At 40.6% G+C, this 65,188-nt stretch overlaps 1 protein-coding gene across 3 annotated transcripts; it reads right to left on the bottom strand.

Annotated features, from left to right (window-relative positions):
* Window positions 1–16,942: 16,942 nt before the first annotated feature.
* Window positions 16,943–58,342, bottom strand: MAEA (macrophage erythroblast attacher). 3 transcript variants are annotated; one of them, XM_009072147.1, is made up of 9 exons: window positions 58,245–58,342; window positions 48,364–48,546; window positions 44,584–44,787; window positions 30,409–30,531; window positions 27,198–27,274; window positions 20,899–21,007; window positions 19,389–19,522; window positions 18,521–18,716; window positions 16,943–18,136 (listed from the first exon to the last, which is right to left on the bottom strand). In XM_009072147.1, the coding sequence occupies exons 2-9, from the start codon at window positions 48,469–48,471 to the stop codon at window positions 18,041–18,043; spliced, it is 1,047 nt and encodes a 348-aa protein (XP_009070395.1). In that variant the 5' UTR covers window positions 48,472–48,546; window positions 58,245–58,342; the 3' UTR covers window positions 16,943–18,040. The 3 variants fall into 3 exon arrangements, with proteins under 3 accessions (XP_009070395.1, XP_009070468.1, XP_009070541.1); XM_009072220.1 differs by lacking the exons at window positions 30,409–30,531; window positions 58,245–58,342 and having other exon boundaries at window positions 48,364–48,540; XM_009072293.1 differs by lacking the exons at window positions 44,584–44,787; window positions 58,245–58,342 and having other exon boundaries at window positions 48,364–48,540.
* Window positions 58,343–65,188: the final 6,846 nt, after the last annotated feature.

Raw genomic sequence — 65,188 nt, 5'->3', positions numbered from 1 at the left:
CGGGAGCCGTGGCTCTCCGCCGCTCGGTGCTCCTGGTTGTAGTCTGTGTGAATTATTTCCAGGGAGTCGCTCCCAGCGCCTCCATCCATAGCGCTGTTTCTTCACGCCCCCATTCGCGGCTCTGTTACGCACGCTCTCCTCACCTGTGCATCCAGGAGCGACTTTCCTGGAGCAGCAGCTCGCATCCAGCGCTGGGAGGGTCTGTGGAGTTTTCACGAGGAATGTCATTCTCACGTGGGCTCTGTGCGCTCTGTGAAATGCCATTTGAGCTTCCTAACATGGATTTTTCCCTCAAGGGGAACCCGCTCGAGGAGCGCCTGAGGTGCCAGCCTGGAGCAGACTGAGGGGACACCTCATTGCTATGTACAACATTCTCACGAGGGGCAGTGGAGGGGCAGGCACTGATCTCTCTGGTGACCAGTGGCAAGACCCACAGGAATAGCATGAAGCTGTGTCAGGGGAGGTTTAGGATGGATATTAGGAAAAGCTTCTCCACGCAGAGGATTGTTGGGCATTGCAACAGCTCCCAAGGCAGTGGTCACAGCCCCAAGCCTGACAGAGCTCGAGAAGCATTTGGACTATGCTCTCCAGCACATGGTGTGATTGTTGGGGATGTCCTGTGCAGGGCCAAGAATTGGACTCAGTGATCCTTTTAAGTTCCTTCCAACTCCAAATAATCTGTGATTCCTTAATTTCTAGATTGCAGATGCCAGGGTGTGGTGACTTGAGCAAGTCAGCAAGCACAGTCCAGTCCTCATTTGCCAAACCCCAGTATTTATTTCCCAGTGCTTTGTGATATTTGGCTTCCATTGGTGTAAGCTATGGATGTTCTCTTTGGGAAAGGTCCTATACCCTGCAGCAGTTGGAAATGATGATGACTTTATAGAATTGCAGGGATGAGTTGAACCCTAATAAAATGGTTATTGAAAGAGTAAACTGATCTAAACTTTAAAGATGAGCTGTGCCATTCTGCAGGGCTTTCACATGGAAATCCACTTAGAAATCTAGGTATAGAAATAGATTTTAAAAAACCTGGAAGGAAACAGTGAAAAGAGACCAGTGGTCAGGACTTTCAAGGGGAGTATTACAACATAACTGTTTATACAACACCTTCCACTTAAGAAGCTCAGAGCACTTGGTGATTGTTAGAGATAATCAGCCTATGGAGAGAGGAGCCGATGAAGGATTACAGCAATAAGCTGAGGTACTGAGGGTAGCAAAGGAGTGTTACCTGCCTGGGTCCCACCCTTAAAACACAGCACATGCTCTGCTGCAGTCAGATCCTGTGGCTGACCAAACGCTCCCATGTCTTTTCCCACATGCAGGAAAGACTCCAGCACTTTGCTCTGCATGTGGCTGTGCTCTAATGGTCATGTCCCTGGCATGTGTCCTGCTGCCCATAGGGTCACCTATGGTGAGAGAGATATTAGAAGATTTGGCTGTGCTCTGCTCTCCCCTTGCATCACGAGTGTGGTTCAGGAGATGGTGAGGCTGCCCTGAATTCACTCTTGGCAGAACCTGACCTGCTCTTGGTTTTGGGTGCTCAATTAGCAATGCACTGCAGCCCCCCCAGCTCTGAAAGTGCTGCTTAACCACTGGGAATAATCAAGGCCTTGCAGTTGCCTGCTCTGAACATCCTAAACAACAGAGATATAGTCTTTAACTGCACCAGGGAAAGTTTAGGTTGGCCATTGGGAAGAATTTCTCTACAGAAAGGGTGATTAGACACTGGAATGCATTGCCCAGGGAGGTGGTGGAGTCATTACACCTGGAGGTGTTTAAGGAAAGACTGGATGGGGCACTTGGTGCAATGGTCTAGTTGACATGGTCCCAGGTTGGACTCAGTGGTCTCAGAGGTCTTTTCCAACCTTATGACTCTTTGTGATCTAACATACTTGTTCCTTTTGAAAATGCTGTCAGATAATTGAAAGGTGTTCCCATTAATCCACAGTTAAGGCAAGTGTTGGAAGCAATGTATGCGAATTGGTGCTGCAGCTGTGTCTGCTGGTGATTGGGAAAGATGGCACTGAACACTTTTCACAAGAAGTTAACTCATCTCTTCAACTAGATTTACTGCAGTAAATGAATACATACATTTCGAGTGGCTCTTTTAGTTCTGATTTGATACAGGAAGCCAATTACCTCTTCCTTTTTAATAACATTTCGCCTTTGCTCATTGCCTTCCATCGAATCAAATGGATTTCCATGTGAGAGCCACACAGAATGGCACAGTTTACTCTTTCGTTATTTCTTTTTTTTTATATTTATCTTCTTGATGTGATTGAAAGTGCCTGAACAACTGCTTCCTATTAGGGCATTACTTGCAAAAGTAGCATTGCTGTACTATCTGGAAACAGAATTTCAAAATGAGCCTCAAGCAACAGACTTAACATCTATGAAGGCACCGATTTCATACCCTTGCATAATGTTTAAAGAAATCCCTGCAAGGAGCCATATGGTTTTGCAAAGAATCAGTTGATGAATGAATGCTGAGTTGTGTAACTCATTCATGGTAGTCCCTTAGGCAACTCCCAGCAAGAGCTAGGCTATTTATTCATTTTTAAAAAATCAAAGACAATTACATAGAATTTTGTTTGCTCAAGTTGCTGAGTCTCTTTGCCCTTCTTGTTTTTAATGAACATGGTAAACATGCACCATTCTGGTATTTCTGTACTCCCTTCCTCTGTGCCAACCTGAAAAAAGGCTGAAGAGGTCCAGAACTCTGAAGAATTCATTCAGCTGCAGAAGTCACAACCCTCTGCACCTGCATTGATTTTCCCCAACATGACTGACTGTTCTGGGCTGTTCACAGAGGGGAACACAGGACACTGTGGAGTGCAGAGGCAGAACAGAACACCATCTGCTACCTTTTCAGAGACTCAGGGTTCAGTGTTACTATCAGTTTACACCTGGTTTCAGCAAAGCCTGTGCTTACTGCTTCATATTATGTGGTTATGTCAGGTGGTTGGTTCAAGGAGTTGCATTTCTTACCTCTGTGCTGAGAGATCAGCAAGAGCAATGCAGTTACAAGTTTATGAGTTCTCCAAAGTGAGTGATACCTTGCAGGAGCAGCAACTTTTCCAGAAACACTGTCCTGTTCACCACCTCTCCAGGATACCCAAATCTATCATTGGCAGGAGGCATTTGCAATGGGAGTGTTCTCCTACAAGATATTTCCAGGTACAAACAGTTGGTCCATCCAGAGGTCACCTCCAGTGGGTCCAGTATCTTTGGCCAAATACACATCAAAGAAAAATCCAGAATTTTGTCCATTGAGACCAACGATTTGGGTCTGGGTGCTCTTGAAGAAGACCCATTTGTTCCATCACAAATTTAAAAGGTCAAACTGAGGGCTCTAGGAAGGATTATTTCAGACTTTGCATAATACTAAATTATCTGATGTAGTCTTTTTGTAAAAGAATGATCTTGGTAGGAAACAGTTCCAGCATTTTACTAGATGATTCTTTGCCAGGGATTGTTTTCCAGCTTTGCAATAAAGGAGCATGTCAATCAGAAAGAAACCCCACTGAACTTTTAAGATAGCTGTATTCAGCTTAATGGTATGAAATTAAAAAGGAGGATTTCTTTCACTGCCCAAATGGATCTTGGGGAGAAAAAAAAAAGCTTCCCTACAATAATTTGGAGTTAAAAATTACTTCTGTTTCAGGTCTGAAGACACAGAAACATGATAAACACTGATATTAAATTGTCACATAGTTTGTGCCAATGGTGTTGCAAAGAAAATGTCCTTCTACATGAGCTGAATAGATGCTGAACCACCAGTTTGAGTCAAGCAAAAGGGTGACAGTTATTTGAAAGCTCTGCAATACCTCATGAGGGGTAAAGACTATATTTAAACAGATGTTCTCGAAGGAGAAATAGTCTATTCGTTAAACCATCAATAATGCAAGGCCAAAGATACTTGGTGACCTCCTCTAATTATGTGAAATATTGACTGTGCCAACACTTCAGCCTACTGTAACATTATAATTCTGTCATAGGAGGAGATGAATGAACCTGCTCTCTATGGTCTAAATCTCTAATTAAATAACCCTCTGTAAGCTGGATAGAGCAGTGATAGCTATAGGAAAACCATCACAAATCAAGGAGCACCTTCCTACATCTATCTAATATTCATGTCTAGAATAATTTTTTAAAATGACCCTACAGCAATTCCTGAGGCTGCACACCAGCTTGTCTTCCCAAGTAACCATTACAGGTGCTGGGACCCTGCTCTCCTGGAGATGGCTGAACACCAGCCTGCCTGTAGGAAGCAGTGATTTGATTCCTAGTTTTGTTTTGGTTTTATGTGTGACTTTTGTTTTCCCTATTAAACTGTCTTTATCTCAACCCATGAGTTTTCTACCTTTTGCCCTTCTGATTCTCCTCCCTGCCCCTGCTGGTGGGGAACGAGTGATTGGCTGTGTGGGGCTTGGTTAATGGCTGAGGTTAAACCACAACGTGTCATTTTCCATTTCAGATTTCTCTGACCTGTTTTGCACGAGGCAGCTTCAACCCATATTGACATTGTGATCACTCACAGGAGCAAGTCCTCAGTCATCCGTCTAAATCCACTGCATTCCCTCAGCACCAGGAGAGTGCCCAGATGAACAACCTCTCAGCCTTCCTGCCTGTTTGGTATTTCCATCAGCTCTTATTAGCAGTGAACAAGAAAGCCACATAGATCAAAACAAGCTTTTCCAGGAAATTTCTTTTACTGTTATGATAGAAGAACACTTTGTCTCTATGAAGAGATTATTTATGCAGGTCAGCTTTTGCAGGCAGAAGGAAAGTCCCTGGCTCAAGGAGATTACGAGGTAGTTGGGACAAAAATAGAGTGCAAAGACTACAGTTTGAGAAAGAAGGAAATAATGAAGTATAACTAAAAGGAAGGAGGAAGTCTCTTGAAAGGAAGAAGGTCGCAAGTCTTTTGAAGTGTCTGGAGCCATTTATGCTTTTAAAGAAGGTATGTTGCACTTCTGTGGCTCAGTATGTAAGTTGGAGTAGAATGGGAAAATACTTATTCATGTTTCATGTATTCAGACCACTTTGCACACCCTCAGTTTCTGCAGCAAGCACACCATGACAGGGCCACTGACCAACACGCAGCTATTCTTTTATGTTGTGCTCTAGTAAGATTCCCAAAACTTTCACAAAGTTTTAGGCAATTGAACCTCAGTACAACTTGGAATAAGACTTGTAGGTACAGTCAACACATACAAAGAATATGCTGATTTTAAGAAAGACCATGCAACAGCCTCTCAGAAGAGCTGAGTGCAGAATTTGGGTCTCTGACTCCATCCCCTGAGCTGCAGCACCTCCAGCAACACGTGCTGCCCCAGTGTGACCTCAGCTGTGTCACTCATGCAGCCACCCCTATTGTGTGTTTCAGCTGGTTTCACTCGACTGTTAAAAGGAATCATAGCTATTTTTCCTCTTTGCACAAGTAGTAATGGTAAAATTATGTCAAATACTGAAAAAGCAGTGCGGAGAACATGCCTCACTAAACTATGCACAAAGTTTTCTCGATGTCCTATTTAAGAGTGGCATAAAGATCACCCCCTTCAAGAGGGACCGCAGATCAAAGACCAACCTTTTTCCTCTCCTCATGATTTCCTCCCTGGAAAACTAGGTCAGTTACTGACATTTCAGTAAAAGGTAGCCAGGGTGAGACTATTTTTTTTTCTGGCAGTATCTGCGTGTATCTGTGATCTGGTGATGTGCACGAGTCTGCCTGGAGCAACCCCTGCAACAGCCTCCAGCACGGGGCTGTGGAGCTCTGAACATACAGTTCTTCTCCAGGTCATGGAACTTGAATTCTAGGAAAGTGTGGGGTTTATTAAATCTAAACACAAAACTGGCAGTCAGTAATTTCAAGTACACAAGCTATAGAGGAGATAGAGGAAACTGCACTGCCAGCAGCAGTCTGAGCTGGGTGGCTGAAATCATAGAAAATACTCCTGTTGTTGCCTTTGTCACCATGTTCCTACATGGCTGTGAGAGGCACAGCCCATGAGAACCACAGTATCCTGATTGCTCAGGGAAAAAAGTTTCTAAATTTATTTAATCTAAAAGAAAATAAAGTCTAAGGGTCTGTCTTTTTAAGGGGAAAAGATTATATAACATTAAGATCACAGAGCTATCAGAAGTAAAAAGCACTTTTCAGATAAGTACATTTTCATGTGAGAGTAAAAATGAACTTTCTAAGGAAGTATGAAGTACTTTCAAGATGAGTTTATTTGCAGGTAAGAGTAAAAAATGAACTTTATAAAGTTCTGAACTTCATCACCCTTCAACAGAAGTGTGCCTAGTGAATTAGATACACAAAAGCTGTTTACGTTCCCCTCCCGAAACATCCCGCGGCACTTCTGCGGGTGTTGAACACACGCGGGGACACCACTGGAGACGAGGCCCCTGAAGGAGGGCTCTGCCGTGCGGGGAGCAGCACCCATCAGCTGCGGGGGGCGCGGCGCTGCCCTTGGGCGCAGCTCCCAGCAGATGGCAATGCAGGAGCACCTGTGGCCCGTCCAGCGAGGCAAGAGCTGGGGCTGAGATCTCTGGTCCTTGGTGAAAGCACCGCCTTAGAAATCCTACTCGGTGCTTTTAACATTCGGTACAAATCGTTTCCACTGCTAGCAAGTTCTTTTATTTTGTTTTTACAGTGTAGGGTTTGAGCTTACAGGCTTGTAGCACTGAGCTGTGGCAATGGGTTTGATGTCCCAGATCCAAACCCGTAGGGCTCACCTGTGATGATCATAGAGTCATTTACATTGGAAAAGACCTCTAAGGTCATCAAGTCCAACTGTGAACCCAGCACTGTAAAGGCCACCACTAAACCACGTCCCTAAGGCCCACATCTACACATCCTTTAAATCCCTCCAGGGATGGTGACTCCCCCACTTCCCTGGGCAGCCTGTTCTAATGCTTCACAACCCTTTCTGTGAAGAAAATTTGCCTAATATCCAACCTAAATCTCTGGTGCACCTTGAGGCTGTTTCCACTTGTCTTGTAGCTTGTCACCTGGGAGAAAAGACCAACCCCCACCTGGCTACAACCTCCTGTCAGGTAGTTGTAGAAAGTAATAAGGTCCCCCATGATGAGCCTGCTTTTCTCCAAGAGATATTCAAGTGCCTTGGGGGGTTTCAGCAATCAAAGGTGGAACATACACATACACACACACACACACACACACACACACACACACACACACACATGCATATGTCACATAAATATAAATGTGGCATATTATATTTATCATGGGTACAAATTGAAGGAGGGGAAATTTAGGCTAGATATTAGTTTAGGTTAGTTATTATTTTTTTCTTGTGAGGGTGGTGAGACACTGGCACAGTTTGCCAGGGAGGTAGTAGATGCCCCAACCTTGGCAGTGTTCAAGGCCAGGCTGGATGAGGCCTTGAGCAACCTGGTCTAGTAGGGAGGTGTCCCTGTCCCTGGCAGGGGATTGGGACTAGATGATCTGTAAGGTCCATTCCAACCCCTAAAATTCTCAGATTCTATGATTTATCTGTATATATACATACACACACATATAATGTCACTTAAGGATTCCACTCACAACAAGTTCTCCCATATTCTTGTGTTACATCTTCCTTCTATGTCTGAGGTCACACTGTTTTGAAGCCAGGAATAAGTCTTTAAACAGATCAGAATCCTTAACATGATCAGTCTCACAATAAAATAGGCAAAGAAGTTATTTTATTTGAACAAAACATTCCTGAGTATCACATCAAGGAAACTAATTTACAGTTTTAAAGAGAACACTTCTGTCTGAGAAACCACTGAAGGTGGAGGCATTTTCCAAGCAGAAAGACTCACTACTTTCCCTGTGTTTATAGAGGAAAATGGATGGAGTAAAACTTTCAGAAAAATATAGGAGCATTAAAAGTGCCCAGTGGCACATTTTGCCTTTTTTTCTGAATGCACATGCACCAAAAAAACCCACCTAAACCAAACAAATACACCCCCCAAAAAAACAAACACCCTCCACCAAAAAAAAGCCCAAACCAAACCAAACCCCAGCCAAAACCAACAACCCTCCAAAACTCTAAGCCAATAAAAATTATAAAAAAGGGAAGATATTTGAGCTTGTTAAGAAATCAATGAAAAAAATCACCAAAAAGCTGGTGAAAAAATTATTTTCCCTTCTAACTGAAAAACCTGCACCTGGCAGAGAAGTTGCTCTTCCCTGAAAGGAAGTGATGGTGAACTGACATCACAACTGAGTTGCCAAAATACTGCCCTGGGCACCATAACCACAGGTTGGTTAAAGCAGCTCCCGAGCAAACAATGGAAACGCTGAGAGGTTCTTTTACATCTGTGCAAACACAGTATAACTTCACTTACTACAAACAGAGAATCCAAATTAGCTGCACTCAATATGGTTTCTCTCATCTCCATATGCTTCTATCAGTGCTTGGACTCTGCTTTAAATGGTGCAATAAAAACCTTAGGGAATGAAATGTATATGTTGCAAAAATACTCTGCACTGTCCCCTCAGAAGTATCACAGGTAACTGGCCTCAAACTGCACAGGAATGTTTTAAGACTGATCCACATTCTGCATTCATTGCTTAGAAAAGCAGCAGCTCAGAACCATTTTCAGCTGTTTCAGAAGCACCAACAGATTTGAAATATGTCTCTGTGATATTGAATCACACTGTGGCAACAGCAGGGTTAAATGGCTTCACAGCAGTAAGGAAAAGCTGAACAGTGGACATTTACCTCTGTAAAATGTGTAAACAGCATGACCAATACTAAAATAATACACATTTTCCAAAGTTCTTTTAAAAAAAATCCAGGACATATAGGAAAGAGCAGAAAATAAATAGTTGCAATAGTGCCTATTAGTGAAGTTTTAAATCAGTTTTGATTATTGAGAGGTAACTTGTCCGTAAAATAAAAAGATCTTCAGGAAAATGTACTGCATATTAACTGAGTGTAGCAGTGAAAAACACAAGAAACAAAAGACGAATTCAAACTGGAAACCAGGCACATATTTTACCAGTGAGGAAACAGATTCTCTGTCTCATGATGATGTTTTTCTGACAGATGTGCTCGAACCAAACAGCCCTGGATTGTAAATAGTTTGGAGACTTGACATCTAAAATCAGGACACTAGGGATCTATTGCCCCTGGCTCTTTTGGAAGGCATTAAGTTACAGAGAAGACTTTTTACACAAAACAGAGATGGCAGGACATGAAAGTCCTGGTGACTCAGACAGTAAATGTTAAAGCAGGAGCCCTGACTAGTCCTGCAATGGAGTTGTCAGTCGATCCCAGAGAGGGCACAGCATAAAGGGGGAGTACTTTGCAAATAGAATGTGAGAAAAAGGATATTACAGCTCTTTGAAGTGTCCTTGAATTAAAAGTGACTACTATAGGTTTTCAAGAATGTTCCCAATTTCGAGACTGAATTACCTAAGGACAGATAAGGGTGATAGGAATGTTCCTCTAATGGGAGCAGCTCCTCTAACTGCCCTCAGCAGGGAAGGTTGCTTGGAGCAGATGAACTGGGGATCAGATTGGATCAAAATCAGGGGGAAGGCCAACAAGGCTGACATCTTGGTGGGAGTCTGTTACAGACCACCCGGTCAGGACAATGAGGGTGATGATTTACCCTGCAGGCAGCTGATGGAGGTCTCAAAATCACCAGCCCTTGTTCTTGTGGGTGATTCTAACCTGCACTCTAACCTGCCTCTGCAGAGACTTTATATTTTAGCCTAGATGTTTTATGCTTCACCTGAGCATGAGCCTAGATGGAGGTGTTATTTTGCAATAATAATTTATAAATAGCCACCTGAAGGTTCAGTGCTATGTTCACTGGCCTGGAGGCTCTTTTTGGCTTCTTCAGCCAAGACAAAAATGGCACCAGCACTCTGATTTCTTTCCATGCTGTTCCTGGAAATGCAAGGTGTGGAGGGAAAGAATTGAGACAAGTAGTTTATCTAGATCAAAATATACTCCAGCATCTCACATCCTCAAACACAGAGATCACAGGCAATGTTATTTATGGTTTTCCAATGCAAAGAAACCAGTCATTATCCTTTGCTAATGGGTTTAGAATAAGAGAGGTATTTCTGGATGCAGCGACTGCTAATCTTACTTCAGTGAGGAATTCTTAATTTTACCTCCTCAGAAGAAGGCTCCAAACAAAGACACAGGGAATATGTGTTGGCCAAAGGTAGGATAATTCCTCTTTTAACAGGGCAGGTGACATTCTTTGCAATTATTATAAAAATAAGGTGTGTCAAAGAAGGTCTGTTGCTCACTGAAGGAGCAAACAGCAATTCAGCTGTAGCTTCTGGGCTTTTCTCTATACCTGGTAGTTAAACTGAATCATTTGCTCTCCTATAAAACCAGCACCCTGTTTATTCACTGTTTTGTGAGGTAGGATAATGCAGCACTGAAGCTAGAGAGCTGGCAGTGGATATGACAGTGACATTCAAAGAAAACAGACACCACAAAGCCTGGATCATCAGAGAGTATGTATATCTGAGATCAACATTTACAAAGTGCTGCTGGCAAAAAGCCAGCAGATTTGCATCAGCAACATCAATTCTCATCTATTCTTCACTGTCTGAGCATCTAACAAGATGAGATCACACACTTCGTGGTATTTATCCCATTCCAGGGCTGTTGCTCGTGGAGCTGGCTGAGTCTCAGCTTCCACACACAGAGGTTAGCAGGGTAGTTGCTCTAGAACCCTCCATACCCAGAGGGTGGGCAAGTTGCAAGTGCTCTGAGGGCAAGATCCATTTACAAGCTGCAGAGACTGCAAGTCCATTTGGCTCAAGCCTCATGCCAACTCCAGGAAAGAGTCAGAAAGCAGATTGCAATACTCCTGGAATGGGAATATGACACTGCAGGTTACCCTTCTCTCCATAACAGACATCCCTATACTGCTCAGGTGTCCCTGCAGCTGGCACAGACAGCACCAGCCAATGCTGTTCTTTGCTGCTCCAGCAGCCACCCACAGAGACATTCTCCTATTGCATCACCTCACCATCTGGCCTGAATTCTTATCCATTTCCTATGGTAGAAGTCAACCCTGTAAACTGGTGTTCCTTATGGCCACAAATAGGATCAAATAATTTCATGAGATCCTGTGCACAGATGGGCAGGACAATGAGACGGTGACCTGAGTGTGCACAGTTTAATATAGAAAATCATGTCACAATCCTAACGAGAAACAGCCTCTTCCTCCACACCTTGGAGCAAAACAGCTTCTACTGAGGAACCACCCTGTCTTCCAAAAGGAGGAGGGGCAGAGATAGGCAGACAGGGGTTCAAAACCTGCCTGTTGGGTTTTCACCCTCCTGCACAGCAGTTCTGTCAGCAGGGCACAGAGCTGGTTCCAGCAGACACCTTAGCTTGCAGCACAATGCCAAGATGGTGATCTGCCTGGCCCTATACAATGTTTTCCTTAATGACAGCATCCAGGGCAGCTAGAGCTTTTCTAAGATCGATTCCCCTCAACCCCCTAGTACTTAGTATTTCTATGGTTTGTGTCCCTGGAGCCACTGCTTTAACGAAGAGACATCTCCATATGGGCTGTGCACAGGCACCCTGAAGAACTTCCCACAGCTCTAGTCTTGGCTCTTCTGAGTGATTTGTCTTGCTATGGTTTGCAAAGAAGGAAAAGGAAATTGTCTACTTGTTTTATTATCTGTTTATTTCCTTTGGGGGAATTGGTCTATATGATCCTGCTTAATCTCCATGGGTGGGGAACAAAATATTTAAGTTAGTTAATGATCTTTTTGTCCTGAAGTGAATAGACTTTATCATCTTTTTCTCCTCATTCTTCCTTCTGGCTTTGTCAGAAGAAACCCTCCTGGCTGGGAACACAGATGATCTCCCTGGGAAAATCCGCTCCTCTGCTCTGTGGGATAGATAGAACTATTTCCTTGAGAAATGCAGAACATAAAAGTTAATCCTATGGGATAGGAAGTAGGGTCAAAGGAGCAGGTAGAGATGTAGGTTTCAGCCCCTCATGTGTTATCCCCCACTTAACCAGCTTTGCTTTTCCACATTAGTTTGGGGAACTGAACAGCTTTGCTCCAGCTGCAGTGTGAGAGATATGACCTAACAACCAGGACTGTGCTCCAGCTTCCAGCACAGCAGCACCAGGCCCCTCTGCAGCCCCAGAATAAGGAGGATGTGGACCTGCTGGGGCGAGTCCAGGGGAGGTCACAAAGATGCTCTGAGGGCTGGAGCACCTCTGCTATGGAGACAGGCTGAGAGAGCTGGGGCTGTTCAGTCTGGAGAGAAGACTCCAGAGAGAACTTACAGCACCTTCCAGTGTCTAAAGGGGCTGCAAGAGAGCTGGAGAGGCTTTTGACAAGGGCATGGAGTGATAGGACAAGGGGGGATTGGCTTTAACCTGCCAGAGGGCAGGTTTAGACTAGATGTAAGGGATAAATCCTTCCCTGTGAGGGTGGTGAGGCACTGGCACAGGTTGCCCAGAGATGCTGTGGCTGCTCCATCCCCGGGGGGGTTCAAGGCCAGGCTGAATGGGGCTCTGAGCAGCCTGGTCTAGTGGAAGGTGTCCCTGCCCATGGCAGGGGGTCAGAACTAGATGATCTTTAAGGTCCCTTCCAACCCAAACCATTCATGACTCTATGTGATACCATACCCAGGCTGGATACTAGGACAGCTTGTTTCCATTAGATCTGAACAATTAAGAATTCGAGCAGTGTGATCACTTGGTTTCTGTAACTGAGCATATTTTTTTCACTTCCACGTTGCTAAGTTATTTCTGGTTTTCTCAGTGCACCTCCCTCTCCACGCCACCCACCGATGTCGCACGTTGCCATCTTATTAGGAGCAAGCAGGAAGGTGCTGGGTGCAGTTTTGTAATCAGGTCTTGATCTCTACCACACAGTCATTTCACATTAATTTTTCTTCTTACTCGCACTTTTAAAAGCTTCTGAAGTTATTTTAGTATCTTTGAAAGGTAACTGGCTGATTGCATTTCTTAGCTCTACCCTGACGCTTGATCTCATTTTTAATGAGTCAAAGCAAACAGCTTTTCTTGTTCAGCAGCCCTTTCTGCATCTTCTTGTTCTGCTGTTTCTATTGTTCTTCCTGTGGTGCTACTTATCCTATAGCTGATTTCCTCTGGCTCAGGATACAGTTCTCTGATCATTTTAACATGGTCAAATATCAGGATTTCATAGTGGTCTGAAATATCTTATTCAAATCTGTGAGCTCCTCAGTCAAATCAAACTGGTCACTAGGACTAATTTAGAAGGACTAATTTAATTTTTGATAGTAAGAACTTCCATGTACAGAGTCTTAGAGCTTCAGTTCAAACTGAGATCAGGACTAGATCTCTTAAGATGAGGGTTTTTTTCAGTGACTAGCTCAGATGCACATTGAACTTCCCACAAAAGCTGTAATGAAGAAATAATTTCTGTGGGCTCTGTAGCTGCTGTGCCAAAAACCTCTCCAGCCCTCACATCCAACAGTAACCAGGCTGTAGCTTCTTCCGAGCCTTGATGGCAAATTTTCTTCCCCTGACTGTATGCCAGAGATACTTAATTCTATTTACAGAACCTACCTGGCTGTCAGAAAATGTGTTAGTAAAGAGCTAAGAAGAGATTCATTCTGCTGGCTGGCTCTGCCCATCTTAGATCTCTTCCTAAAACAAGGAGAAAGTTGAGCTGCGGAAAACTTCTCAAAGCTTAGCTAACAGGGCCAAGTCTTTAATAAAATGGTGTCTTTCAGCGTGGCCAATGCACATTGCAGAACCAACCAGATGCTGAATCTTTGCAAAGCATAATGCAGGGAGATCCTGGTGAACATCTGACCCACAGATGCTTCTCATCAAGCAGAAACAAGGACTTACTACAGCATTCAGTGACTAGAAGAAACTACTTGCAGTTATCTGTTCAAGGATCAGATGAAGATCAGCCCTGATCAATTTTCCTGTTGATCTGGGCTGGGGTTTGTTTGGAGCACTAATTCAGTAGGCATGGCACCCAACAGCTGGGCCAGCATAGTGTCACTAGGGCCTGGCTTTGCCCTTAAAGATGCAGATTATTGGTACCAAATGCCAGAAGGTCATGCCACAGAAAAATCATTCACAGCCAGATAAATAAAGGGAAAAAATACTCTTGAGCTGAAGAATGCAGCCAGAAACTCTGTCCTGAGGAGTACAAAACTGACACAGGGCAACCCAAAAGGCCCATCAGGCTTCTGCAGGGACAGTGTTCATCATGCCACAGACTTCAGGGCACAGCAGGATGAACAACATGCTGAGCAGGATCTGATATCTCATTATGGAACATGGAAAAACAGGATGGAAGAGATTTAAATACTCATTTTGTTATACCAAATGAGCTCTCTATTGTGCTACAGGACACCCAGTGCACAAGGTCACAGTGTAGCTGTGGGTCTCAAAGATAGAAGTGCTTGATATGTCTCTCAACACATTCTACTCAGGCTACCTGAAGCTGAAAAAAAGACTATTAATTGGTTTTGTGTTTTGTTTGTTTGATACTTTGTGGGGTTTGGGTTTTTTGTTGGCTTTTGTTTTGTTTTGTTTTTAAATAGTGGTCTATTAAGCATATTCTAAAGCTTGTTTGGCAGATTTCCAGCTGTACTTAATTTTTCTCATTCTTGCTCTCAGAAATAATCTTTGTTTTCCAAGAAGCAATTTTGTTAATGAGTAGGAAAGGCCATGCTTATACTAAAAAAAACCCCACCAAACCATACCAGTCCATCAGTCTTTAAAACTTCCTGCAAAATTATTTGCCTGATTTTGGCATTGGCTTCACTACTTCCTACCTTCAAAGTACCTTCAAAGACCTTAACATCTTGAACCCTTCTCAGCCTGGAAGATAATGGAGTACTTCAAGCTGAAACAGGCAGAAAAGAAACCCATGTCACTGTGAACAGTTACCAGTATCTCTCCTGCAATACTGGAAAATCTTCAGCATTTAGACTATGGCTTTGGACCACAACAAACAGAAGGAAAGGTCAAGGCAATTGTCATCCTCCATGTAACTGTGGAAATCAGAGGAACCTGTCCTGACCACAACTGGGACAAACTGTTGCCTTCAAACACAAACAACATAACCAAAATCCAGAGCCTCAAGTTTAATTTTGTGAAATTGCTTGGCAAGACTGAAAAAACATCACAGTGAAGGATATTGTTAATTTCCAGCTCAGCCAGCTCTCCAGAGGAGACAGCTTTTGCTTTAGCACTCAACCTCTACAATTTCAAATAACTTTATACTCACTATGAGCCACCTGTTGCTCTTGGTTTGATGTCTGGAGCCACCTGTGAGCTGAGCTGTGAACTGACACCTCTGTTGGATCCTGAGCTCCAGGCTGCACAAAGCAGCCAGGGACTGCAAACCAGAGCTCCAAGCTGCACCAAGCCAATCCATCCCTGCCACCATTTGTGACCCTCTGAAAATTTCCATACAGCTGGAAGGTTTCCAAACCCATGACAGAGCAAGCCTGAAACAGCCTGACACAGTTCAGAGGGGCCAGGCAGGAGGCTACAACTGCCTGTCTCAAACAGGTCTCACTGCAGTCAGAACAGGTTGTCTGACTGCAGATTTCTAAAGTGAGCAATCACAGCTAACAAATAGCTGAAGCTTCCCTACGCTCCTTCTGGAACACCTCCTTTATAACACACCATCATGCTGGCACCTGGCCCTCTGGAATCACACCTCCCAGAAATGGAGGCTCTCCTTGTAGGACAGCTGCTCTCCTCCCCTCCCCTCCCCAGCTACTTTCTTTTGGGAGCATGGACTTCACCACCACTCTGCTCAGGCCACAGAAATAAAAAAGGGCTGAAATCTTAGAAAACCACAGCTCTGACTAGTACTTAGGGAAGCAAAAGCAACAATTTCCGTGCCCTACAATTGTTACACAGTTACCACACATTTCCTCAGGGCCAGTATAAATCTACTGCTTCTTTCCTGCTTTGGTCTGTTAGCATTTCTGTGCAATAAGGAAAAGTGATGCTGCCATCCTCAAAGCTATCCTTGCTCTTCTGCAATGATGCTGTAAGTGGTCCCCCAAAGAAATACAGATGCTGCTCCCCAGGGTGACATCCTCCCCTTCTGAGTTGAGGACTCTCCAACTCTTGCCCCATGAGAAGAGACCAATTACTGCTTGACTGATAGCAAATTACCCCAGTTACTGATGTAAGTTCTCTTACTATCTGCCTCCACTTACTCTTGGCACACTGTGTCCTAAGGAATCACTAAATCTGCCACTTGAGCAAATGCTGAGAGAACAGACCCTTCCAGCAGCAAGTGCACAACACTGACCTCTGCCAAGCTGGCACCACTGCAGAGATCCAGATATACCCGTTCTGAAGCATCAGTGATGATGCTTACTGAAAACTGAAGCCTTTCAGACACACCTCCCTGGAAATCTCACTGTATTTACAGTTCCACAATGGCTGATACAATCAGTTTAGATATATCTGTGACCTCTAAGTGTTGTAACGTGAATAAAGCTGTGGTCCCTCCACAAGGCTTTGTTAGCATTCTTTAAGGCACTCAGTCACACATCAAAACCCACACCTAGCACCTCCCACATCATTTTACTAACAGAAAGGCTCTCGGACATGAGCCAGTCTGCTAGGAAGGGACAGGAAAAAACCTGGACTATACTGTTCATATATGAAAAGTTTAAACCATAACCACTTCTTTGATAGAAATGCTCTGAAGAACAACATTGATGGTTGTTGGAGGGTGGTTTGGGGGAGGTGGGGGGTGTTTGTTTTGATTTTTGTGGTGGTGTTTTGATGTTGGGTTTTGTGTTTTTAAATCTTGTAGAACACTGAAAACCAACACTTGGAAGTTACACTCATTTTAAGAGAGGCCTCTGTAAGAGTTACACATTTAAACACAAAACAGCTTTCTAATTTTATATAATCAAGAAATGGAAAACAATTTTTATTAACATGTTTTACATTTACAATCTTTTATTAGCTAATCAACATCAACATGCAAAAATAAGCGCTAAATACAAACCTCTACAATATGGTTTTGTTTAAACTACGATGGTTTGATTCTCTTGAAAAGTCATAAGGATGTGTTCTGCAGTTGTTAAAATTGAACTATTAGTTTCAGTAATGAATACTATTTAGACCCTAAAATTATGTAATCATCCTGCAAGGCATCTTCAGAAACTTCGTCCAACACTTAATACCAGCTCATTGTCATGTGAGTACATTCTCAAAGCAAGAAATAAGGCAGTAGCACTAATGATTTCATATTGAACCCTATGCACATAACTAATAACTTTAGAAGGACTTTAACACTATGGTAGACTGGAAAAAGAACATTTAAACAAGCATTGGATTTTGCCTGAAATGTTCTCAGTTCCTCTTGATACTTATGCAACCTCCTTAAAATATTTGGGTTTGGAAAAAGACTTCATACTCCTTCAAACCAGTCCCTAGTTGATCCTCCAGAGAAGCCAGTCCTTGTGTCAAAGACATCGAAAATATCTTCCCATGGAAATAAGTTACATCATTCATGTTCTGGATTACTTCACGAGAGGATCATAAAGAAGGCAAAGAGGAGCTTAAAGGAGAACATGTTGGTAGGACTGAAATCTTTGATAACAAAAGGGTCTTGGACAATTGTGAAAAAGAGGGAAGAAAAATGGATTTCATTTCAAATCTGTTGTAACTTTTCCCCCAGTGCAAGTGTCCATCTTTAAAGAAAGTTATCCTTTAGAAGATGAAAGTACTTTTGAGAAGAGTCCAATTTTTGACCTTATGTTACAAAACCTTAACAATCAAAATTTGTTTTTTTTATTCAAGTACAAACTTAAGTCGTAATTCCTCTTTTTTTTTTTTCTTTTTAAAGAGTGTTTATTGTTGCTCATTGATCTTTGGTCGCAAGAAACAACAATGCCACCGACAGGTCTGATCCCCCAGGTGGCAGGTTTTGCTTCTTTGCCACACATTAAGGCCCTCCCCTTTTCAGGGTATGCCAAGATACACTGTGTCAAAATTCCAGCGGCACTTCATCACGTGTTTTACGGACCTACATGATGTAGACTTTCTCAGCTTGTGAGAAGTTGAAGACTTCTTTGGTTCTTGGGCAAATTACTTTGTCATCTTGACGAATAGAAAGCAGAGACTGAAAAAGAGGGAAACCAAAAGATAACATTCACAATAATAACTCAAAGCATTGTTAAGCTGTTTAGGAAATAAACTCTCTTCAATTTAAAAACAAAAGGTAGTCTGAGGTCAAAATATCTTTGCCCCAAATAATCCCTTATCTACATTATTTCTCTCCAGAGGCAAAGGTTTCAAATGGCATTTGATTTCATGTTACAAATTCATGTCAGGTATTAGCTTCTTTAATTTAAGCAGTCCTTAACAAATTACTGCAAGAAGTATTTTTCTTCCTAGAAGATACTTCTAGCTTTCTGACTGAGTTCCAAGCTCTTATTTTGAACTAGAAAGTTATTATAACCACTGCTATTTTAGCCTTCAGTAAGTCATCAATTCCAACACTTACATTGTATCCATAGACATATCCATTTGGTAACATCATAGGAGGATTATTTTCGTTCATTACATCCCCTGAAATCTTGCAGACTAGTCGGGAGTTGGCACAATGTGCCATAGGCAGAGGCTGAGCCAGCTTGTTCAGGGATTTGCTACACACAGGGCAGTCAGGGTTTTTTGAGCTCCCATCCTCTTTATAACACTGTCTGTTCACAGCAGGTTAGGGAACAATCACCACGATGCTGCAAGTAGTTAATGACATACACTGGGAGAGGTTTTCAACTGTGCCAACAGAGCTGAGGTCACAGAACGTACAGGGCCATTTAATTCAGGTTTCATGTGTATGTACGAGAATCAAGGGTTTGCTTTGCTTCAAGGAACAAGAGTGAGCAATGTGTCTGGCAGTCTCCACAGGTACAACACTCCAGCAGCACAAGTCCTTCTCCAACACACCATAGTGTGCAGCAAACCCATCTCAGTTTCAAAACATGCAGGATATATTTGAAGAGTTACATGAAAAGGGGCAGGTAAATTTGTGTCTAAGTGCTTAAAAAACAGTAGTTGTGACCCAGCTGACTAAATTAGTGAATATACCTGCAGAAGTTAAGACACATGGAAAGACAGCCCAGTACCAAACACACTGCAGATTTCACCTTTTTGTGCATTTTTTGTACGTGCTTTTTTTAAAAACCATAATGTCACTTATTATAATCTCCCCTTAATTTAACAGGGACCAATTTATACTCCATTTAAACAACTCTGGAGCAAAAATATTCAGTTGTCACATTTCTCCTCTGAGCTCTCTGAAAGCATCCATGGAACAAAAAACCCCACAAGGCATTTTTTCCCTCGCCAGTAGTATCTGTGTTAAAGGATACGGTGTTTTTATAGCTGAAAGGCCTGCCTGGAGTGTTATAGTAAAAACAGAATTGTTTCCCAGCTGATGTAGTCTGTAGTTATCATATCTAAACTGTTGGATCAGCATTCTCCATCGAGCAGGGTCCAAGAGATCCTGTCAAAAAAACAACACAACTATAAGTTGTTTTCAATCTATTGTGCCTGAGTGGCAAATTGTGCAAAACTCACCCAACCAAACCCATCACAGAACAGAAATGTACATGATAATGCATGTTATGGATGTGCTTGTTCAGAAAATACCTTGTAACTCCACTTTATTAAATCAAATATTACTTAAAATAGCTGGTGCAATATTCAATCTCCATCATCCACCTAATGTTCTAATTAAGGTATGTAAATCCTGCTAAGGTTCCTTCCTGCATTTTGTTTGCTAGAATGCTGGAGTACTTCAGAAGCAACATTAGTACTGGGGAATGTTTCTCTACAGCCTCTGAACCATTAACATCAACAAGTCAGAAGTGTTTTTTACCTCAAGTCAGGCTAATTCTGCTGACAACCATTTGGAATATATAATGTTTACAGAATCTTGCAAAAATATTTAAATTTGAAGAGCTCATTTATGCTCATAACTCACATCAAATGTAGAATCCAAAACACCAAGATCCTTCTAGGACTCTGGGATTAGCAAAGAAATTCACGGGAATTCTGTGGGTTGTTGTTTTTATTTTTAGTTGGGTTTTTGTACTTGTTTAGTTAAACCATTGATTTCATTATCAACTGTTTAAAAAACATGTTTATACTAGCACTGCCACATACTGGCTTGGCATTTCATGGAATTCTTGTCTTGCTTTTGCCAGCTGAACTCCTCTCTACCTTCTGCCTCCAAAGCCAAGTTAAAAAGAAAGGAATTAGCACATGACCACAGAACTCAAGTCTGTAGAAACAATAACTACCTAGGAATTCTGCCTGAATCAAATTGAGATGTAGATGTTACCACTAATATCTACATTAATTTGCATAATCCAAATAAATGAACACTTATTTTAAGGATAAAAAAATACTTCTTTCAGGTCATTCAAACTGTCCTTCCTTTCTTCATCCCAACCACTGCAACAACAGTAATGTCAGAAGTAGATTTAAGACCTGCTGACAGTGTATTAAAGCCACAGCCTTGTATGTTGAACAAGATTTCCTTATTTTTTTTGCTTTGTACTTCCCCATCTTCTCTCTCTTGCTGTATATTTACCTACTGAGCTTCCAGCCCCACAGACCTGCAGTGCTGGGTTTGGGGTAAACCTAGCCCAGTGTCAGTCTGTGTTACTATTAAAATCCAACTGCAACAATACAAATCCTACCTGGATTAATGTACAGGCAAGGAATGGTTATTAAGAACTATTACAGAGGTGCATTGTAGAAAGTAAAATTAGAACAATATTCGATCTTATCATTGCATTTTCCTGGGATGAAAAAGGAACTGCAACATGTGTTTTCTTATTTTGTTGTACCACTGAACTTCAAGCAGGATGTTACCTTATAGGGAGAGATATGAGTGTCTGAAGGAAAGGCCAACATTCCCATCACTTGTCGAACCTCATCCAGCTGGCTTCCCTCAGCCTGGCTGAAATGCTTTCTTGCATGTCTGAAATACAGAATTGATACTTTATTAGACAGCCTCGTCTCCAAATCAAGTACATTTACCTAATTATCTAGGATTTCAGAGAAAAACTCTGGATTCTGCTCTCAATACATGAACTCCAAAAGGTGAGGCACTTAAAGGACTTGGAAAAAAGCACATCCTACAAATGGAAAAGCAAGAATGACTTTAAGGATTTGTGTTTTCACACTGAAATGTCTCAGAAACCAGAATTTCTTACTGTAGCATGAAATCTTACCTCACCCACAACTAGAACAACTGATCCATGATTATTAGAAGAAATGTCTCTGCTTATGCCAGCTCAGTGTATCACACTCCTTTGGCACACACTCCCAAGTGAGATACATGCAGTCTGAAAATCAGCTATGCCAGAACCATTACAGACCAAGGGTGTTCAGATATCTGCCTTGTTTCTACTGACATTTGAAGGAATGCTTACTTTTGAACAAATTATTTTTTGGTGGGGGGTATAGGTTAGAAGGCAGTATCAGTTGCTGTGCAGACAACAAGAAACTGTAGGGCAATGTAACAGAAAACACCTTGTTAAGAGCATTTTTTTTTCCAGGGAAATAAAATTAAGTAGAACTTTAGTACAATTTTTTGTACTTTTAACACATTAATTATAAGGCTGAAAACTTGAATATTTGAAGAAAATGACAGAATTACCAGAAATATATTTAAATCAAAAATAAAATCATAGAATCACGTAATTTAGGGGTTGGAATGGACCTTACAGATCATCTAGTCCCAACCCCCTGCCATGGGCAGGGACACCTCCTCACTACATCAGGTTGCTTTCAAGGCTTCATTTTTTCAGGAAATAGTAAGAAACCACAAAACTAGTACCAGGTAATCAGGATATTCAACTATTTTAAAACCCTGTATGAAAACCTATCTAGTCCTCCCAAAATCTTAACTCTCAAGTTGGAGTGTAAGTGTGCAGAAAACCCTCCAGCCTTGAAACTGGATGATTAGTTTGGCATTTCTGCTAAGAGCTCCTCTCTTCAGTGGTGCACAAATGTAGCACAGTAGACTGGGTATGGAATCAGCATCACACTGAATTTCTGGCATGGCATAAGTATAGGAAAGTTTTCCCTATGCTCAGTGTTCTGTACAGTTTGTCTCATGTGAGAAACATCAAGTCATCTCTCAAGTACTCTGCTAAGCATTTGCTCTTTTTTCTCTTTTGTAACTTTTAGAGAGTCTTGTTAAAATCTACTTAAGTGAATTTCAGCAATAGACAGTATTTTCAAATTGCCCATTTCATGGCTTGAATTCAAAAACCTAGGTAAGGAGTTTTTTTATCAATTCTGAATTCCATTAACTACTACACTGAGGTCATCAACACCATGAGAACAGTCTCTTTAGCAATGTTTCAGTACTCCCACATCCTCTCCCACCCAAACCAGGAAGCAATGGAAGTTATGTAGGACAGACTGTTTCCACCCAATTTCCTATTTTGGGTGAGCAATCAAGGAATGTAAATATTGTTCCCCAGGTGATTACTGTTACGAGAGCAGAAGCACAAACCCCATAGCCTGAGAAGAGAATGAGCAGCCTGGACAAGCTAAAATTATGGTGCAGAGCTGCAGATGAAAGCAAGAGCTATTTAAAACAAAGATTAAGCAAAGCAAAAACATTTAGACCTACCAGTTAAGCTCAAGTACTGCATGAGCATACGTACATGAGGGGGGAAAATGCTCTTAAAAGCACTGATCACCATGCATTTGTGTTCTGCAATGGTAGAACAAGTGGCACTTGAGTTTTGGCACCACCCTTGTTAGTGCTGTGCTCCTCCTCCCTGCCAGGCCATGACAATTTGCTTTTGCAGACAGCAGGTCAACACATTTAATGAAGACACTGAGCTTTGACAGGCAAACAGTGACCACACTTACTGTGTGTGTTCAGGAGGAGCTAGAATTAACACTTCTGTGTACGTATGATACACAATCCCTGTATATTTGCTTGCCATCCAATGCAAAGTGCTCAACAATCCAACACTTCCCATCACTTGCAAAGTACTGAACATACTGGGATATGGTGGCATTTTGGGTTCAGCCAGAAGGAATTAGGTTTTCTAAAGTGACCTTCTGTTAGTCTTCATCTCCTGTCTCTCCTTTCCTCCTGTGCTCTTAAAAGAGCCAAGGAAGTTTTCCCACAAGGCCTGCACGCTAACAGCTGAACTTCATCCTCTGAATGCCAACACAAAGACACAGAAATGAAGCAAGATATTCTTTAAAGGAGAATCAAGTTCATCAATTCATGGTGCTCTGAAGTCATGGGAAGCAAGAAACAGTACCATGAGTTACTTGTGAATGCACAGCTTACAACTAACACCCTATCTGCCCTCATGCTGTTATTCCCTTGTCATTCAGCTCTTTGTGCAAATGTTATGTATGTGACCCTTACAACACTTGTTTGTAATGTTTTTACCACCATTAGCACACAATAGTCAGTATAGCTAGGGCAGGGGGCTAAATTTCCCTAGAAATGATTCTTTTAAATCCTGACAGCAGAACATCACTGAAGACACTAACAAAAATCTTGTGATTGATCATAGTAATAGGTAGAAAATTTTGTTTTTCAAATCCCAGAACGATTCTGTAAACTATGTGGGGACAAAGTCCATTGTCTTTTGTCTGAAATAGCTGTCCCACCCTCCAGCCCACACAGGTCCAGCTGACATATTGTACCTGACAAATATTTACAGAGACTTGAAGATTTAGAGATCACTAAGAGTACATTAGATTGTTACAGAAGTATACACATATGCAATGTACAGCTTATATATCTATATATGCCTGAATATAAGACTGAACATATGTATTGGGCAGTAGCAATAACTGAACACAAACATAAGGAGTTATCAAGTAAGGACTTGTTCTTTCTGCAGTCTTTCTGACTGACACATGAATGCCTTTACCTCAGATCCTTATGACAACCAGCAGCATTTATACTTAAAGTACTCAAAAGTTTTATTATTATTTTTATAGGCCTGTTCAGCCCCACCCCACAATAAAAACAAAGGAACAAACTGTGTTTATTCATCCTTGTAGGGGAGAAGTTGACTAACATGATACACTGTAATCACTTTCTCCTAACTTTGTGCACCATCAGCTGTTCTTATTTACTCCTTTTGTCCTTAATACCTCCAGAACACAAAGTGCACATGGTGTTTTGTTAAGCTTTTAGCTAAGAACTCTGTGTCTCTCTGGCATCCTATAAGTGCAAAGTAGCAGAATGCTGTCAGATTTCCCAGAATGAAATTAGTGAGAGCTCCAAAAGTATGAAATTAATGTCATCAGTCATTCATTCTTACTGTAATAGCTACAAGTTTTACAAAAGCACCTATAGAGACTGTGGGAGTTAAAGGCTAATGATACTAAACAAAAAACTGTGCTGTACTTAAGAGATACACTCTGTATTCAAGGAAGTTTTTGTACATTCTTGAAACTTGCACTTTCAAGGCTACTCCGACAAGGTGCCTTAGAGGAAGGTCTGTTTGTACTCATATTCTAAAAAGCTGCACAAATCCAAACACTTGCTAAATAAGATACATAATTTTAAAGTTCACATCCATTTTAACCTAAAAGCAATGTGTCACTTGGGAGGTTCTCAGCAGGCAAAGCTTTCAAACTTATTTAAACACCAGCTGCGTTTCAACAAAATGTCAGTTCCCCGAGTTTCACTGGTACAGGAAACTCCTTGGTAAACAGCCTCTTTCTCTGCTTCCTAATGGATGCCTGACCTATTTATTGCACCATGGACAAAACACTGAAAGGATCCTGCTGCAGGCACTTAACAGAAGTAAGCTAATAAAAACAAAAGTTGCAAGGGTTTGCTAGAAGCCATGAGATTTAGGCTACACCTTCCCAAAATATATTCCCTTCTTCATTACTTACTTATTTTGAAACAAAGTAGAATGCAATAGTAAAAACTAACATTTTAAAGCCACATTATTTAAAGAAAGCATTGAGATGTCAAACTCTCCATGTACAAAATTATCAAAACTCATCCTGTTAAAAAGGAATAAGTTAAGATATAGAAGGACTTCTGTAGGTCCCTCTCATTTTACAGCTGGTTATGAGGTTGAAGCAGCATTGCTGTGACTGGCAAGTTCTAACTGCTGAGACAGAAGCTGCAAGCTTTAAACCTCAGAGATTATGGTAGTACAAGTTATTCCACACCAAGCCTGCTATGTCCTCTTGAGGCCTGACAACTTGCAAATTTTACCAGTTCTGATGTGGAAAAGGGATCAGAGGGAAACAAATATCAGTAACAATAAAATACAGAATGACCTTATCTGCTGTGTCCCAGTTCTCAGCCTATTTCCTTATTTCAGCTCTGTGCCTGCTCTCTGGTTTCCAAGCTACATAAGGAAGCTGCAGCTCAAAGAAAATAGTTTTTAGAGCATGGACTAGTCATTGTTAAGATGCATGACTGCACATTTGGCAGAGAAACAAACTCAGGGAATAAAGCTAAAGGCACAGTATTCATTTGGTATAAAGAGCATTATGGGCTTCAGAAGACAGATAATGTAGTTGAGTTTCTTTCATCCTTTTCGTAAGTACCTGACAGTTCCTTAGGTCTTGAGAATTCTATCCAAGGTTGAGTGCACATATCTAAATGCTAGCATGTAGGTTTTGTTTATTTTCTTTTTAATTAATAACATTAAAATTAGCTGGAGTTTATCAGATTGCACATTTACATTGGCTGGGACCAAAGGAACAACAATTCAGGTGTAAGTAGGGCAAAGTAGGAATGATATGAGGTAGCTTAAAGCAAGCCACACATTTGAATGAAATTAGAAATAAAACCTGAAAATAACCCTAAAACTTTGCGCTGCAGGAGAGCTTCTCCATCTCAAACCTGGAAACATGCTAGAATGCTTTCAGTCTATGCATATGTTATGCTACTTTAATGTTTTCTATAGCTCTGTGCTCCTCTGACCAAAAAGCAGCTTTGCCACAAATACAAGGCTCCTGCTGTTTTCAGTCTCTGGAGTACCTAGCATGGGTTTAAAGGCAGCAAAACTTGCAACTTCCTTAACATAAAACTTGTCAGAAACATTAAGTGGCAGCAGTGTTAGCGTCAGAATGTATCAGCAAAGCTTCAGGTCAAGCCATAAACTTGTCATCTCTCTTTAGATTTAAATACTCTTACAAAACAGAACTCACCGAGTTCTCTCTCCCTTGTCCACGTGTAAGCTCCAGTAGCTCTGACACCTGGATCACACTTTGTGGTGCTGGCAAGATCACTGCTTATCAAATTATCAGCACATTTCATACTCCTGCTATCTAAATTCTATTTAATTCAGCAGAATGGGTTTCCTGTGTTATCCTGGAACATTATTCCAGGACCTGAAATCAGGACCACTAACTCAGAAGCATAAACTGCTTAATGTGCTGATATTGCAAGTATTGTCTGAAACACTGTCTAGTGGTTGAAGTCAGGCAGTGCTGAGGTCTGTCCCCAACTCTTTCACTGGTTCACTCCATGCTGGGCAGTGTCACTTTATCAAAGCAGCCCCCACTGAACAAGTTCAGAAGAGGTGAAAATGGATATTGAGTTGGTTTCTTTGTTTGGGGCCAGAGGAAGGGAGTGGGGAAAACCTAACAGAGCTTGTCATTGTCTCACACTTGACAATACAGAACTAAATTAGGCATCAATACAAAGGCTGAACCTGGCCTAAAGCATACCTGGTAGAACAAAATGTTTAAGACAGAAAAGCAGAAGAGAAATAACTCAAAATGGAAGTGTTAAGCTTTAGATAGAGGTTTCATTCACCCTTTAGTGTTTTTTGTGGTTAAAATTGCAATGAATTCCCCTGAGAAGCCAGCTGTCTCTTGAAAATGAGTTAAGGGTAAATATAGACATTACACTGTATGCCACCAGAAAATCCAGTTGCTTTCTAATACACATTGATTTTCTAAACCTTGATTTTGAAGAGCAAGATGGAGAGTTTCAGTGACAACACCAACTCTTTAAAAAGGCACATCTGTGGAATGACACCTTGCCTTTAAAGAAATTCAATCCCAGCTTACATCCAAAGCCTGATCACAGCACAGGCAAGATCCTTCACTGCAGTGGGGCTCTGGGTGTGGCAACAACAGTCACATGAAGCATAACACTGTCTTGTTAAGAAAATGGCTTGGTAAGCATCCTAATTTCATACCTCACAGCATCCAGTCTCTTGTTCTGTCGAATGAGTTCAATGAACTCCTGAATCCTTAGGCTGAACTCCAGACAGCTCTGAGATTAAAGACAAGACAGGGTCTTAGATGGTGCCAAAGCTGCACCGCATGGTATGTTAAGTACTACATGTGCACAACAAAAAAAAAAGAAAGTGTTAATAACATGCAACCTCATTTGCTTGCTTTTAGGCATTCATGCAAGAAAGTTGAAATGCTGACTCTATGGACAAGATCAGCACAGAATGCCCTAAAAGCAAACAAAATCCTCCTCCTCTTGCCTCCTTCAAAACTTCAGTATTTAGAAGGGATGAACTTTTCCCTGATGACTGAAAGCATCATTACCTGAGACACAAGTGAGTAATAGGTGGTTTCTTTGTACTTTCTCACAATTCAAAGTAGTAGATTCAACAGTAGTTTGGGGCTATATAATAATTTAGACAAGAGAGGTCTACCCAGAAGACTGCAATGAAGAAACAAGTCTTTGAACACTATTTTGGAAGACCCCAATATTAACAAAAACCAGCACAGAGCTTAAGTTGCTGCAATCCCCTCCCTCCCTCCCTTTCTTCAAACTTCTATCCCGCTCTTCTTGTCAAACATCTAAAAGCCATGCTGGAAACAAGTCTCAAACAAGAAAACCAAATGGCATTTACCTGGTTTTGGAAAAAGGTAAAATTTGAAGCCTAATGAAGTTGACAGTGTCCCTTTAAATCAAATTCCATCACCAGTTCACAAAATCTACAAAAAAACTTTGAATATGTGGAATTAAAAAGAAAAAGATTCTCCCCCCATAAAAGAACAAGTCACTATGCTTCTTTATAGGGACACAGTCAACTGTTTTGTTACCTTCAGAAAACAATGAAAACCCCAAATCCTCCAAATCATGTAAGGAACTCTATTCCCTGAGTTACACTGCTCTGTTTGGCAAACAGCTTTTTCTTCCCCCATGCTTCTAATGAATAGTTGCCTTTTGTTTATTGTCCATCAGCCATAAAAGAACAAGTCACTATGCTTCTTTATAGGGACACAGTCAACTGTTTTGTTACCTTCAGAAAACAATGAAAACCCCAAATCCTCCAAATCATGTAAGGAACTCTATTCCCTGAGTTACACTGCTCTGTTTGGCAAACAGCTTTTTCTTCCCCCATGCTTCTAATGAATAGTTGCCTTTTGTTTATTGTCCATCAGCACAGTAAAAATTCCTCATTTTTTTAATTTGAGCAACTCCAAATTTCTATCAGTTAGCTGCCTGGGGTGACTAATGCACACACTGCAACAATTGCTTATTTTCAGATTTGAAACCTAAGCCATTTGAACATAAAAGTGATGCATTCTGTCGTGTTAAAATTTGCTTAAGGAATAGAAAATAAATTATTTTCCAACTAAGCCGAAAATAAAAATTTCTTGTCTGTCTTGACATTTTCAAATAGGACTATTTTAGAATACCTTGTTATCCAAATCTACATAAATCCCTCATTTAGAATTTTATGTAAGCTTGTTCCTACTAAAGAAACTGATCAAGCTTTTTAATTGCTAATGATACTAAATCCCAGGGCTTCGTGTTTTGTTAAAACAATTCAATAGCAAAACCCACAGCCCAAACGAATTTTCAAGTAAGGTGCAAGCCAATGGCTCTATGGGTTCTGCAGTCAAGTGAACTAGCAGAGAGTCCTAGACAACCAGATGATGCACATTCCAACTTTGTACAGCTTCAAACAATCCCACAGCAGCTCTTCATAAGACTTTAGATCCCTCACATCTGTGAAGATTACAGCACTCTGTGCTCTCCCAGGCCACCACACAGTAAATTTAGGTAAGGCTTGCATTAAGGTGGTAGCTGTGATTTTAGAACATCAACACTGATGAGTAGCTAAGCAACTAGAAGCAGAAGAAATGTTTATTTGTGTTTCAAAAAGAAGCATAGTGATTTCTCTTCTTTCAGCTCTGATCTCTCCCAGCCTTAGCTTTGGTTTTTGTTTGATTAAAAAAAAAAGAAAAAAAGAAAAAAGAGTAGGGCTTGCAGAAATTGATTTTGTTGTTGTTTTTCAAAACAAGGGATGGGGAAGATTTTTCCTTATTTATTGTTTGTTGAAGATTGGGGATGAAAAACTAAAACGCTCAGATTATATTTCTTATGTTACTTTACATATTAAGATTACACAAGGGGGATATTTTAGCAGTATAATTATGCAATAGTGTTTACATACCAATTCTGGTTTTCCTTTAATGGTTTCCATAACAAGATCATCATTTTCTTTAGAGTAATCACAGGCAGATTTACTTCTGCGTCCCATCTTCGGTTCGGTCTCATTTTGGCGCCCCTGAGTGACAGAGAATGTCACTCTTTGCTTATTGTTAAGTGCACTCAAACATTTTTGGTTAAAAAAAGTGCTTGATTTAAAAAAATAAGACACAAACATCTTTGAGGGAGGCAGGGATTTTTGTTAATATCAGTTAAAACAGATTTCTGCAAGCCCTATAAAAGATTACAGCATGTTTTGAAATGGGTAGTTTAAGAGACAAGGAACTCTAAACCAACTGCACAGCACAGGCATAGAGCATCTTCAGCTCATGGCACTCAATGGCTTCAGAAAGACTTACTGTCCTTATTACTTGATTAGATTTCAGCTTTTAATTTTGAAAATACCACATTTCATTAGTAGTTTCTCACAGCAAGTTAGTTCTTTGCTCAAGTTTTATTTTCTTACATACAACACTTAAATACTTAACACAAAAATCTGTATGAAATTTCTCCCAGGAGAAATTTTAAGCCTGAGGACATAGTTCACCAATTAATCTCATTCTTAAGATACCTTCACATATAAACTTAGAGTCTCAGCAGGATGCAAAGAGTTATAAAACTAAGTTCACATTCATCAAGACACCACATTCTTCTGCACCGAGATGGTTTCAAACTACACTAAATCAACTGAATATTATTTTATTTGAGCACAATTTGTTGAGACAACACTTGCATCTCTAAGACGACCTATCACTCACTTCCAGGTTTAACATTTGTCCAAGATTTAGCTCCAGCTACCTATCCCTTTTAAGAAGATTTTTATACTTACTGTCCTTATTTTTATACAAGACCTCATTCAAGACCTGTAATTTAAAACAAATTGACCACATCCAATATCCAAGTAGTTTAGAAAACAGTTGAAGCAAAACAAACATGGCAAATTTTCATACCTTCATTTTTCTGAGTCTGGATTTGTTGTCGTGACACCAAGCCAAGCAAGTCATAGTCTCCTGTCTTTCCAATGACTCTTCCACTTCTTTAGCAGTCAAAAACATCTCAATATTTACCAAGTCCTTCAAAAACAAAAAAGGAAAGGAGGTCTTGTTAAATTGTACTAGTACTTAACACAGCAATCCACTCTTGAACTGAGCTGGAATCAGAGATACAAGAGACCTGGTTCTCAAGACCTCTGGTTTTTAGAACGGTACTTTGCAAAAAGACATTACAGGATATTTTCAAGCACTGAGATATTCTGATAGTGGTCTAATTTCTCTGAGTCTACTTATATAACAGAACTAGAACAAAAAAAGTAAAATATTCAAGATGACACCTAGAAGCTTTACACAGAAAGCAAACTGAACCCACAATCACTGCAGTGCAGGTCACAGTTACTGGAGCACTTGACTTCCTCAAAGCTTGGCCTGAAACATCAACTGGACTGTGACAATATTATGACATTTGCTAAAGTGAGCAAGAACTACATAAAAGAGGAGAATCTAAATCTCCTTTACCTAACCATCTACAACTACAGAGTTTTAAGCAAAGTTGTACCATGGTGTGAAGTCTCCAACACACCTTTTCTCACTTGCTTAATATTGTAAGCTCCAGGTCTTCAATTGCTTATAACAATTTCGTCTAGACCACCAAGACACTGAGGTGACAAAACAAAGTGACTATATTAAAGGGCAGGTAACTGGTGAGCTACAAGATTCCTCAAGTGCTTGTCCCAAGCAGGTATTTTCGAGGAAAAAGCAGCAATCTAGTATCAAAGTTGCCTAGAGCAGACCTGCAATATGCCTATGCTAGTTTGTAATTGCCAGCAGCTCGACAGCTTCCCACCAATCAAGGGAAACATGACAACACAATTTAAGTTCTAGTAGGGTATATCACAGGAATTTATTTCTTATACATTTCTGCTGAAAAAAATACCTAAGTAGATGTTCCCAAAAGATACAAAGAGGATCCATTCTGAACTGGCACCACCAGAAGTGCATAAACATGTCATGCTGTGACAGTTCATGCTTTGCTGAAGGAAATGCACTGTAGGAAACCATAATTCAACACAAACAGAAATCTAGTGCAAAGCATTTGATTAATATGCACTCTAATTTTGAAGAGTGTTTTATGTAGACTTCACAGTAAAATGCTGAAAATTATACAACTAAAATGCTGAATATCAGAAATATTACCATAGCTCTGGTGAACAAAACCACTCTCAGAAATAAATGGCATTTTCAGCTGTCAGAACAGCTGAATATACTTAGTCTTAGAAGCTCTACCTTCCATGAGACAATGCTGAAAAACAGAAGTAGCATCAGCCATATCACATTCACATCTTGCATTTCATTAGTCAGTTTTCCCCTGTAAATACAGGAAGTCTAACACTATTGGAAACCTGGACCAGATGATGTTAGGGTTATCAGAATGGTTATTTACAGAAACTTAACAAGCCATATGTATTTTTCAAGTGCAGCACAAGTTTCAGCTTTTACTAAATCTCTGTCTCATGACAAATTTTAAAACCAAAATATTAACATGCAACTGTAGTTTATAGATTGTATGATCATAGCAACAAAACCATATACCATCCAAAGAATAAAGGGTCTCACACATCTCTAGTGGTATCAAATCCAGGTAAGTCAGAGTGAGGTCACAGCTCAGTCAGTTACAAGTTTATAGAACAAAATGAAGACTGGACTTGTATTGACTCCTCCTATGCCCTCATGGATAAAGAAATGAATCTATTTTATCAATATGTTGGTGGATGGACTGACAATGCAAACCTGTTCACAACGGTATCTTTTTATTTTTAATTTCTTTGGAACTTCTCCTACAAGACCATGAGAGTAATCTTTTGGGCAATCTGAAGTTTTTCTGATGATATGCTCAAGAAGAAAAAAAGTGAAGAAGTGCATTACTCCCCTGTGCATGATATGGTGACCATATAAAAAACTCTTACCCATTCACTCATCTCTAAGTAATTTGATGTATAATGCAGCCACATTCATTATCTTGCTTGCATATTTTTTCCATACAGCTGATGAATGGAAAGACAATTCAACTTAAGTTAAAATAACAACATCTCCATATATCTCCTCAAGCCTATCTGAGCTATGTGTCCTCTTAACAAACAGCATTTGCTTTGATACCCAATTAAAATAAAAGCATCTTCTGCATTAAAAAAAGGACTGGATCTGGTAAGCTGAAACAAATCACTGGTTTAATCTCATTTGTTAGGTTTTTATGGTTTAAGCTTTATTGCAAAAGAAAAAAAGGATTTTTTTAAAGAAGCATAAGGGCAGCATTTGTTTTAAATACATGAGCTGGTGAGACAATCCTAGCTGTCTGCACATATCAATCAGGTGTTAGCACAGCAACCCTCAACTACAAGGCAAAAAGACTATAGTTGCTGCTGAGGCAGACAAAACTCTGTTAAATAAAAAGAGAATTCCTTCATTGCTTTGAAAATTTAGAATTAAAAAGGTTCTATCTAACAGAAATGCTAATTAGATTTGTGGTTGCCAAAAGAAGTCAAAGCTTGGCAGCCACCTCTATTAAGGAGACAGTATGTATCCAGAAAACAGAGGAGAACGTTTTTAATTAAAAGAGTTTCTTTCAGAACCAACAATTACATCTAAATTGCACCAATAAATAGGATTTTTTTTCTGTTGACTAGATAGAAAGTTAAGGAACAATATAAAAAAGGCATTAAGAAATCCTTTTGTGGAGACAGAATAGCTTTTACATTTGATTACAAGTAGAAGTCTTAATAATGCAGACTGATGGAAGAAAAATACTAAGACACAATTAGGCAATAAACCTTTAAAAAGCCCCCACGTGCTCACGTCACCTGTGGGTTTTTTCATCTGATCATACTTTCCTTTCATTTTTGGTGGTGCCTCCTCTTGATGCTTCTTCCTTAGCTAGGGCTAAGGAAACAAAGAAAGGAGTATCGGAGCATTGATCAAAACTGGCACAGCTCTTGTGCACAGGCCAGTCTGGAGAACTACCTGTGTGCCACGAGGGATGGGAACCAGTTAACTTGTTATGACTGCTAATGCTGTCATCTCATGTTCCAGTCAGGAAATTCCCCGATCCTGAATATTTTTCTGGAAGTACTCAGCAATTCAGAGCTGTACAGGCTCTAGACCATACAGAAACAGTCTTTCTCCGTTCCCAAAACAGGATTAAGACTTAATATGCTGCTACAAGGAGCCTCTCTCATATAAATAACATACATAGAAAATTGAATGAACGTAAATACATAATTTTAGAGAAATATTGCCACTGATTTTGCAGGTGCAGAAAAAGCTGAAATGAGAAATCTGTTGCCACACACTCCCCCTCCAACTGACACAGCATTCAGCACCATGGCAAATGCTTTCTGACTTGTATATAAACTAAAAAGCAATTCTAAACTCTTTAATTACCCTCTTTTATAACACTAGTCTCCCTTCATTTCACACTTTCAGCTTTCCCATTGTCACAGTGGTTGCAATACTTTTCTTGCAGTACTGCAGCAGTAAGGAGAACCTTGCCCTGCACACAGTATTTCAGTGCTGAGCTCAAATCATGGCACAGACTTTCCAGCCTCCTGTGCATTGCCATGACAACTTTGCCTAAATCACCTTGCCTTAACTTGCTTACAAATACATAATACCTGATGTTAGGCAGGAAGACTGATTAACATGAAACTTTCATTTAGTTAAGTTTCTACAATTGTACTGAAAAAATAGTTTCAAATGGCTCAAGGAGGTGAACTCCTTCCATTAAGTATTACTGAAAACTATCCAAACACTCAAGAGGAGGAACACAGTACAAGCAAGGAAGCACCACCTGGATTTTATAATTTCTGCTTAAAAAAAACCTCATTATAGGACTAAAGTGAACTAACCTTCTCTTCCACACAACAGTCACTAACCAGGTATCAGAAGGGTAACTATTTCAACACTGGGTGAACTACATCATAAAAGAACTATTTAATTCCAGTACAATGGTGAAAACTTCAGTGAAAAACATTCATTATTAGAGAAAACTGCACATGAAGGCCAAAGACGCTTAAGTGAAATCAGAGATACTTATTTAAACAAGAATACAGCCATCCATCACCCTGTGCTCTGCCTGATTTACATATCTATAGCCTCTAAAATATCACTGCTGCTTTTTAAGCTTCAAGTGCCTCCAGGGAGGGAGGTTACCAACCCTATGATTCTGCACAGAACTCCAATTATTAAGGTATAAAATACTAAGAAGAATAAGGATTCTTTTTTGATGATGATTACTAGATACATACTCCTGGCCAACATAAAAGCTCTATCCTGGTATGGCATCTCCATTTGCTCAAGTAGGTTCTTAGTAAGAACATCCCAGGCACGTTTATGCACGTCCCCTCCTCTGAACAGCTTTTGGACTCTCTGGTCAGTGTGAGCAGGAGCTGACAGGAGCTGAATTCTCAGGGGATCTCACTCCTTGCCAGGCTAACTCTTCTTAGCAGTGTCTTGTTTACAGGAGACTCCAGTGCCTGCTCTCACTAGAGGGAAAGACTACAAGCAAACATGAGCTGGTATTGGATACCCAAGAGTCACACTACAAAGATCTGCCTAAGTTTATTTTCTCCACAGAGGAGGCAATCAGAAAGAAGCTTACATCAGCTATGGGAAAACTCGCAGGAAGCCAGAACTCCATCAGTTCTAGAAGTCATGGAGTAACTGCTTTGTGATGAAAAATGACTTTAAACACTAGTTTCAGACACCAAAAACTAAGAAAACAATGAAAATATGCTCAGAACTTTATGAATTCACAGAAAAGAAAGCTATTCACAAAAATACAGTGAGGGTTATGATGAATAATAGCTGTGAAATAATGAGAAGGTGCACATAGAGGCAGTAGGGTAATTTGGGTTTAATTGGTGGATGTATTAGCCTCACATGAATTTAAAATTAAACACAGCTATGTGTATTACAAAGTTGTGAACCAAATGAGAAACTGGAAACCATGTATAGAAGTGTGGATTTAAACTGAATTTAAAGCCAAACAAAAGCTGTAACTAAGGCTGTGCATGACTAAGAGAATTCAGCAGAGGACTGGAAAAAAACAGATCTAGATGTGTGGCTCTAAATTCACCAAGAAAACTACTCATACATTTCAGCACCAGATACAACAAGAATAGCAACTTTGCATTAGATCATGTGTCAGAAATGGCTTAGAACAAAAGCATCTTTTCTGCAGTAGCAATGTATCTTTGGCTCAAAATTTATGTAGTGTTCATGTGAGGGTTTTAATTTATGTAACATTTAAAATTTGGAGCAGCCAGGTCAAGTCATTGCTCTCCATCAGTCTCCACTCTGCACATGAGCTAAAGTACCTTTATTTTATGAGATCCCCAACCATCGGTTTGGAGAGCTGTCAGAAGGAATGTGAGATAAAATCCCTTATAATTCATATGAACATTTATGTATTAATATAAACCACAGAATATTTCACATATGAAATATGAATCTTTAACAAGGCTCAAAACCAAACAGAAATGAGTACTAAAACACACAATACTTGATTTTTTCAAATCTCCCATAAGCTATTCTCGAAACAAGATTAAGTCATCAAAAAAGAAAAATTAGGTTTACACAAGATAAAATAAAACATTTGCTACAGTTAGAAAAGGCTGCATTTTGTAGAAAGGAAAGTTTCCTCAGTGGGAAAAAGCAACAGCCATAAAATAGGCTATTTGTGGTATAAAATAAGCAATTCGTAGTATCATAAGATGCTGTTTATGTATTTTTTGAACATGCAAATTGTTTATTTTTAATTGCTTACTAGCATCAATATGAAATTGAAAATAGGCCAGTATGCCTCAAGCTATCAGTGGCTCATTGCCAAGAGTATGTCCCAATGACAGCTTTAATAAGATTGACTATCTATCTATACACATTACATGCATAAGAGCACTACCCTCATAAAAAAGGCTTTGCTGATGCACTTGAGTGTTCAGCAGCACGGGAAGCTTTCATTTAAACCACTTGTATATGAAATACAATAGACACTTGGATCACTCAAACAACAACTTCAATAAAAAGCTGTGTTAAGCTTTCAGTGACTACTCACATACCCTCCACCTGCCACACAACCTTCAGCATAACTGAGTTCTATACAAGTGAAATAGAAATGCAATAATGAACAGTTACAAAGAAAGAGGGCAATTTGGTCTTCTATATTAATATATTCATTTGTTAAAATTTCCTCTGTGAAGAACACAGCAAATCCTGCGATCATCTTGATGCAATGATGATTGTTAGACAACTTGGGAAGAAGGTAAACACAAGATGCTACATGGTAAGACAACAAGACCAGCTGGGGAAGAACAGGTCAGCATATTTACAGTGGGGAAACGGTGAAAGAGGCATCAGTTGGCAGGAGCAGGAAGGCTGGAACCCACCACAGTAACATTGCCTATGAAAACATGTGCAGAAAGGCAATGTCAGGGGCAGGTGAAAAGTGGGACAGTGCAGGAGGTTCTGATGGCAGTAATGTGAGCTGAGACCACCGTCCAATTCCTCTGCCCCTATACAAGGGAGGAATAAAATGTAGCTGGCAGTAGTTCCCTCAAAGTCAACACAGAGTATGTATGAACTGCACTGACATTGAAGGGAAACACAAATTATTAAGAAAATGAAGGCATAGGTGGTGAGAATACAGCAACACCACAGTTACTCAAGACCAGTTAAAGTGGGGCATGAATTAACAGTAAGAGGCCTCCTCACTCTCTGCTCATAAACTAATGCTATCTGAAGTTCATTAAGCTACTATTAAGTGTTATAATGCTACACACATTAACAGGATCAGAGACAAAATAAACAAGAGTAATCAACAGAATGTCCTACTCAAAGCCAGCTGCAGAGCTAGTTGTTGGAAAAAGAGCAAAGACAGACAGCCAAACCACAAATTCACCAACAGAAGAGCCAGAAAAGTTTTTGTCTACAAAGTAAACACACTACCCCACGGTGTACACAGCTGAGCTTTCACATGAGAGCATCTTCCATGACCTCAGATAGCAAGGACTTATTAGTTTCACCTGGTTACTTTTGAAGGACCCCAGTAACTTACAGACAGTCTGTCAGAAGAACATTGTTGTTATCTAACATTAGAGGACACTGGTACTTCTTTTGTTAATTGGTTCTAGTGATTAAATCATGTTCTAACCTTGTGTCTAGTTTCAAATTTCAATTTTTCAGACTTCACATTCTCCACATTGCTTCTTCCCTAAGCCTTTTTGCACTAGACTCTGAAACTCCTTGGTATATGACTTCTGTTGTCATACCTAGCAAAAGCACCTACCCCTTACATTTTCCAGCCATCTTCTCCCTCCAGTTTTTCCTAAGGTGTGGTCACCAAAGCTATGGATATTCTGGTATCGACTGCACCAGAGCCAAACAAAAGGGCATGTTTCATCCCACTCCTTTTGCTCATGCACATAAGCTGTTTGGTAGAGCCTCACAGCTGAAGTGAGCACTTAGACTGGTTATTAACAAGCTGTTTTCCCAATGCATCCTCTACTCCTGCCTCAGCAATTTTTGTAGCTCAGCAAATGGCTGCACCTTATCCAGCAGCACATTATACCACGCTAAGTACAGTAATAAATGACTATGCTAGAGTACTGTGACAAAGCTTCTAGAGCTTAAGATGCACCATTGGGCAGAAAAATGTGCCTCATTTTCTGCCATAGCCTCTTCCAGCAGAGGAAAAGCACCCAGTCCTTTGCCAGAGGAGCACAAGCCCTGCAGCTTTTGTCCCCACAGGATCAGTCTGTCTTAGCAGCTACGTTCTCTGACAAAAAGTTAACCCTGTCATCTGGAGTAGTAGCAAGTGTTAAATGTAAAGGAACATGTACACCATGAAGGAATGTCTGGCAGGAGGAATGTACAGTAAGAAGAGGCACAACTGAAGCCAAACCTCTTATATACTCTGGCAATCTCCAGGTGATAACACCATTCCCTGTTTAGACAGAATTTCAATTCAAGTACTTCTTGCATCACTACCCTTCCAGACTAAGTATTTTGTAATAAATTAGCTCAGTTATGATACACTACAGGTAACCCACTTAGTCTAAAAGGACTGAAAAAATAAGATGTTCAACATCACAGCACACTTCATGTTGTTGGCTTTTGAAGTGTCAAATGATTTGTAATGGCAAAGTTTGTTATTCTGCTTCAATCTCGACTATTTTGCATTTACATAATTTGAATTCCTCAAGATGCTCGAGACAAACTGCAGATGTAAGGCTGTGCAGGAATTACAGTGCTTTGAAATTCAGATGAACACACCCAGACATTCATTATACCAATCTAGTCAAAGTTGCCATGCCTACGCTAGGAACAGCCAAAACACATTTAAAGGAGTTTCCGAGTTGCTCTTTACAGCCTGGTACTGCAAGGTAACTCTGAGAGGCACAAGTTGACATCTTGGTACCTTTAAATCAGTCATGCCAGTTTAGAGGCTCCTTCATATGTAGTGTTCCTCTAACACCTCCAGTGTGGGAACAGCAAGTCACAGGAGAGGGACACAAATAGCTCCTGACAAAAGACACCTTGTGCCATTCAGCCCACATTTGCAAAGCCAGCTTGGCTATGCTCTGCATGACAGCAAAGCAAGCGATACATTCAAGCATTATGCTGAACATTATTTACCTGTTTAAAATTGAATTGTTATTAATATAAACTTGTTTTGATTATTTACTGTAATACATATTTGTGTGTTTGCCTACAAGCCATTCTTGGGCTATGTGTCTTTAAAAGGAAGATTTCTAGGGATACACTGGTATGATCGTTAACAGAAGCGTTGATTCAGCTTTTAACTTTTTCACATAGGACTCAACACTGCTCCTAATTGTGATGCTCATATGTGCAGGTCATTTTCCATCTCCCATTTTTGAGAGCCATAAGGCAGAAACAGTTACTCAGGGAATGCATTACTTCAAAACCAGAAGCTTCAGTAAGATTTTGCCCCATAACAGAAATCACTCTACAGTATTCTACAGAGGTCTCAGCTGAAGGACTCATATCACAGTGCCAAGGAACACTTTTACAAAGAAAGGAAAGAATATTGAACTTTGGGATTGAAAAAGGAACATTGATGTAGAACAGGACAAACGAGATCAGATAGTTGGCTAAAAGCCATGAAGCTTGACTTGAAGAATTCAAGCTTCTCTTACCCCACAGGATATCAGATAAGATTTCATGGCTTTCCATGATAAAATTAAGACAGTGGAACACCCTTGAATTTGTTGCAGGCATTGTTTTTAGTTAGGTTAATCCCTTCAAAATGGTTTCCCATCTATGAAAACTGAAGCTGAATTTATGCAGTAGTGAAGAGGATCTGGACCAGATTGGAGAGAGGGAAAACAGAAGATAATCAGCTTTTCAGTGACTACTATTTATTTCATTTAAGCTAAATTAATTTTCTTAAATAAATGTATTTACTAGTTTGAAAGATAATGAAATATTTTCAGAATGGCTTTGCAATAACTGCCCTGTTTTGATATCCTTCAGGGAATAACTGTTACCACAGATTTACAAGTTCTGCTCAAGAAGGAAATGATTGACAAAACCCAGAGATTGGATCTCCCACTTCATCTTTTTGGGACTGCTGTCAACTGGTTCAATACTGCTCAAACTGTCAAGAAGCCTTTCTAATACAGATCAAATGTTTGCAATGGTCATATGTCCAGACAAAACTTTTGAAGTCAATGGAATACTCAGGGTTCCTCCCCTCGCCTCAATTCTCAAAAGCAAAAAGCAGACTGGGGTATTAATGCAAATGGCTAGCTAAGTATCTTTGAAGAATGATGCACCTACTTAATTACTGATCTTGAATTGGTATGCACATTCCCTGATGCAAAGTCAAATTAACCAGTTTTATGCTACTGAAGAGTTATTTTAACTCAGGTGTTCAACTGCAACCTTACAGTGCCACCACCCACCCTCCTCAGGAGTGTAGCAGTTCTTCTATCCCTCTATAGTTTATAGATTTCTAAATCGTTTGCTCCCAGCCCCAGAACACTGAAACTTGGTTTGAATTCATGCTGTTCTTCATAGAAAAGCACTGCCACTTGTACAGCTGTTGCATAGCATGAGCTTTAAGGCAAGGAGATACATTCTTTTACTAAAATAAACTAAGACAGAAAGAGGATTTACAGCACATGACAAGAGACTGGCAGCCTCAGGATCTGGGTTTGTTTTCCATCCTACAGGCAAAAATCACTACAGCTCTACCTAATTAAGCAAAGGACATAATTAAGTAAGGACATGTTACATGCTTATTTTCTTCCACACCTATTAAGAAAGGGAGTAGAAGAGACCATGACATTTTAAAACCCACCACCCCTAGAAACAGCAAACAAAGCATTGCATACTTAACCTAATTATAAAGTTATCTACAAACACAAATCAACTTCCTACTGGAACACTTTGCAAAACTCTATTTGCATATCAATTAAGGGCACAGAAATGAGATTACATTTTGTGCAGCAGAACATGGAATACAAAGTTGAAGTTAACAGACCACCTTGCCAGCTAGCTGAATATATGAAACTGCAGATGAAAATATGCATGTTTATATTAGTGTGGCATTCCAAGGTCATAATGGAATCAAAATAAGATCATTATTAAGTGTAACAAGCTGATACTTACTGATGAGCTTCATTTGTGTGCAGTAACAAAAACTTAACATTCAGTTTCTATCTTAAACCCAAAGTGTTTTTCACATCATTAGGGAGCCAGAAGACATAAAAAAAAGCAGCAAAAAACAACCAACCAGTTCACACTTACAATTCCCTCCACCCCATATTTACTTTGGCACAAACATGACATTTCGGTCCTTGACTGTCAGCTTTCATTTTGATATTACTCACATTTTGGTTTACTTTCCCCAAGCAGCATTACTGATCTTTAAAGACATATCACACACATCACATGTTTGGAGTTTCTTACATGGCCATGTAACATTATGCTGTATATATATGCTGCATGCCCTAAGTTATTCCTTTACTTCAACTAGTTCATAACTCTGATATTTAAATTCCCCATAATTTTTCACACCCAGCATTTATTTTCATTCTGTTTGCTTCCTAGTTTATAAGCATGGTGTTTAAGCGCTTATCTTCTATTACAAGATTGCATAAACTACCATTCCTATGAAGGTAATTAATTTAGAAAACAGCCTAGAATTTGTCACAGCTGATCAAAAACTACTAGACTTGGACACTGTGGTGCACAGTCAGTCTCTGCCACTAATATACAGCAAACAGTTTGCTCAAACACAGGGATAATTTAATGGTTTGCTTTTGGTCACTGAAGCAGAGCCTTCTGAACTGCTGCTGCCCATCAAGCACCTTAGCAGCCCTGAAGGGCTCTTTGCATTCAGAAGCCACACAAGAAACTTAGAACAAGCAGGCTGAGACTTGCTCCCAAGACTGGTCTAACAGCTACTGAGAGATGTTTAACCCAGGATACACAAGCTACAACTGAAATACAAAAAGCTGCTTCCCTTGGCATTCCCGAATAGTGGCAAAGGGCACTTCAGCCATTTGGCCTCCAGTCATATGACTAGAATCACAGAGCAGTTGAGGTTAAGACCTCTGGAAGTTGTGACATCCCCCTGGTCAAAATCTACAAGAGATTACTACTTAGGATCTTTTCCAGCCCAATCTGGTTTTGAGCATCTCCAAGTACAGGGACACTCCACACCCACCGTGTGCCTGCTGGGGGGCCCTGAACTAGATACAGCACTGTAGATGGGTCTAACCAGTGTTGAGTAGAGGGGCTGGATCATCCCAGTGCAACCCAGAGCTGTCTGCCAAAAGAGAGCACTGCTGGGTCATGCTCAACTTGCCCACCAGCCTCTGGCTGCTGGACAAACTGAACAAAAGCACCACCTTTCTTCAGGTTCCTACTTAGGGTACAGTTTCTACCCAGCAGTAATAATATTGTCTTGACATATCAAGACAAGACTGGTGGTGGGATTGTTGATTTGAAGTACAGCTGAGACCAGAGTAAACAAAGATGACTTTGGATGAGAGAATACCACGAGATTTTGTAATCTCTCCAGCAAAGTTACATTATTGAGCATTAGAGAATGTTTCACTGCTCACATCCTTCACTAAGAAAGGAACAAAAAGAAACAGAGTTGTCTTACTAAAGCAGCAAAACCACATTATGTTACACTGTAAAAGCTGTTCACAATGAGGATCACCATACAGTAAGGGAGACTGAGTGCAAAGCTGAGAGACTGAGGGAAGCCTTAGCACTAAGCCAAAATGTAAACTTCAGTGCTGACTAAAATGCATATTCTGAGCAAACTGGAAGAAATATGGCCTCACTGCATTCAGCATGCAACTGTGTTCTGTGTTATTCAAGTTACTTGGATGCAAATAAAAGTGCACAATATATATGATATATATAATATATAAATAAAAATATTTAGGTTTGAAGGCAGAAGTTAAATAATGTAATTTAAAACTTTTTTTTTAACCACAATTTTCTATTCAGCAAACAGAATGAAAAGCTTTAAGGCTTCACAAGCGCAATACACTGCAAGACTATGTGGTACAAAGTATCATGACAGACTTCCATGCTCATGCCTAAACCAAAGCTGAGCATTACTTAATCAGGCACAATAGAATTTGCTATGAAAGTGAAAAGATTTCCATAGTGCTTTTTCAGCAAACCTAGTAAGTGCAGTAACATGATGACTCAGCAGAGATGAGCTCCTGCCCAAAACAGAGGGAAACATCCACCAGAACTGAAGAGCTGCTGCCCATTCAGCTGCAATTATCCTAGCATAATTGCCTTGGGTTTTTTTGACTCTCATTCATGGGCTATTTCTTTAGTGAGGCACGGCAGCCTCTTCAGTGGATTTCTTCAGGACTATTTCCTATTAATACTTTGTCACCCACTTCCCCTCTCCCTTCCATTCAACCTCTAGATGCTGTTTCCTATTTGGCATGTACTGAAATCGCTGCTGGTTGAACAGGATCAGACCAGTACAGCAGCCAAGGAATAACAGAGACATGTGACAGATACACTCGTGTTACAAGACAAAGGACAAGTACATATGCTCTAATTTGACCTCAATAACAAAAATCTCTTTCCCCTCAACTAGCTTAGAGAGATGTGTTCAACTACACCACCTGAGAAAGGCAAAGTACATAAGTTACATAATACAACTCAACTCTCAGCATCTTTATAGGAGAAAGATTTAACCAGAAGAGTTGCATACTTCCTGGAATCAGGAATATCAAAAGAACTGAAGATTCAAGGATCACTGAGGATCAAATAGCAAATGCTACCTAAAATTAGCAAAACATCTCAAAACCAGTATATTCTTAAAGAACCACTTTTCATGTTCCTGGGGCTGTATGAGGACCACAGTGTGGATTCACTGCTCTGCATAAAGAAGCTACACCAAAGTACAAAAACTCCAAACACTTCATAAGCCACTGTGAGATCAAAGCAAAACCAACTAGGTAACCATCAACAGGGAAAGCAGCAATCACAAAACAGTGAAATAAACTAGCAAAATGTTTCTGTGGACCATGCAAGACATACTGGCTACTAAAACCCCCAAATTCTATCATAACTTATTTTCCCAAGTAAGACTCACCTTTCCTCTTGAAGCATTAAACAGTAGGATGATACAATAGAACAGTTGTTCCTGAAATCAGCATATGCTGCTCTGCTCAGTCTGGTCACCTACACGTATCATCTGAATGTGGCTAGACAGATGGGAAGCTCTACCAACTGCTTAATCAGCAGCCTAAAGGTCTCTGACAAGAAATCCTGTATGACATTTGAGAATTAATCTAAGTTTTAATAGAGCAAGGTGTTTATCTAAAAGCACTTAATTTATGACTAAAAATTATGCCTTCATTTTTGACTTAATCTATTCAAATACAATTCATGCCAAGTAAGGAGAACAAACTCAAGCCTAAAAAGATGAACAGATAAACATTACTTTATCAATATCATTAGTTTAACAATAATAAATAAAAATAACTGCTGCAATGCTAAAGCAGCTTGGTTTTGTCAACTTCCTCTTTACTACCATTTTGTTAGTTAGTTCACATTGCCACCAACCTCAATCCCACTTTGTCTGGCTAGTTTTACAGCTGTGTTGTAGTAGCCGCAGCGTAAAAGGTGTTCCACCATCATACGATCCATACGTTTCTTCTTCCACATGTTGGCAGCAGCTGGCTGGTCACTACTGTGCTCTTTCAGGTGCTCAATCCTACGTTTGCAGAGCTTTGCGCTTTCATCTTCAGCCTGGATTGATTCAACTGCCTAAAAAGTAAAAATCAACAGTAAGAGCTATACATTGTCCATCTCCTTTTAACACCAAATACAGTAAGAACTGTTTGTGAGCATTCTTTACATGGCATACAGTTACCCCCCATAGTGTGTCTTGCACGTTTCTTTTGGCAGTGCCCAAGTTTCAGTGCGGAGGGTCCAGCTCTGAGATATTCTTGCATAGAAATAATTTTACTTTTTTGAAGTTATGAATATATACATTTTTCTGTTTAATTTGCATTTCATTCAAACCCAGCAACGTATCAACTACAGCAGCAACTGCTGTAATAGCCTGCAAAGAGCTTTGTGAGGGTTTGCAGTCATCTGGTCCAAACAGCAGAAAAGCAAAATTTCCACCTCTAACCTATGCACGGCTTCTTCCTCCAGCAGCTGTCCTAGTGAATTAGTTCTACTGGGGAGTGATGCACAGTAAACCCACATTACTTCTAACACACTGGAGCCGTTTTAATCAGTCATGCAATAATGAAAATTATACAAACAGTAGGCCTCTTGGCACCTTCAATGCAAGCACCTTAGTTTTTCAAAAATCATCACTTTTGTTAAACTGGTACGATTTTACTTATCTCTGCTACCGTGGAAACATGAATCTACTGTTAAGGAGTCTTACTTAGGAAAATAAATTTGTCCAGAGGAAGCAGAATGACTTCTTAAAACCAACATACTGGCATACCCAGCACAAAACACACAACCCAAGGTATCTCCACAGTATTTTTTTTAACTAAAAAAAACCCCCTCAGGTCATACTAGGTTACCTTCAGCCTTAAAGGAACATGGCTGATTAGTTATGCTGCCAATTTTACCAAGCAATTTCATGACAGACATCTCGTCATTCCAAGCCTGCTGACTCAGTACACAGCATGTGGCAGCTGTGGGTCACGCCAGGCTGCACAACTCCAGAAAGCTTGCAGTACCTTTAGATGCTTACTGAGGAAAAAGCAAACCAGCAGACAATGGTTCGGGCCTTTCCCATCTGCAGTGTATCACTAGTGATGCAATTTCAGGTTGGGCTGCCTTGTGGTGACTTTAAACTCACTGGTTTGAGTTTGCAAAACTGCAGAGCTCTGGCAGCAGGAAGGTACATGCAGGTCTGCCAACCAAGCACAGCCCAAGGAACCTGTGCAGGCTTTCGGCAGCCCATGTATCACTCTGTGCTGACTGACATGGTGACCTTCCCAGTGCTCAAGCTATTCAGGCTACAGTAACACCCTTAGACAAGAGCTCCAGCTCTGAAAGCACAGGTTGGTTCTAATTGTGTTTACACCATGCCTGCTCATATAGAGACTTCTAGAAAGATCAGCATTTGAAAAGTAAAGTGAAATAAGAAAACTTGTGCAAGAAAAGCCTACCAAGCATTTGCCCCAGTTAAGCCTGGCCCTTGATACCAAATTCAACTATCTCAACCCCTAGTCACTACACAAGAGTCTTCTACTAAAATTCATATAAACATCTGCAGCTTGAGTTATTTTTATTACTGAAGTCTGAGTTACTTCTGTAACTGAATTTAGCTTTATTTTGTAACACACAGTTTGGAGACAAGTATTTTGTTTAAGTTCTAAGCTGAGTCTTTTCCTATTCAGCAAGCAAACACTAACTCAAGCCAAAACTCACTTTCACTTTATAGATGTCAGCAGTATTATCAGATGTGAAGGAATCCTTGAGAAATTTCCTGTATACAACCAAGAGAATTCAAGGCAACCAGGCACAAAGGTTAGACCCTTTCTCATTCCAAAGGGCTCTCCTTACATGGTTTTGTATCTGGACTTCTACAGCTCTTGCTGTTTTTTTGATCTGTCTAGTGCATTCAGAAAAGCTACAGATCCTTTTCAAAACCCTTTGAAACAAGTCTATCTGGACTTGCCCTGCTGGACATAAATAGAACTTGAGGGAACAAGCATATTAAACAGGATACAAAGGAAAACCACAAAGGCCTAGGTTTCCCCAGGATCATTTTCAGAACCTAAGAAACCTGCTGCGTTGGAAAGATCTCTTTTAAGAGTGAGTAAGGTGTTAAATAAAGGAACCATCTAATTCTATTAGGGCCATCTCAGCAGTTCATCAGATCCTTGTCTAAACACAGGAGGAAACAGAGATCCCACATGGGTCCAAAGGCCCTAAAGAAAACAATCATTTTGCTCGGGGCAGAGATTACAGAAAAGACAGTTGGGAGTTGAGGGTTTGGAGCAGAAACAAGACCTTTGTATTTCAGAAGACTTTTACTGTAAAACAAATTTTTTTGGCCTTTTGTTCTTTCTGAGCAGCTATAAGGTTCCCCAGAGTCTTTCTGGCAGTCAAAAACAAATGAGCAATTACTCTAAAATGGAGGTTTGCACCCAAAACATTCAGCAATGCCGTCAGACACACCCCCACAGTCAGCAAAGATTTAACAAGTAAATAACTTACTCCTCCACATCATTACTACACACCTACAAGCAAAATCCAACACCTCTTTCAGAAATAGCACTTATTTCTTTCTGTAAGTAACAGGGAGTAAGGAAAACATATCCTTCAAGACCTCTAAGTCTCACAATCCAAAGATGAAAAGAGCAATTAATTTATGAAGTATTTTGCAGAACAGCTTTTCAGCACCTAGCTAACCTGTTCAAGCAGAAAACCCCAAATCAACATACATGAGAGTGTTATTTTCATGTTACAAACCTCCAAGGTATTTCAATGCTTCGCTTAATATTGTCTCAAGATTTATATCTGTTGGTTATTTCAGTTAAGATTTAATGAAATGACTCTGCTACTGTGTTTCACCTATTTACTTCTGGAGTAGAACTGCTCTAAAGTCAGGTGACAAAGCTATTTTCATTTTTCTGCAAAATTTGTTTCCAGCAAGTGTTCTGATGACTCTCAGGATGAGTTATATTCCAATCTAAAATAAGGATAGCTTATACTTCTTTTTTGAAGAACATATACATTCTTTTCTAAGAAAAATGTGGTAAAGGTATGAAAGTCTGTCAATATTTCGTTCAAGCTTAACACCTAGAAGCAGGTTATCCTGCCAAATTTTGCTTAAAAGGCTCTTAATAATATTCCCTAGGAACCTTTCAACTTGCAAGTCCAGTGCTTATAAAAAAATTTCAAGCAACAATCCAGGACAACTTCTTCTGCAAAGAAGCCTCAACACTGCATACAACTACCTCTGCACTGGGACTTAAACATTTTTCAGTTTCATCTTCTACCTGTTTTGCTCTTCAAGTGATCAATTAATGCAACTGCACAAACCTTTCCATTAGGCAAACAGGAATTCATACAAATCAATTAATTGTACTACTATTTCTTTTCTGTGGGTAGCAAAACTCCTGTTCAGGACTATAAATACATATTAATTTTACTTCTCAGCAGAAGTTGGTTATACTTAGTCATGGAACACCAAGTCATGTTTCATACACACAGTGAAGCAGGATACACTAAGTTTTGGTGTTTTGCTGTACATTCCAAGTACCAGTAACACATATATCTTGAAAACAAAATCCAAGCAAACAGCACTGCAGCAAACTAGTTCACTTTGCAAAGACAAAGCAACCGAGGTATTACACCACTTACCTTGCGTTTCAGAACGCTGAGTTTTTCAACTACTCCATCCAGGAGACTAACAACTGAATCCACAGCAGGACAACTGCTCAGCGTCTTCTCCAGCTCTGCCACCACCATGGTAACGTGGCTGGTCTCTCGATCAATGTTTTTTTGTGCAGCTCGAAATCGTTTGTTCAGTGTTTCATATGGCACCTAGATGAGAAATATCAAGTCATTAGAAATTCCGAGATTTAAAAAGTCAGGTCCTCTAGAGTTTAGAAAGACTGATGATTTCATCTGATACAGTCCAAAGAACACCTCTGTTCCAGGACGTTAAAGGTCATGAATTGAACTTGACTTCCCATATCAAAGCCCTTATTAAGGCCTCTCAGCTAGGAGCTAACACTTCAAAGATTATGAGAAAACAATGCCAGGAAATAAATGCTGCAGATTCTTTTCCGATAGCAGTTTCACCTATCCTGCTTTGGCTGTAGCAAGCACTGATGGAAACAGCCCAGGGACAACAGAAAGCAAAGACAAATGAGTATCTAGGAAAGGAAAGTTACAAGTTGAACTGCAACTAAGAGATCACCCTTCAGAACACAACTTTAAGTTTACATTTCTTTCCTTTAGGAATTCATTAAAGAAGAGAGAGTTGCCTTTGGGAAAGCATGTATAATGCACATAGGCTACTGAAAAATTTATACACAGTACACCAACAGTTATTTAGGAAATCTAATAGGTCTCTTACCTACTACTGCCCACAAAAGGCTACTTTTGAATATTACTTCCACTAGGACTATATGAATGTTAAGAGAAACTCCACATAAATTTTCTTTTAGCAAAAAAAGCCTACACTGCATGGCTAAATTCATTAAATTCCTCTAAGGCTCCATCCCTGGGCTTAAATATCAACCACTCCTGGAGGCCTCCTGTCCTACTTGTCCCACACCTTTATGGGACAGTCCTACCAAAACTGCTACTGATGGCCACTAAGGACATATATATGGAAGTAGTCTACAGCCTGGTCAAATTTTAGGGTACTGAATAATTTAGGGAGAGCTTAAGCTGCTCCTGTCACGTTGCTTCCACTACAGAGACAGCATAAACAATTCAGACAGCAAGTTCTATTACTTCACAGAAACAGAAATTTTAGAGCTAAAAACATTCCATGTTCCACACTTAATTCACCCCTATCTTTTACCTTGAAAAAGCCCATGAGAATGTCTTTCAGGTAGATATAATAATTTTGATTGCTTTTCCATTAATCAAAGGCATAATTTAGCTAGCAATCTGATTATACATGTTAAAGGTAAAACAGGAAACACAAATCAGAGTTCTGTTTGGAACATATCACACATATGTTTGATTACAAATCATTCAAGCATATAACTTCTAATCATTTATATCAAGGTCTCCACTTTCCTCTTGCACGCAAGAAAATATTCACAGGGTCCACAATCCATTTGGGCTCTACTGGCGAAGAGGTTACTACATAATCACTGTGATTCCCTGTTAGAGAACAGAGTTAGTCCAGAGTAAGGAAGATCAGCCAAAGCACTTGCTTTCCAAGACTGTGCATGACCCACAATAGGTTGTTCTTATTTGTAACAGAAATGGAACACAAGGATACTCCTGATAAGATATGAAAGGGCTCCCCTTCCTCTCAGGAAGACTGAAATTATCTATTTAATGTTTTTTGGCATCTCAAACTAAGACCTGAACAAATGCCTTTGCCACAGGAAGCACCAAGCTAAAACAATTACTTCCCATATACATCTTGCCCTAAAATCCAAGCACTGCACCCACTCAAGCCACATAAACCATCACAATTAATAGGTTTCAACACCCACTGAGTAATCTCTATAGCCATCTCATATTCCAACTTCAACTCTTATTTCTCCATTTCCACAAAAGAAAAAAGAAAAAAAATATTTTAGAGCACAACTGAATGAATGTTTTGGGGATCCATTATTTTGACATCTCATGCCTTTGAACATGGAAACTTATTTCCAACTCTTCCAAGACTTGATGCCAGAGAGCCTTAAGACAATTTCTTCCCTTCCCCCCTCTGCATTTTTCTTACTGTTCAATGAAAAACATCTCTGCAAGTATTTTGCTAATCAGCTTTCCGTGACACACCGAAAAGCTACATCAGACAAGACTTTTCAGAAGCTACTAGTGATTTGAGGTATCTTTCTGACTACAGAAAGTGCTTTTGTTAAATTTTGAGCAGTCTGTTGAACTGGACACAGATCGAGTCAGTCTGAAGAAAGTCTCAGTTTAATCTCCCTTTTCCCTAGTTCCTTATCTGCACACAAGAGCAGCAACAGCTCCCATTTCCTGTGCTCTGTCTCTTTAGCCTGCAGATTCCTGGCACAGTTTGTGTTCACATGACATTTAGAAGAATTAGACTTTCAATTTCAGCTGGCATCATTATATATCATTTAGAATGTGTCTAGGTGCAATAGGTTTTTAAATACTGTTTTATCTTTTCCCGCCTCCTACCCTAAAAAAAAAATCTGTGAATATCCTGTGTGGAAGAGGCTATGAGTTGAACTGTATACTCTGAAAGTAATAAAAGTGAAAATATTGTGAAACATAACTTTAGTGTGCCATAACAAGGGAAACTGCTTTAACAGTACAATGAAATTACTTGCATAATTGAAACTGACAGTAAATACTCTTTACCAGAGACCTTCATAATTTGCACAGGCACTTGTTTCTCACTATAGAGCCAGCAGTTTTTAGGAGAGTATATTTGTAAGTCGTATCCAGGTATAGCTGTTACACTTACTTTACAGGACTAGATTCCATGAATGCCAAAACTTAGAAATGGCAACTGCTACACTCCTTACAGAGCTGCATTTTATCTCAACTTTGCATCTTGATCTGCTGGTTCTTTTGTTACCCTACAGCTCCACAAGATTCTGTTCCCCAGCACTGCTTTGCTTTTTCACAGAAATCTTCAAACGTTACAGCACTGTACCAAAAAGTTGGTATTTTTTCCTCCAATAGTGAAAGGAAATGGAAGGAGAACATAAAAAAATATCTGTGGACAATGTAATTCTAAAAATTCTTAATTATGGTTCACTTTAATTTTCAGGTACCATAGTTAGAAAACAGTAAACACCAAACTTTTAGATCAAGAGACAGGTGCAAAATTTACATATCATTAGTTGCTACAAGCCTGTTAGAGACTTTGAATCATTCCTGCCAGTAGCACTCTGGACCAAGCCTGAATTATACAGTTATTCCTTAAGGACAAGAGCCACCTACAGAACTCAGCCTAGGGAAGTACTACCTTAAGGAAAAAAGAAGAATCAGCAGCAAGTACTGACCAGAATATATTCTGTGAAAGCACAATACCAACTTGTCCTACTAGTTAGAGGTTGAAAAACCACACCCAGATGGCTCATACCGTGAACATACAAGAGGACACAAAGGAGAGTTGTAAAATATTAGTGGGCAGCACATTTAAATCCAGTGTCACTGAATAGATTCTGCCCCTTTTGTTCATCAGCTTCCACAGCTGCAGACACATTATTCAACCTAAGCAAGTACTAAAACAGGTCAAACTTAAATCTAGTGAAAAGGAATTTGACTGAAGTTAGAACAGGCTTCACAAGGGGTAAAATTACAGTGACAAGTTCTTCCAAGATGAAAATTTTACTGTGATGTGAAAGAAAGTCAGCTTGGCTGGAGGCTTCTGCCATTCTAGCATGACTGTTTGCAGGTGGTAAATGCTCACAGAAAGGCAGAGACAACTGATTAACCCGAACCAAATCTTTCCTTCATTTCAGGAGTTACTTCACTCTGGTCTCAGAAAGCCAGAAAATTCTGGTGTGCTGTCCCAGAACATGCTCCAACAACCTCTCATGGAGACAAGACTAAGGAAAGAATCCTTCTGGGCCTACAAGCTTGAACTGGTGGAAGAGGAGGAAGGACTGCCATGTGAGCTATACCCTGGTTGTTCAGCTGAGCAGGAGTAGAAAACTGCAGAGCTAAGCACCAGAGGCAGTTTTTAAGCTTACACTTAGGAACTCAACTGTATTACAACTATCTGGCCTTCAGCCCAAACACAGTCCTCTTCCAGCCCTTGAATGTGAATAAGGTACCAGAGCAGGACTGATAGTTCTAAAATCATGAAGTGGCTAAGACTGTTCAAACTGGGCAGGTAGGGAATCTTTCTTTTCACAGGCCACATGAAATTTAACTTGTAATCCCCTTAAATATAGTGAATTTAATACTAAGTATATTTTCATCAAAAGAAATTTTCAATAAGCCACTTATTTACTAAGTGATTCCATTTTCTTGAGTCTTTTGAATGCATATTAACACTTGGAAAAAACCCAGCCCATATTAAATGCTTCCATATATTGTATCCTGATGGGTAGCAAACTGTATACACTTCCCAAGTGTTTATTATCAGTCTGTAAATAAGTATTTACAGGAATAAAAATAATATCAAGCCAACTGTATCCTAGGCTGCATCAAAGGAAGTGTGACCAGCAAGCTGAGGGAAGTGATTCTGCCCCTCTACTGTGCTCTCCTGAGACCAAACCTGTGTCCAGTGTCCTGGAACCTCCAGTATAGGGAGTCCAGAGGACACCATGAAGATACTCCAAGGGCTGGAGCACCTCTGCTATGGATACAGACTGGGAGAGTTAGGGTTGTTCGGCCTGGAGAAGCGAAGGCTGCAGGGAGCCCCTTCTAGTACCTAAAGGGGTTCCAAGAGAGCTGGAGAGGGACCTTGGACAAGGGCATGTACCAATGGGACAAGGGGGAATTGCTTCAAACTGACAGAGGGCAGGGTTAGATAAGGAAGAAACTCCCTACTGTGAAGGTGGTGAGGCACTGGCACAGGCTGCCCAGAGAGGTTGTGGATGCTCCATCCTTGGAAGTGTTCAAGGCCAGGTTGGATGGGGCTTTGAGCAACCTGGTCTAGAGGAAGGTGTCCCTGTCCACGGTAGGGAGGTTGGAACTATATGGTCCTTAAGGTCCCTTCCAACCCAAACCATTCTATGATTCTAAGCCAGTCAATCCTTTACACAGCAACTTAGAATGTATTCATTTTGCATTTGCATTCATTATCAACATTTTGATGAGATTAACTTCTCTGCTTAAGGTTTTCTTAATGTATCTACATCCACACACTTAGTATTCCATCCATAAACTGGATACACAGAAACAGCTGCTGAGAGTGCTCTCACCTCTGCCTATGCTTTACTCTACAGGGCCACAGCAAACTGGCTTTAGAACACGAGGTAAGAACATACCATCTATAGCCCTTAACAGTATCAAATGGGAGAGGAGAATGCAAATTATTTTCCCCCCTCACAGAAGTTCATTAATTATAGTGATGAAAGCTTAAAAAAAATCTTTGCTACCTCAATGGCATTTAGGTGGAAGTCAGACAACCAGACTGGACTTAGGCTTGTTTTAGCACCTTGAATTCTATTAAGCAGCATAATGGCATTTTGAGAATGTGGCGAAGTTTTAGCCTTTTTGCACTCTCAAAGCTTCTGTGACACAGTCACTCACTCATTAAGCACCTGGGGCTTCCAAACAAACTGAATACATACACTGCTGAAGGGCTCTCTGCTTGGGAGAAAGTACAACGTAACAAAAGAAACATGAACTGTGGCAAGGTCTTCTTTGCAGAGGTTACAGTCCTCCAGCCACGATGGAGGAAAAGCACTCTGAGTCACAGCTAAAAATCCAGCACTTGTTACCAGCGTGGCCAATGTACACATCCACTCCATTCAACTAGAGTTTAAATAAGTAACTCTTAATTACAAGGGCCTTATAGACACATGAACAGCATAAGGAAAATGAAAAGCATCTACAGAACTGAATTGTGATCTAGCAACAAAGGACCAAGTCTCAGTTCTAAATGCCTTCTCTGTCTTTACTGGTAAGGTCTTCTAGGCCTTCCTTATCACGTGTGAGCAACTGACTCTGGGGAGAAAGGTGCTACTCACATAAGAAGTCCAAAGCAAGCTGAAGATGCACAGGTACATGGGAGCAGAAGGGATTGAAGGAGCTCATGGAAGATACTGCAAAACTGCTACCACTGCCAGAATATCATGGTGAACCAAGAAAGTTGTCCGTGACTGAAAGGGGCAAGTTTCTTGTCTCTACTCCAAAAAGAGAACTTGGAAGATCATGGAAACTACAGGCTAGTCTGACTCATCTCAGTTCTTAGGAAAGTTACAGAAAACCAAAAATTCATATGGAAACCATTCCCAAGCTCATAAAGGCGACTAGGAATAAACAGCCCAGATCTGCCATAAGCAAATCAAGCTTGACAACACTGCTTTCAGTGATGAAATTACTACCTTGGGACGGCAGGAGTGTGCTGGCAGCTTTTCATGCCAGTATTAGTGATGGTTTTGACACTGGCTACAAAGGTATAGTGGGAGGCAAACTGGGGAGACATGGATGAAGGTTGGAATACAAGACAGGCCAGGGACTGACTGGACAGCCAGGCTCTAACAATAATGGTCACTGGTTCAAAAGCTTCCTGCTGGCCAATTCCAAGTACTGCTTGACTCCCAAGGAATGTTATCAGCTTCAACATGTGTGTCATGTTCATAGAATTGTCAGGGTTGGAAGAGAGCTCTAAGATCATCAAGTCCAACCATTAATCTGCCAATCTCCTGTAACCCCTAAACCTTATCTTCCAGTGCCAGACTCAGATGCCTCTTAAACACCTAGGCAACCTATTCCAGCGCCTGACCACTCTAACAGTGAAAAAAAATCTCCTAACATCCATTCTGAATCTTCCATCTCAGCTTATGACTGTTTGCTCTAGTCCTCACTGCAGGCATGGCAGCCTTCAACCATCTGCACTATGGAGCACACAACCAGAAAGCTCACAGAGGACAACAAGCTGGTGGAGTGCTGGACAACACCAGGTGGCAAAGCTGCCATTCAGAAGAAACAAGCTGGAGAAATACACCAAGAAATTCATGAAATGCAAAGGCAAAAAAACAGAGCCCTGCACCTGACACAAAACCACTCCAGCCTTTTGCACAGGCTATGGAACAACTGGCTAGGACCACCTCTGCAGGAAAAGATGCAGAGGTCTTGATGGACAGCAGGTTGGGCATGAATCAGCAACAGACCCTTGTGGCAATGAAAGTTAACCACACACCAGGCTGCCTTAGCAAGACTAAAGGCAGTAGCTTGAGAGGAGTGATTGTTCATGCTCAGCACTCATGCAGACTCATCTGGAATACTGAGTCTGGTTTTCAGGTCACTTCCCCCCCTCCCACTAAAGAGATGCTGACAAACTGGAAAGAGTCCAGAAAGCTGCCACACGATGGTGAGCTGGCTGGAGGATAACAAATCCAAGAGAAGCTGAGAGCAGCAGGCTTGTTTCACTCGCAGAAGGGAAGGCTGCAGAGAGCTGGGAGTGGCACTATCTGATAGAAGCTTTCTACTACCTAAATGTGAAGGTCAGAGATAAGAGCCAGCCAGACTTTTCTGAGTTACAGAGCAAAAAAGGAGGAGGCAGAGTTGGCAACTGGACCTGAAGAAAATTCTAGCTGGGCATAAAATAATGAAAGTATTTCAACCAGGAGAGCTGGTAACCACTGAACAGCAGCCCAGAAAGGTGATGAAATCTCCAGCCCTGAAAACTTTCAAAATTAGGCAGGATGCTGAGCAACTCAGACTCACATTGAAGTTAGCCCAGATTCAAGCAGAAGCCTGAATTACACTGTCTGCAAGGGTATTTTCCTACCTTAATTTTATCAATTACTCTCTAAAGAGACTGAATCATAGGTCCCCATTGCTAATTTAAACACCAAATACACTTCCACATGAAGATCCGAGTGACCATACCAGGTAAGACCAAAAGTCTCTCCTCTGTCGCTCGTTTTCTCTGACAACATCCAGAAAGGAGATGGCACTTGGAAAAAAAAAAGGCAAGAAAATGAAGATCCTAATCCAAATCAATCTCTTTGGACTTCTTGAACCAGAGATGGCAGCTTAATAGTAGAAACACCACAGGGCATTTCTCACCCATGAACTCTGCTGGTTGTTGTTGACCTGAGTTTTAGCACTGCAACATCCTGTGGTGAGACATTTCACAGCCTCACACTGCGTGAAGAAATATTCTTTGGTTTTGACTTGTCAACTACTACACCCTAATTTGAAACCCTTTGGTTCTTGTTTTGGAAGCAAAAAAGTGAATGCTCGCTCTCTCCCACATACTTCTCATGTATCTTGAAACGGAAGCAGCTCTTTCTAAACCATTCTTTGAAGAGACATTCCATATCTCTAATCATTCTTGCCCTTCTGTAGGCATTTTCCAGTTCTACTACATCCTTTTTCAGGATGAGGAAAGGGAGAAGAAAAAAGAAATAACTGATAGTACTTCAGAGAAGAAGAAATTATGGATTTTTTTTGCTATATAATGAGGTTCTCCATTCTTCCCTTTCTCAACACTTCTGTCCTGTGTTTGTCAATATTAACCTGATCACTCACAGTAACATTCACTATAACCCCAAGAATCCACTGAGCAATGATAATCATTTCCCACTCAGTTTTTGTCTATACAAGACTGGGATTAATTTTCTTTCCACCACACCTAAAAACCGCATCGTGCCACACTTGCCTATATTGAATGTAATCTGTTTTAACACACATTCAGTCTCTCATTCTTCTCCACTGCTTCACACTTGGGCTCTATCTGTAATACCTCAATTATCAAGGAAACTGTTCCATCTCAGCACTCACTCACTTCCAGGCTGTTCAAACAGCTGAATACCAGCAGGGCTGGCAGAGATGCCAGCAGAACCCTAACACCAATCTTGCTCCATCACACAGGTTGGCTACTAAATCTGGTACTGGACACAGAAGAAAGGGATTTTTCCCAACCTAAATAAGCTTTTATAAAAAGTATTAAATCCTACATTTCTGCTCCTCTAAAGGTATACAATGTTAGGCCAAAGTGTAATGGCCACTGTTTGAAACTTCAAACACCAGCTTGATGCTGCCCATGGGTTTTTCTAACTGGTTAAGAGCAATACTGAAAACTGTGTTTCTTTCATGATTAAAGTTGAGCAAAAATGCAAGCCTTGATCCTCCCACAAGTGTTCAGCCTTACACTAGGCCTTTAGCTCACCAGTTCTCAAACTTATCTGGTAACATACACGGCTAGCTTCCTACTTTACTTACGTACTTTCAAGCCTAAAGAACTCCAAATAAAAAGGAAACTAAACCCCAAAGAAATCTCTTTCAGACCACAACATTAATCAAGAAGAGTTTCTACGCCACAGTGAATGCATAGAGGAAACTAGTTCAGATGCAGCAGGAAAACACCCAGTAAAAAAACAGATTGCATAGCAATCATGTGGTTGTTGGAAACTAGAGTAAAGATGAGACCTCAAAAAAGTCACCACAACTCAAAGAAGAATTATTAAGTGGTGAAAGTAAGACCATTCCCCAGACACCCGTTAACAGGAATTTTTCAAAGGTTTATTTTCTAAAAACAAATTTTCCCAGCAAATAGTATAGACAACAGAAACAAGCATCTTTTACATCAGTTTGCAATTCTGTAGAGGAGCATCCAATTTCATTCTGTATTTGGAAAAAAGGAGCTAATCATGTCTAGCTTGACATCAGTACCAGCTCATGTGTGGGGAACTTTTAACTAGATTTCTTGACTTTACAGATGTCTGTGAATCATCCTTCCTCAGTGTTACAGTTTCCTAGCTGCAAGTAACTCCTTCCCATACAAAATGTGATTTTTTAAAAACAAATATCTACATTGTGTATCTTTTCATCAGGGACAGAAAGGGATTTGAAATGGATTTTTAAAAAACTTATCAAGTACATGAAGTCACAGAACTAGTGGGGAGAAAAAAAGGTTTCAAGAAATATAAAAATAAGAGTCCTACCAGATTAGCTGGGGGGAACCATTACAGAGCTATGCTCTCCTTTCAAGGGTCAGAAAAATGATGTGCTTCCTCTCCTCAACTGTGTTAGCTTATAACACCTGAAAAGCATCAGAGATTTGTGTGAATCTACAGGTCCCCAAGACAATTCAGTTGAAGACTTTCTGAGGTATAAACAAGCTTTTCAAATGCCACATATTGAGCCCTGACATGAAATTAAGCCTAGCCACAGACAGGTAGAGAAAAGAAAGAGAAGTGCAGTGATGCAATTGCCTTTCAAAAAACTAGAAGCAAAGACAACTTAGCTCTACTTCAGGCAAGAGGAAAGAGGAAGTCTGAGGACATGAAAGAAAAAACTTAGTATCTCCTAAAAAGTTTTAATAAACAACCAGCGTCAAGAGAAAAAGTAAACCCCACAAGAAACACCTTTGAGCATTGAGCTCAAAGTCCTTGAGACTCAATTATATCACCATGTTCACCTTCAACAAAACAGAGGAGAGGACGTGTAGTGTACATGATGTTGTCTGAAAAATGAGGTAGGATACAACAAACTATCGACAATTTTCCCCTCAAACCAACAACAATTAGGCATTTCCATGCAGAATTACTGAAATTCTATATTTTTATATACTTCATTTTTTCCTCTATGACTCTTGGATTATTTCAGAACAGAGTCAGCATCATTACTTGTCACTGAACTCATCCAAAATGTAAATGATATCTCCACTTATTCACAGACTGAATTCTTCTGCTGAGTAGCTCTTACCAATTCCTTGCAAAAGTGATAGTCTTTCTTTGTTCTAGGCAAATATCAGAAAGGAAAAGAAAGCTAAAAGAAAGGAGAAATAGTATATTTCAGAATGAGAGGCTGAGAAGAACAGCTAGATTTCAGTTCACTTAGCTGAAAGCATTAATATAAACTCTTGTAGAGATATATATCGAAACAAAGTAATTTCATAAGCCTAAAAGCAGTTGCAAATAATTTGGATGAAAAATTAGTTTTTTAAAAACAGTTACAGTGTTTTTGAAGTGTAAATCCTACTAGTTTGCCCTGGTTAAAAACAAGCCAGTTTTCAACTCAGGAAGACAGTACTGTATATTCTAGAGTAGCTGTGTCTAGAAAGAAAGTATAGTTACATTATTCAAAGCTGCTACTTCAATACAGGAGAGAATTACAGTGAAAATTCTTGGACTACCCATCTGCCACGCACATATATACTCAACAGAAACAAGAAAACTCCTTCAGAATATTATCCTTTTACACAAACCACTAGTAGCTTATTTCTGAATACCTTATGAACTTTTGAACAAGGCTTCCTATAACAAAATTAAGCACTTTACAGTTATAGAAAACTGTCTTGCATCCTCAAGTTGACAGCCATTTCAGAGCCCTGTCTAGAGCCACCCTAGGAATGTCATCCTTTTCAATACACTTGTTTATAGCTGTCATCCTGGAGTCCTGCCTCAAAAGAAACGTCTCTGCTTTTCTTCTTCTGGTAGAAATACTGGACTACTAGCAAGAAGCTAAGCATTCCTTCCTGTCCGAAGAGGCACCTGAGTTGCTAAGCTAAGGCCACAGAGCAGGTCTGTGTCCCGAGACAGTCTCTCCATTTGTTTTGATCCTTCTTTCTTCTCCAAATATTTGTTCATTTTAATCACAGTGCCACCTCTTTAAATATAAGAGGTTGTCGTCCTTGTGTGTGTTCGCACAGTCCAGACACCATGATCCTGGCTGGAGCCTTAAGGCCTAAGATCCCATTTCCAATCAGATTGCTCCCAAAATAATCCATTACAGCTGAAGTGACAGCATTTCTGCTAAGACAAATAATTAACGATTATTGATTCAAATCAGCAGACTCACATCAGAGTATATGATGGACCAAAGTGCTACTAAGTGTATTACCTCTTTTACTTTAGTTTTACCTAGTTTCACACTAGGTAACCATAACATCCAGCAAGAGCTCTACTCCTATCACACTAAGCCTTGAACCATTTTCCTCCCATTATAATATCCAGCAAATGTTTGAAGCTCATCTTTACTCCTGTTTCCCAACTCTTGAAAAACATTCCCTATGCAAAGAATCAAACATTTCACAGCTATTCTTGCTTTACGCCAACATTTAAAGACCCCAACATGCTATCTACCATACATACTATTTCTATGCCAGAAAACATACACAACCCAAGCTTGCAAAATCACAGGCCACTGTGCTGTGAAAACACTACAAATCAAGTATGCTGCAACTGTGAATTGCAACATCAGAAGTATTTGCTTTGAAGATACTAACTGCAGATCTTCTGTAAGATGCTTGAGAATTATCTTTCTTGAAGCATTTTCCTACAGGCACAAAGGAACACTGATAACCAAGCAACATCTCTAGCTTGTAGCCATGCTGTTACTTACTGCCTTTTACTGTGTTTTCTTCATTAATCACTTTAAAATATGTTTTACAGTGAGTGGGCAGGGGTGGAAAAGAGACCAACAGGAGCCAACTCCTACTTCAGCTGCTTTGCAATGTCAAACTTCTTTTTCTTAGAACAGGGTGTTCCTTAGCACAGAGCCCAGTCCAGAAGAACAACAGCAGCACAAGAGATGTCACACTTGTTTGCTGACAAACGCACATGATGTGTCAAAACAGGAAGTGGATTATTCAACACAAGAAAGAATGTTCAGCATGGACATCGGCGCTCGGTGAGTCATGGCACCTGGTCTGAAGATGGATTAAGCATGACATGTAAGTGTTCACAATGAGTTAATGCAGAGCTGACTGTTACCGATGTCCAGGCTTAGCTTACTTAGTCAACCTTCTGCTTCAAAAGCACTTCACAAATCAGGTAACAATCTGGAGCCTACAAGAGACCTAGAGAGGGACTTTTCACAACAGCACATAGCGATAGGACAAGGGGGACTGGCTCCTAACTGAAAGAAAGTAGGTTTAAACTAGATATTAGGAAGAAATTCTTCCCTGTGAGGGTGGTAAAACACTGGCACAGGTTGTCCAGAGAAGCTGTGGCTGCCCCATCCCTGGAAGTCTTCAAGGCCAGGCTGGATGCAGCTTTGAGCAACCTGTTCTAGCGGAAGGTTCCCTCCCAATGGCCAGGGGGTGGGACAAGACAACATTTAGGGTCCCTTCCAACCTAAACAATTCTGTGACTCTATCATGGTTACATGTATTTTTTACACTGATGTACTGACAGTGAACTAGATGTTACAAGTTGTCACTTCTGTCCTTCTTAAGTTCTGCCTGAACCACTTTCATGAACAGCCTTTACTGCTACATGTTCAAAGTTCTGACAGAAGTACTGACTTGTAGTATCACAGCACAAAGCTGTGTTCAAAACCAACTTATATTGAAGCTTATTAACATAGGAAAATATAAAGCAGTACAACCAATTACGCAGAAAATTAATCTTGCACCTTTTCTGCTTCAGTGGGTAAAGAACTCAACTGTACGACATCTTCATTAGTGACCTAGATGACAGGTCAGCGTGCACCTCCACAGTTTGCAGATGATACAAAACTAGAAGGAACTGTTAATGAGCCATGTGGTTGTGGTGCCATTCATACAGACCTCAACAGCATAGGGCAAACAAGAACCTCAAAATTCAACAAAGGGAAATGCCAAGTCCTGCACTCAGGAAGAAACAACCACTTGCACCAGGACATGCTGAAGATCAAAGGCCTGGAAGGTAGATTTGCAAAAGAGAACCTGAGGGTCCTGGTGGGCAAGCTGCCCATGACAGCAATGGGCCCTTGCAGCAAGGGCCACGACCAGCACCTCGGGCTATGCTAGGAAAAACACTGCCAGTGGGTCAAGGAAGGTGATACTTCCCCTCTAACTAGGGGTTAGACCCACCTAAAGTGCTGTATCCAGTTATGAGCCTCCAGTACAAGAGAAACAGACACACTGGAATGAGTGAAGAGAAGGCCACAGAAATTACTAACAGGCTGGAGCACCTGACATATGAAGAGAGGCTGAGCAAGCTGGGATTGTTTAACCTGGAGAAGAAAAGGTTCAAGGGAAACCTTACTAATGTGTATGAATACCTGATGGGGGCAGATAAAGAAGATGGAGCCTGCTACTCTCAGCAGGGCCCAGTAAAAGTGCAATAGGCAACAAGCACAAATTGAAATACAGAATATTTCTTGCAAACAAAAGATTACTTTTTTAAAATATCATGACAGCAGTCAAACACTGAAATAGGTTTGCCTAGAGAGGCTGGAGTCTCCACCCTGGGAGGCAACTGAGAACAGTCTGGACATGACCTCAAGGAACCTGCTCTGGCTGACCCTGCCTTGAGGATAGGCTGCTGGACTAGACTGACTCCACAGATCCTTTCTAACCTCAGCTGTTCTGCAGACTTCGGATAGAAACAATGCCCACTTCATATAATCCCATTCTCCTGCATGTTCCACTCTTAACAATCAGGCAAACATTGCATTTCCATGACAAATTAGTATCTTATTAAACCTGCTGCCAGTACTTCCCCTGCCACAGCTGCCATCAAAAGCTGCATCAAAAACAGTGGCTCTGAGAAGGTGCTCAAGTATCCTGTGCTTCTACAGCTCTCCTGTTCATCAGCTGGTTTCTAAAGCAGTTACAGTCCAGCTAACCCTGAACTGTTTGTCAACAAACAGCCCAGACAAGAGCATTTTTAGAAGACATCATCCCTGCTGTCAGGTCTTCCATCTTCCACTTTTGGGGTCTTACTCCATAGAGCTTGCTAGTTCAGTTTAGTTACTATTCACACTCCTAAAGATGTAGATGCATTATCCAGCCTCCTGTCATCACTTGTTTATTAGTGTTTCAGCAAAGAACCAGGATAACAATGTTCACATTCATTCGGTTTCAGATTGTCAGCTTTCATGTTCCATGGCCTCATCTGAGACCAGCAGAATCCTCCATGAGTATGCTTAGGAAAAAAAAAAGAAAAAAGATTCCACAGCACTTTGGGGGAAGAATAGCTGACAACCTTCTTGTCCTTGAGAAGGGACTGGAGTAGGGGGGAATATTCAAGTATTATTTTGTACCCTTAAACAGCTTCCCTAGATTCAGCTGAAGAAGTCTATTTACTTCCCCTGAGCTGAACTGCTGAAGAATGGCTGAAGCATTTCCACTCCAGCAGCAACCACAATTTAGCTGTGGAACAGGGATTTCCTTCTGCAGTTTGAAGCACTCTTTCACATGAAAAGCACTCTGTGGAACACACTGTAAATGTAGAACTATTACACAACTATTATCTAGTGATGTTGGCATGAGGAAGCTAGAGGGAGGAAACAGGAAGGATATAAATACAAGTCTGCAATCTTTTATATTTTACTTACATAAGGAAAAATCACTAGTGTCCAGAGCTCCAAGAGAAATATCTGAGCTACTGCGTTGGTGAACAAAACAAAACCAAAAAGTGATACAGATTTTACGCAGTGTACGAATAAACTGGAAAGAAAACTTCACAGAGCCTTAGTCCCACAGAGACTTATAGGCAACTGACCCCTAAAGAACAAAATGGGATTTGATACCAACTTACTTTAGTAGACTTCAGCCTTAGTGTTCATTTCTCCCTGCTGCTTTTTCACCTCCACCACTAAAATGTTTTGATACATGACTCACAGCTAAGAACATTTCAGAGGACACAGTCAAAAGATGTGAACAGACACTGTTCTGGCAGGTTTTTTAAACAACAAAAAATGCTATTGAAGATTACAGGAACAACCCAGAAGTTCAATGGGTGCTGGGAAGTATCAATAAACATCACCTTTGCTAGGAAATTAAGAGTTTCAGTACGAGGGTGTCTCACCCTCTTACTATTTAGCTTCCTAACTTTACAAACAACATTCCATTCTCTTATGTATATTTTTGTTAAGATTTTTTTTGGGAAAAAGAATGCTTGTAGAAATAAAAGAATTAGTCCAAAATATTCCCTACCTTTTAAATGGCTGGCACCTTGACAACTGATCTTAAGACATAAGCAGCAAAACAAAAACTCACTGATCCTCACTGCCAGTGATTTTTCAGGAATGTGGCAAGCAAAGCTGCGATAACAACTGGAATACATCTAAAATGCAGTCTTAAAATGATCTTCTTAACATCAAATGCCTTCACATTGTTCTGGCTGTGGAAAGTGCTGGAGTGCTCCTTACAGCTATTTTAAAATGTAAGCCTGATGCTGTCAGCCTTAAAGTGCTTCTGGGTGACAGAAAGGAGACTTGATATGCAGAAATAGGAATCAACACTGCCCTTCTGCTCCTTGGACTCGAGTGGAACAGAGCTAGGAGAGCAGAGGACAAGCGCAAGAACATGGTCAGAGAGCCTGCAAAGGGCACACAGCACTCAGGGCGTGAAGGATCTCAGCACAACAAAGTTGACTCTGCATAAACACCTTCTATAGACGACAAAACATACACTGACACGAGAGATGTTTCGATAAGCATTTTGCAGTAGAGATCCTTCTCCCAGCTCCCTTCCACACTCACTGCTGTGTATGTGCCAGACCTACTATACATACAACACGAGACTTCAAACAAAGGTTTCCGCGAATTCCTAGGAGCATCATCCCTGCAGCCCAACAGTGCTCACGGCAATGACCTTAGCGCTCAGCGCTGAGTCCTTCACCTGCTTTACAGCACCTGGTGAGAGCCCAGGACCACCTCTGCAGCCCTGGGAACCACCACCCTGCAGGCAGACCCAGCACCTCAGCGCACATTCCGAACTGTGCCGGGCTCATCCGTCCCCACAGGCCTCCAGCCCTTCCCAGCACGTCTGTCCCTCTCCGCACATGTGAAGCTTATCTCCATCTCCGAGAGACCAGGCAGGGAACCATCCCCCGCCGCCCCCTCCGCTCCCCCAACACGTCTGCGAACAACGCCACGTCTCCCCGAGAACCACCCGGGGAGCTCGCTCGGGGCAGCCCGCGGTGCTCCGGAGCTCCTCGCGCCCCTGACCCTG

This window comes from Acanthisitta chloris, unplaced genomic scaffold (assembly GCF_000695815.1).
Source record: "Acanthisitta chloris isolate BGI_N310 unplaced genomic scaffold, ASM69581v1 scaffold5070, whole genome shotgun sequence".
In the NCBI taxonomy this organism is placed as follows: Eukaryota; Metazoa; Chordata; class Aves; order Passeriformes; family Acanthisittidae; genus Acanthisitta; species Acanthisitta chloris.
Note: the sequence above shows the minus strand (reverse complement) of the source record. Positions and strands in the feature narration are given on the sequence as shown.

What these genes read in the sequence shown, in the direction of transcription:
- MAEA (XM_009072147.1), bottom strand. Translation starts at nt 48,471, where the DNA reads ATGGTGGTGGCAGAGCTGGAGAAGACGCTGAGCAGTTGTCCTGCTGTG. An exon ending in CCAGACTCAGAAAAATGAAG is followed by an intron (nt 27,275 to 30,408) that starts GTATGAAAATTT and finishes CTTTAATCTCAG; the next exon opens with AGCTGTCTGGAGTTCAGCCT. An exon ending in CTCATATCTCTCCCTATAAG is followed by an intron (nt 19,523 to 20,898) that starts GTAACATCCTGC and finishes TTTTTTTGACAG; the next exon opens with GATCTCTTGGACCCTGCTCG.